The 72089-nt window shown below is 40.6% G+C and overlaps 2 protein-coding genes across 4 annotated transcripts; one reads left to right on the forward strand and one right to left on the reverse strand.

Moving 5' to 3' along the window:
* The first annotated feature begins 15489 nt into the window (after positions 1-15489).
* On the forward strand, positions 15490-58134 carry LOC139154534 (cytosolic phospholipase A2 gamma-like). Of its 3 annotated transcripts, XM_070729233.1 has the most exons (17): positions 15498-15545; positions 17277-17333; positions 17778-17812; positions 19626-19734; positions 25362-25504; positions 26099-26297; positions 30916-31036; positions 39641-39781; positions 42634-42681; positions 44819-44956; positions 45948-46073; positions 46454-46492; positions 49774-49857; positions 51380-51472; positions 54630-54784; positions 56493-56664; positions 57270-58134. In XM_070729233.1, exons 2-17 carry the CDS (start codon positions 17331-17333, stop codon positions 57419-57421), a joined length of 1758 nt encoding a protein of 585 aa, XP_070585334.1. In that variant the 5' UTR covers positions 15498-15545; positions 17277-17330; the 3' UTR covers positions 57422-58134. The 3 variants fall into 3 exon arrangements, with proteins under 3 accessions (XP_070585336.1, XP_070585335.1, XP_070585334.1); XM_070729235.1 differs by lacking the exon at positions 56493-56664 and having other exon boundaries at positions 15490-15545; positions 57270-58132; XM_070729234.1 differs by lacking the exon at positions 44819-44956 and having other exon boundaries at positions 15497-15545; positions 57270-58132.
* A 7826-nt stretch (positions 58135-65960) lies between these two features.
* Positions 65961-66914, reverse strand: LOC139153905 (olfactory receptor 10A3-like). Its single transcript, XM_070728325.1, has one exon. The coding sequence runs from the start codon at positions 66912-66914 to the stop codon at positions 65961-65963; it is 954 nt and encodes a 317-aa protein (XP_070584426.1).
* Between the last annotated feature and the right edge of the window lie 5175 nt (positions 66915-72089).

Below are 72089 nucleotides of genomic sequence, written 5' to 3' on the forward strand. Positions count from 1 at the left end.
AACTACCAGAAGTAACAGAAGTCCAGAAACAGGCCTCTTTCTGGCCTCTGGAGGACCTCCCATGCCTGAGGCAGCCCATTTCGCCCTCCTGGAGCTCAAAGAAAGCCTTTGAATCCTGGGTAGAGTGAAAACACCCCCTACTTCCTGGTTCAAGAGGCCAAGTAGGCAATAGCCCTACAGCCACACCCATCCAGCAACTGAGCACTAATATGGTTGCTAAAAATTTTTAATCCCACCACTGATTTAAGCTTTACATTCCCACCAGCTTGAGGATAGAAGTGCTACAATGCAGCCACGACTCAAAGCTAGCCAGCCATTTTGGATTTCTAAAAGCCCTGCACCTGGCCCAGAGACAATTATAGTGGCCTAATATGAAAACAGATGTGGAATATTACATCAATAGCTGCGCCGCTTGTGTTGCCATGAAACTGAGACCAGGAAATACTCCTGGATTACTTCAGTAAGTGACAAATCCTAGCTGCCCTTTGGAGGAGATTTCAATGGACTCCGTAGCTGAACTGCTAGAGAGTGTGGGAAATATAGTGATTTGGATGGCCATTTCACTGTATGCTCTGGATTGCCCTCTGCCAAGAAGCTAGCAAAGATGTTCAGCAAACGGATCTATCAATTGCATGGAATACTGCATACCAAGGAATCAACTTCACTGTTAAGTTTTGTTGCTAGTTCCTGAAATCAGTCACACAATGACTGAAGGAACAATGGAGCAGACAATATATTTGTTTTCGTAGATTTCCATAGGTACAGGTATGAAGTTCTTGGCTTATTTGGGTTTCTTCCTATTGTGGTTGGCTCTGGCCCAGCTCCTGCCCCAGGGAATGTGGAGGTGGATGCAGGGGAAACTTCAACATGTCACAGGCCTGTGTTATTGTCGACAGAGTCAGTTCAGAGTTTAGTTTCCTCAGACGAAGAAGAAGGTGGGAGTGACTTGGGACAGGGGGACTTGGCACACAGCCCAGGCAGTCAATCTCCCTTATCTTCCATTGATTTGGATGAAGACGTTTTGGACCTACACAAGCGAAGAATTATGCATAGAAGAGACCAAGTAAGGATATATTACAGGAGATAAGAGCGGCCACCTGTGTTTGGGTGGGGCTCCAGTAATTTTTACATCAATGACCCCAGGTGTTACCCCACTGATTCACCAGGAAGTTTCTACACAGCAGGCAATTGCTGAGCCATCAAACCACACCCAGCCACCAGTATTTATAGAAGGAAGGCAGCTCAGGTCTCGCTGTGTTCACCCTAGAACAAGGACAGAAGCACCAGCCAGACTATGACTAGTGGGACCTTGTTGAAACGTCACCAGAAATTTCCAAATCCTACATGGGAAGAAACCCGAAAATGCCAAGACCGTCATACCTGTACCCATGATAATGAAAAGGAAGGAAGACTACTATAGGTCTATTTCAGGCTTATTTGCCTTCATCAGGTAGCTACACTTTTACTGGAATTTGAACCTGGAGCCTCTGCCTTGTAAGGCAGAGACCTTAACCATTACACTACAGGCTCACCTCCTATATCAGTTTGTACCAGGGAAGGGTTATGTGTGATCGAGTCATCCTGGTATATTGATGGAGCATCATAGCTTCCTTTCTGCCTCTGAGCCCCACCAGGGACCATATTATAAGGCAGATAAGCTTTTTATTATCTATTTAAGCTTTTAATAATCCCAGTAAGGGTGTGGCTACCTGATGAAGGCAAATAGATCTATAGTAGTCTCCCTTCCTTTTCATTATCAGCAAAATATGTATATATATGTTTTCGTAGATTTTCACGGGTACAGATATGTACGGTAGGTCTTGGCATATTCGGGTTTCTTCCCATGTAGATTTCAGAGATTTCTGGCAACATTTTGACGAGGCCCCACTCATCATCTTCAGGCTGGTGATTTTGTAACAAAATATGTTACAATTATAGATTATAGTTGCCGGCTATAAAAAGCTTATCTGCCTTGGAATATGGTCCCTGGTGGGGCTGTGATGCTCCTTCAATATACCAAGGTGACTCTACAAAAAAATCACACACACACACACACACACACACACACACACACGTATGTGTATGTATAAGTATAGGTATAGGTTTAGGTATATATGTAGATGTAGATCTGTTGCCGTTTGCAGAGATGGTTTACAACAATGAAGTGTTTGACCCCTTTTCAGGTCACTAGGAGCGTGGACTTTGTTCCCATGCCCAGAGCACCACTGTCTTTCATGACTTTGACTTCATGATAGATGAAGTCATTGCTGGTGGAAGCTGCTGAAAAGTATAAGAAGCAAGCAGAAAAACACTGATCTCTCTAACCCTCTCCTTTCACGTGGGAGGTCGAGTTTTTCTGTCAACTAAATAAGTAAGGCTGAGGTTGTCTAGCAGAAAGCTAAGACCTAAGTTTTTAGGTCCTTTTCATGTAATGAAAGTAATTATTATTATTTTTTATTATTATTTATTAGATTTGTATGCCACCCCTCTCTGTAGATTCGAATTAACCCAGTGACCTTTACCTTCACACACATACTCAGGAAAACACATCCTATCTTTCATTGCAGTTTGTTAAAGCCAGCAATGGGGTCAAGGTTAAGACCACAGACTAACCAGCCCCTAAACCTATAATGGTACAAGGAATGACCCATTATGAAGTAAAATGTATCCTAGATTCTAGGCTGTTTAGAGGGAGATTAACTAGTTCATTGGAAAGGGTACCCTTTATCTGAAGCTACTTGGGTTAAAAGCTGGGACTTAAAAGCGGTCAGATTAGTCAAGCAATTCCATGATAAATATCCTGATAAATATAATTCCCCCAGGGAGGGTGGAAAGAAGTGGTTAGATATCAATTGACCTTCTATGTTGTTTTCATTGCAGGGTTCAATCATCAATTGGGGATGGAGGGCTCTCAGGCCTAGAAACCAATTTTTGGGCCTTGGATATTCAGGTCTGCCACATTTGGTACTGTGGGAAACTGGGAAGGAAGATTGCATGGAACCAGGGAGATATGTAGTCAAAATAACATCCCATTCTTTGAGAGTCAAAGCCACTCTACAGTGCATCTGGAGGGATGTGACTGTGAAGCATCTCCAGTTGGGATGGTGTTTTGAACTGGATGATGTGATGGACCTGTGGGTGCTGGGCAGGAACTTAGACTTTCTTTTAGGTGAGGAAAACCCAGAAGCTTTCAGATTCAGGTTTTCCCAGATATGCCAATATTTATTTATTTATTATTTATTATTTGGATTTGTATGCCGCCCCTCTCCGAAAACTCGGGGCGGCTCACAACAAGTGAAAAGACAATCCAATACATTAATCCAATTAATTAAAATATTATAAATTTAAGAAAAACCCCTATACTAACATACACACACACACAAGCATACCATATATAAATTCAACGTGCCCAGGGGAAGATGTTTAGTTTCCCCATGCCTGACGGCAAAGGTGGGTTTTGAGGAGTTTACGGAAGGCAGGAACAGTAGGGGCAGTCCTGATCTCCGGGGGGAGTTGGTTCCAGAGAGCCGGTGCCGCCACAGAGAAGGCTCTCCCCCTGGGGCCCGCCAACCGGCATTGTTTAGTTGACGGGACCCGGAGGAGGCCCACTCTGTGGGACCTAATCGGTCGCTGGGATTCGTGCGGCAGAAGGCGGTCTCGGAGATATGATATATCTAATAAAATGGAAACTTGAGAAAAGTCAAGCCTCAGAGTTTTCTTTAATTGGGAGTGTTACTTGGACCTCTGACACTCTGACTCTGATTTTATTTAATGGAAATGTCTACTGGATCAAAGTTTGGAAAAAATTTAAAAAATCTACCCAATATTGAAGTTTAAAATATTTTCTAAATAGACAAAGAACACAATTACATTAAAGAAGCTGGTATAGATTATATTTCTGTTTTTTAACAATGGCTAGTTAAATAATCTTGGAAATCATATATTTAGGACCTGGGAAAAAATCCTTTCCCCTTTTTAGTCATTACCTTCATTCTCATCTTTAACTTTTTAAGTTAAATTCTTTTATATACTGGTATAGTTATACTTCAATATTATAGTTCTTATAGTTACAATATTGAACTTAAATATAGTTTATATGTCAATTTTAGACATACTGTATTTGGATTTTTCCATTTCATGATACTACTTCTATTTATGTTATCATTTGTATTAGCCAAATTAGATAAATCTACCATATTCATTTTTGTCTTTATAATCTTAAACTTGTACTTAATCTTGTACTGGCATCACATTTTTGTAGTTTGGCTTTAATTTAAATTCTAGCAGCTTTTGTAATCTATATTATCCTATTACAAGAATGGATTCACTGTAATTTTATTCTTGAAAGTTATATTACTGTATGTTGATTGTTGATAAAAATAGAAACTAATATTAACCTCTTCCATTACATGCCTGCAACAATTAATTACCAAAAGTACATTGTCTTGGCCACATAGCAACCCGATAGCTAACTATATATATAAATAAGAATCTCCCTCTTTCTCCTTCCCTCCTCCTCTCTCTCTCTCTTTTCCAGGAATGCCTGCAGCAATTTCAGTCATGATACACAGATGATTTATTATCTGGAAAAATTACTGTGGGGGTAATACACACCTACCACCCGTAGGATGGCCTTTTAGAACAATCTCATGTTCTGTACACTGAATCTAGTTTAATGTTTTTCTGATTAGGCTAATACAGAGGCCTTTGATTGAGCATGCCGTGGCCTAAACTAAGGGAATGTCTCCAACTCACTTCCCCAGGCTGATCTTGCAGGGAACAGTTTCCATCTGTGTCCCCAGGATCATACTTTGTCCCAACCCAGGCCTAGGCCTCCCTCACAGGGTAGACCTATGAAGCAAAGGGAATTTGATTAGGTTGGTAAAGAGTGCTTTGATTAAGTGTGCCATGGCCTAGTGGCTCACCCAGCCCCACCTCATTGTGGCGGCCTAATCTCATAGGGAACAGCTTCGGCCTATATTTCCAGTATCATCCTTTGCCCCAATTCAGGCCTAGGCCTCCCTCACATAGTAGATACAAAAAGTGAAGGGAGCCTCATTAGGCCAGTACAGAGGCCTTTGATTGAGCGTGCCATGGCTTAAGCATATCGTCACCCCCCCCACCTCACAGCTTTGGTATGAAATGAGGTAAAACAGATAGGGAGGCCAGACAGAAGACTCAGACTATTTTAGCAGCGATGGAGGAGGTGCAGCATGGGCCACTTCAGAGGTTTATGTTCCAGTCTCAGTCTCAGTTTCAGGAAATGGTAAAATGGAAGGTGACAGAAGCAAAGGGATAGTATTTCTAAATCCCCCAATTGTTCACAGTTTCATAGCTAGGATTTGAACACCGTCCTTATACTTTTAAAACCCTGTAACTGAAATTTCTTTCATTTGCCACTATAGATGTAATTCATTCTTTTTCCTGTCTAATACAAGATTGGAATAAGTAAATACCCGGGCAGTGCCGGTTAATCAGCTAGTAATAATATATTTTAAAGTCTCTAGTTTTATTTCTGTAATTCTGTTATCCTTTTGGAAATAACCCGAAAGTATGAAAGTATGAGTGACTGACTAGAAGAAGAATGACCAAATGGGGGGACAAGTGTAGGGCAGGACAATGTATCAGATTAGTGATGGACATATTCTTGATGACCATTTTAAGAATTCTCTCCATCACAGAAAAACATTTTCTGTCTGTTTTTATTATTCCATTGTGGTTACAATTTCTGAGAAACTTTTACGATTGTTTACACATTATCAGAAAGCAGAACAAACTGTTCTCTGTTTTTAGTTTTTTTACATAGTTCTGTAATTAACCTTTATATGTACAACCTGAGGAACTGAGAATGTAGGATGTTCTCAGGAAAGCCACTAGTCTCTAGAGAAAATGGCTGCCACACAAATCTAATAAATACAAATAAATCAATATTATTACATCTTGAAGTAAAATTCGAATAATCCAATGTCATTAAAGTATATATGCTTTTCTAATAATCAAGGTTTAGACAACAGTTAGACATTTGCAGACATCTTTTAAAAATACCTTGATTGTCATTTCAATATTTGTCATTTTTTCACCTTTGGTCTTTCAAATGTCTCGCTTATAAATGTTATATAAATTAAGATATTAAACCAGAACATTTCAAATTCCAGGTGGGATTGATATATGGCATTTGTCATTAAATATAAAAATCTGAGTGCAATAAAATAAAGTGAAACTTAATGACTGGGGGAAACTCTCATCCTCATACCTATGGAGATTCTCAGTTATCCAAGTCATGGTTGTCCCAAAGGTGCTTTTTCAAGAGGCAACTGGACTTTCTTTGCAGATATTTCACTTCTCATCCAAGAAGCTTCTTCAGCTTTCATCTTCATACTTTCATACTATTGTACACTGAATCTAGCTTAATGTTTTTCTGATTAGGCTAATACAGAGGCCTTTGATTGAGCATGCCATGGCCTAAACTACGGGGATGTCTCTACCTCACTTCTCCAGCCTGATCTTGCAGGGAACAGTTTCCATCTGTGTCCCCCGGATCATACTTTGTCCCAACTCAGGCCTAGGCCTCCCTCACAGGGTAGACCTATGAAGCAAAGGGAATTTGATTAGATTGGTAAAGAGTGCTTTGATTAAGTGTGCCATGGCCTAGTGGCTCACCCACCCCCACCTCACTGTGGTGGGGGTGGAATAAGTACAAGATTGGAATAAGTAAATACCCGGGCAGTGCGGGTTAATCAGCTAGTAATAATATATTTTAAAGTTTCTAGCTTTATTTCTACAATTCTGTTATCCTTTTGGAAAAAACCCAAAAGTATGAAAGTATGAGTGACTGACTAGAAGAAGAATGACCAAATGGGGGGGACAAGTGTAGGGCAGGACAATGTATAAGATTGGTGATGGACATATTCTTGATGACCATTTTAAGAATTCTTTCCATCACAGAAAAACATTTTCTGTCTGTTTTTATTATTCCATTGTGGTCGCAATTTCTGAGAAACTTTTACGATTGTTTACACATTATCAGAAAGCAGAACAATTTGAACAAAGTGTTCTCTGTTCCTGAGAATATAGGGATGTTCTCAGGAAAGCCACTAGTCTCTAGAGAAGATGGCTGCCACACAAATCTAATAAATACAAATAAATCAGTATTATTATATCTTGAAGTTAAATTTGAATAATCCAATGTCATTAAAATATATATGCTTTTCTAATAATCAAGGTTTAGACAACAGTTAGACATTTGCAGACATCTTTTAAAAATACCTTGATTGTCATTTCAATATTTGTCATTTTTTCACCTTTGGTCTTTCAAATGTCTCATTTATAAATGTTATATAAATTAAGATATTAAACCAGAACATTTCAAATTCCAGGTGGGATTGATATATGGCATTTGTCATTAAAAATAAAAATCTGAGTGCAGTAAAATAAAGTGAAACTTAATGACTGGGGGAAACTCTCATCCTCATACCTATGGAGATTCTCAGTTATCCAGGTCATGGTTGTCCCAAAAGTGCTTTTTCAAGAGGCAACTGGACTTTCTTTGCAGATATTTCACTTCTCATCCAAGAAGCTTCTTCAGCTTTCATCTTCATACTTTCATACTATTGTACATCCTATTGTACATTAAACAAGTATTTATTTTTTGTTACATTGTACTTTCATTTGCTGTTTCTGATTAATATAAAACTGTGTTTACTAACCTAAGGACAAATAAAATATTTTATTTAAACATGCTGTTTCTTTAAACTGTTTTGGCAGTATTTTGATTCAGATATGGAATTTCCATATCGACATTTTCCCTTTCCTTTGGAGCATTAGAATAAATCTCATTTAACTTATTTTCATCTAGAATGTTGAAGAATGTGAATTGGACAGCATCCTTCCTACCACAATGAGGCTTCATTTCCGATGCACAGCTGACGCAGGAGGTTCCCCAGAGCCCCTGACATCAGTGGAAAAAGCCCTAGCCCGCTCCATGACCCGGCTTCTTCTCTACCTGGCTTTAATTGGCATCCAGCTGGTGCGAGAGGTTCCCCAGAGCCACTGACGTCAGCGAAAGTCACCCTAGCCCTCTAGGGGCCCCAGAATTGCACACGGCACACAGCGGACACAGGTGGTTCCCCAAAGCCCCTGAAGTCAGCGGTAGATGCCCTGAGACATCCACAGAGCCCTCCACGAGGACTAGCTTCATACCCTGCACCTGAAGGGAGCGCCGCCCTCCCAGAAAAGACGCCTGAAGCACTGCCCTCACACCCAGCACCCAGGCTATGCAGGTAGTGGAAGATGCCAGGAGCCCCACCTGAGGGCCACAATCAACACCCTGCACCCCTGACACCAAAGGAAGACACCTGGAGCCCAAACTAGAGTGTCTGAGCCTCCTCTATCCCTCGACACCACTCCCAGCCTCCTACTATCGTCGGAGCTCGAGCAACAGTGCGAGACGCCCAGAACCCAATCCACCCGGCACCCACAAAAAGATTTCCAAACCTCATCCCCATGACCATGCTGTGCAGGAAAAAACCCCAAGTAACCCAAATGACTTTTTCTGATAACATCTGTGTTATATGCAACATCAACAAAAATATACAAGAAGGACTCACAAAATGCCATTCCTGCAAAAAATCTGCTCATCACACCTGCCTCAGCATCAATAAACATGTCGCCACTTTTCTCCAAGACAATCCCTCATTCTACTACTTCTGCCCATTCTGTACTCCCAAACCAGACCCCTTTGACAATTTATCTGATGTAATCTTCACTGCAGTCTCTAAATCCCAACAATCATACACTGAAAGCATGGAACCCTGGATCACTGCCATTGAAAAAAATATCCAAGAACTGATAAACACTAAAACTCCAAAACAAGTGCCACCACCTCTCAACGCCCAGTCCAGGCCTCCAAAACCCCTATCTCCAAACCCTACTACTGACATCTCCACCCTGGTGCAAGATGGCAACAAAAACTCCATAACACTGTACTTTTTGGCCTAGAAGAAAATGGGGAAACCGATCTATCAAATATTCGTAGTATCATCCACAACCATCATCCTCAATCAATCGCCCCTGATGATATCTTAGAGGTTTCTAGAAGCGGCCCTGTACTAAAGTACAATGATGGATCAATGGCTCCCCGGTTGTGCAGAATAGTCTGCAAAAATGAAACTACCAAACAACAGTTCATTAAGACCATGAACTCCATCGCCAGAAATAATGCAAAATACAACAAACTCAGATCCAGACCAGACCTAACACTACTCCAACGCATCCGCTCTCGGGAACTAAGGGCCGAACTCCGGAGACGTTGTAACCAAAGTGAAACTAACCTCTATATTGACTACCACTCTGATTGCATCAGGACCAAAACTCATAACCTTCCCTTCATCTCCAAACCCACTGTCCCTCCTCAACCACCCCACACTTCTCCACCCACCATCCCTCATCTACAAACGGACCCCCCCAGCACTTCAAGCAACGAATAGGATAGCGTGCCTCTTACTACCTCATTTCAATCCAATTTCAACTCAACTCAATCCAATCCAATCTCACCCCTGATCACAAACTCAATCTCAAATGTAAACTAATCAATGCAAGAAGTATTATCAACAAGTTGTCTGAATTCCTCATCCTACTTGACACCAACTTATTTGAATTAATCTTTGTTTGTGAAACATGGCTGAATCCTTCCTATCCTGACTCTTTCATCACACCAAGTAACTACCTGGTCTTCCGGTCTGACCGTGAATCCCACAGAGGGGGTGGTGTAGCCATATTCTACAAAAGCTCACTCAATCTAAAAAACATTCAAGTTGCGCATGATCTTATCCTCCCTGAAAGCCTAGTTTGTGACATTTCCCTCAACACTACACTCCGTTTCCTACTGTGCAACAGAGCTCCAAACTACGACATTACCCATGCAGCTAAACTAACCTCCCTCCTAACTTGGGCAACTTCCTGCCCCCATCCCATTATCTTCCTTGGTGATCTCAACCTACCACACATCAACTGGTCACTAAACGAATGCTCCACTGAACCTATACATACTGCCATCTATAACACCGTCACCAGCCTAGGACTGGAACAATTAGTATCAAACAACACCAGACTCAACAACTGTCTTGATCTCATATTCTGCAACAGCAAAAGTGCTATCTATGGACTGCACACAAAAGAACCCTTCTCCAACAGCGACCACAGTGCGATCAACTTCAACCTCAACCTACATCATCTAAACACTCACCAGAATAACGTGGCTCCTAAGTACAATTTTAGGAAAGCCAACTATGATCTCATAGATGCCAATCTCTCAATCCTTAACTGGCAATCCTTGTTCTCTAACTGCATCACCACTGATGATCTCTACAATATGTTCTTACTCCAAATCAAAAGGCTTATAGAACTACATGTGCCACTCACTTCTTCCAGAGGTAAACAAAAAAATAAGATACCTGTCTCAATAAAGAAACTACAAACCAAAAAAAGATCCCTCTGGCGTAGAAACAAAAAAAGCCCAGTAACCAACTTTAAAGTCCACTACAAAAGCATATGCCAACGAATAAAAGCAGAATGCCTCAACTATCACAGCAAACAAGAGGAAAGCCTCCTTCGCACCAAGTCTAACCGAGCTTTCTATAACTTCATCAACAACAAACTCAATAACTCCAGATCTATTCCACCACTCGTAGGACCCAATAACAAAGAATACCATGATGACCCATCTAAAGCCAAACTCTTCAACTCTTTTTTTTGGCTCTGTTTTTGTTACCAGCAATGGCTCTTCCCCCATCTTCGCAAATCGCACCTCAAACTCACTAAAATACCTAACCCAAATCGTCTTCACTGTAGACTGCGTAGAAAAAGCAATCCATGACCTCAAACCTTCCCTATCTGCCGGACCAGACGGTCTCTGTGCATACTTCCTAAGGAAATTTTCTTCTGCTCTTGCTGAACCCCTAAGCATTATCTTCCAAAAATCCTTCAGGACCAGCATGCTCCCCAAGCTGTGGTCAAAAGCAGTAGTCATCCCCATTTTCAAAAAAGGAGACCCTTCACTAGTGGACATCTACAGACCAATATCTCTCTGTTGCGTCCCTTGTAAAATCATGGAATCAATTATAAATCGATCAATCACCCTCTACTTAGAATCTAATAACCTACTCTCAAACAAACAATTTGGATTCAGAAAGAAATTATCTTGCAACCTACAACTACTTCACTGCAAAAACATTTGGACTACCCACCTCGACCAAGGAAAATCCATTGATGCAATTTATATAGATTTTTGCAAAGCCTTCGACTCAGTGGTCCATGACAAACTACTCCTAAAACTCAAATCCTATGGCATCTCAGGACTCCTCCACAACTGGATTACTGCATTCCTGTCAAACAGGCAACAAATTGTCAAAATTGGTAGCGCCATCTCCACCCCCGTCCCTGTCATAAGTGGCATTCCCCAGGGAAGCGTACTAGGTCCTACTCTCTTCATTCTCTACATCAATAACCTCTGTGACCATATCAAAAGCAACTGTGTTCTTTTTGCCGAAGATGTGAAACTTTTCAACACCACTGACAACACACTCACTCTGCAAAAAGACCTGGACTTTGTCTCAGACTGGTCTAACACCTGGCAACTTCAAATATCAACCAACAAATGCTCTACCCTCCACATTGGCAAAAAGAATCCAAACCGCACATACGAACTGAATAAACAATCTCTCACTGCCAACCCACACTCAGTAAAAGACCTTGGAATACTAATATCGAATGACCTAAGTGCTAAAGCCCACTGCAACAATATCACCAAAAAGCTTCTAGAGTTGTTAACCTGATCCTACGCAGCTTCTGCTCAGGCAATCTCACACTACTCACAAGAGCCTACAAAGCTTTTGCCAAACCCATCCTAGACTACTGCTCATCTGTCTGGAACCCATACTACATCTCAGACATCAACACCCTTGAAAATGTCCAAAGATATTTCACCAGAAGAGCCCTTCACTCCTCCACTCGAAACAGAATATCCTACGAAAATAGACTAACAATCCTGGGCCTAGAAAGCCTAGAACTACGGCGCCTAAAACACGATTTGAGTATTGCCCACAAGATAATATGCTGCAATGTCCTACCGGTCAATGACTACTTCAGCTTCAACCGCAACAACACAAGAGCACGCAACAGATTCAAACTTAATACGAACCGCTCCAAACTTGACTGTAAAAAATATGATTTCAACAATCGAGTTATCAAAGCGTGGAACTCATTGCCGGACTCAATTGTGTCAACCCCTAACCTCCAACATTTCTCCCTTAGACTCTCCACAATTGACCTCTCCAGGTTCCTAAGAGGCCAGTAAGGGGCGTACATAAGTGCATTGGTATGCCTTTCGTCCCCTCTCCAATTGTCTTTCCTTTCTCTCACTTATCATATATATTTTCTTTCTTTCATATATCCTCTCCTCTAAGTTCACTTTACCCTTATATATATTACTACATGTCTATTTTTCCTCCTATGTATTTGTGTATTGGACAAATGAATAAATAAATTAATTAATTAAAAAATCTGTATCTACCCTGGATTCTGAACAAGAATTAATGACACAGCCACGCATGCGTAGAGTGATGCATAGAAGACAACAACTGAAGGATTATTACAAGAGAAAATGAGGCCACCTGTGGTTGGGTGGGGCTGCTGTAATTAGTGCTACAGATAAAAGTGCAGCCTGGTGTTTTAGCCTCATGGCAGTTTATCTGATTCATTGTTTCGTCAAGATTGTGGTTTTTGTGCTGTTCAAGATTGTGTGTGGACTCTCTGGACTTTAGAATTGGACTCAATTTCCCAGTTATTGGGTGAGCAATTGGATTGCATTTAACCTGTGCCTAGTGTGTACCAGAAAATCCCTTTGACATTTAAAAAGGGAGCTGTTTCTGGTTTTTTGTTTATAAAAACATTTGGGTTTTCCTTTTATCATGTGGTGTTTGTCTTCCGGGACTAATTACCCTGTAATTACAGGCGGTTGAAACATGCTGGCAGAACAGTTTTTTGTGCAGTTTTATTTTCCTATTGATAAGATCATGCTTCTGGATATTGTAATAAAATTTACTATGCTAATTCTCCTAAAATTGAATAAATATATCCTCATTAAGTAATATTCATTAAATACAATTGGCCATATCTCTCTATTGTGAAATTAGTTTAGCCCAAACAAGGTAACTTGCTTGAAAGCTTTTGCTGACCAACAGGTCTCTATCTTTACCTGCATCTTTAATAAAATCACTAGAGATGTGTTATATTCTTTCTTGTTTCAAATGCTCTGCTACCAACCTAGTGCTGAAGAAACCCTCCATCCTGCATGACTATAGACTGGTTGCTCTGACATTCATAGTTATGAAAACATTTGACTTAGTGCTGGTTTACCTGAAAACCATTATGGATCCTCTATTAGACCTCTTGCAATTGCCTATTGAGCAAATAGATTGACAGATGAAGCTGTTAATATGGCTCTGCACTACATCCTTGAATCTTCAAGAATTTATGCAAGGGTCCTTTTTGTAGACTTAAGCTCAGCATTCAATACCATCGTGCCAGATATTTTTCTAACTAAATTGATTCAGCTTACCATGCCTAACCATACTTGCGAGTGGATCATAAGCTTTCTTACAGACAGGAAGTAGTATGTGAAGGTAGACAAAATCACATTATATGCCTGTACAATGAGCATAGTATACTCCACCACCACCATCTCTCTATTTATCTCTATGGACCAATGACTCCATCTCAAAGAATCCCTTTATTAAAGTACTGAAGCTTCCAGATGATACATCAGTTACTGGTCTCATTTAAAACAATGATAAATCTGTACACAGACAAGAATAACAACCCTTGTGGTGTGGCCAGAACAATAATGAACTGAACACCCTCAAAACTGTAGAAATTAAGCTTTTCTATTCTACTACTCCTTACAAAAATAGACAACACAGTATTACAGACCTTTGAGATTCTAGGTTCTATAATACGTCAAGACTTAAAATGGATACCTAACGTCAAAATGACATTTAAAAAGCACAACATTCTTTGGGCCAACTCAGAAAGTTCAGACTGCCCAAGGAGATGCTGATACAGTTCTACAGAGGGATTATTGAGTCTCATCTGCACTCTACAACTGTTTGACACTGCAACCAAACAAGACAGATACAGACTTCATCAGGTAGTTAAAACTGAGGGGGAAAAAAACAATTGCTACCAGCCTGCCTTCCATTGAGGACCTGAATAATGTATTGCCAGAAAGTGGGTTGTGAAACTATCTACAGACCTTTCACATCCTGGACATGAATTGTTTGAACTTCTTTCCTCAAAGCAATGCTATAGAATGTTGCATGCCAAAACAACTAGACACAAGGACAGTGTTTTCCCCCATTCCATCACTCTGCAAAACTATACTGCCATTTCCCACAATACTGCCAAACTACTTAGTAGGGCTGTATTACTGTTATCCCTCTCATATTTTCTATTACCCATTCCTTATCGCCTTGTAACTATAACTTTCTTACCAGTATATAATGGTTTAGAGTAATTATTTCATTTAGTATCCTTGACTATCACTGAGTGTTCTATATTATGGTTTATGATGAATGTACTTTATAGAATAGAATAGAATAGAATTTTTATTGGCCAAGTGTGTTTGGACACACAAGGAATTTGTCTTGGTGCATATGCTCTTAGCGTACATAAAATAAAATATACATTTGTCAAGAATCATATGGTACAACACTTAATGATTGTCATAGGGGTCAAATAAGCAATGAAGAAGCAATACTAATAAAAATCTTAGGATGATTATAATCATGATTTATCAGTTGTTGTTTGTATACTGTGAACTTTTGTACTGGAGAGAAATTCCTTGTGTGCCCAATCATACTTGGTCAATAAATTATTCTGTTCTATTCTATTCTCCGGGTCCTGACAACTAAACAATGTCGCTTGGCGGGACCCAGGGGAAGAGCCTTCTCTGTGGTGGCCCTGGGCCTCTGGAACCAACTCCCCCCAGAGATTAGAATTGCCCCCACCCTCCTTGCCTTTCGTAAGCTTCTTAAAACCCACCTTTACTGCCAGGCATGGGGGAACTGAGATACTCTTTCCCCCTAGGCCTTTACAATTTTATGCATGGAATGTCTGTATGTATGTTTGGTTTTATAATAAGGTTTTTTAACTGTTTTAATATTGGATTGTTATATGCTGTTTTTATTGCTGTTGTTAGCCGCCCCGAGTCTGCGGAGAGGGGCGGCATACAAGTCCAATAAATAAACAAATTCTATTCTATTCTATTCTATTGATTTATTTTGTATGGTGGTCAGTGAGCTTTTCTTCAGAAATTTGCATTATACATGAATTAGCTCATACTTCTTCTGAAAAGATTTCAAAATGCACCTGATTATCAGGAAAAAAGGTATTATGTAATTATGCAGTTCCTGTATATCCTTATATATATTTACCCTCCATCAATTTTAGACACACAGAGTTTCCACGAATTGGATTTCTTTTGGCTTAATGTGAGTATGGCTATTTGGAGAATATTTTTTCTTTACAAATATTTTCTTTACATAGTGGAACTAGGACTAGGATTAGTTCCTAATTCCTTCTATCTCTTCCTTAAAAGATAGACTCAAGGCTTTTACTTTTTCCTTAGACTCTGTACTTGGGATTTAAGGCTAAGAATGGGAGTTAGAAATAACATGATAAAAATTTATTATATTTTTATTTTATTTATCAGATTTAAAAACTGTCAGTCTCCTTCATAGGAAGAAAATGGGTGGTGTATCAATAATACATTAAAGCCATAAAATTGAATATAAAAATTTAAAATGGAGGCAATACAGTTAAAATTCAATATTAAAAATTAATTAAGGAAGCGAGTCATCCCCAGGTATTTGTACATCTTTGCCAGGTACCAAAGGTGTTTTTTTAAGAGGCAACTGAACTTTCTGGTTTTTCTTTTAAGATGTTTTGCTTCTCATCCAAGCAGCTTTTTCAGCTTCTTCAGCTTTGCCAGGTCTTTGAAAGGTTAGGAGAGTGTGGTCCAACTTAACCTCTGGGGGAGAAATGTTCTAAAAAACCCAAGGGCAATGGGAGAGAAGGCTTTCTTTCTGCCACTCAGAATGCATTAGCTGATGGATCACACATACTGTACCTTCCTTGCCTAACTGAGTGGAACAAACCAAAGTAATGAGATGAAGATGGTTCTATGGGTAACTTGAGCAACATGTATAACAGAAAAAGAATTAGAATATAATTGTGACATGAACCATGGATGGATGGGTTTATATTTCAATCTAATGACATAGTTTATTGTGTGCCTGAATATGAAACAATATACTAAGACATAAGATGTGCTACTTACATATGTATATTTCACAGATAAATCATAGAGGCAAGAATGCAGAATTTATATATTGAATTCTTACATTGGGGCCAATAGGAATGCTGATCATTTTAGATGTGCAAAGAAAAAGTAGCATACTAAAACTGCAAAGCACATTTATTTTCCAAAAACGTTGAATAAATTTATAATGGATACTATAACATTTAATAAGATACAAGAAAAATACATTTTATATCATGATGCATCTTTCATCCCTTAAACAATTTAATTTAATTCTATTCTTTGCCACTGGCAATAGTGCAGTATCAGAATTATGCACATATTTGTTGATCTATCATCTGTGATAGGAGTGAATGCCAACTTACCTCACTGCTGGTTTGCTTCCTCCCACATCACATGGCTGTGCTGCGTGCATGTGCATATACAGTGCAATCCCCCCCCCAAAAAAATCAGCTATAACAAAATGGTGATGCATGCACAGTGATGGAAACTCAGCTTCTGCGCAAGCACAGAAAAAAACCCTAAATAATTAAATTAAATTTATTAGATTTGTATGCCGCCCTTCTCCGAAGAACGAAAGCAGAACTGGAAAAAAAATCACAAAATGTGGCAAAATAAACCAAATATAATACTAATACTAACAGGCAGCTTAGGCGCAATCTCAAAACATCTATAGCACCTTTTGAACACCATCCACATTGACATAATCACCATTAGTCATTTGCAAAAAGCAGCTTTACATGGATAGCTCACATCCTAATATTTTAAGTTCATAGAACAACATCTTCCATTCTAAACATGTAGCTGCTAGTGCAATAAATAATAATAATAATGGCAACTGCAACAAACAATTGTATAATGTTACAGTGGGATATTTCATAAAAAATTTTCTTTCCCATAGAAATATCTGAAATTTTTGGGTTATTAAAAAAACCAACAACAAACCAGAAGAAAAATGGTAAGAATCTATGTAATTTGTTTCTTATTACCTGAAATATGTCATTGCTTGTTGCCTTTAGAATTAAATAAATTTCAGTGTGGTGCAGTAAAAGTGAAGTATATGACTTCAACATTTCCTATTGCAATTTCCAGAATTTCCTGTAATCATGATTACTGAAAATGAGAACCATTTTTAAAAAATCTTACTGTACCCCTAAAGCAAGCATAATACAATGGAAAGAAAGAACACCAAAAGGTCTTATACAAATTTCAGATCTTTACATTTAGACGTTGTGATATTTAGCATCTACTTCTTCATGTCAAATGCTATTGAAGATGTTGCTGTTTTCCAAAAGTACACAGCCAGGAGTTAAACTGAACAGTATAAAGGTTGACTGAATTCATTTGACTGAATTTGTGCCTATGCAAAATTTATAAAATCTCTCTCTTTCTCTCAATAAAGGACAAATTTTCCAAATTGCCAGCTTCCACCTCCAGGTAAAGAACATATGATAATCTTCTGTCTTTATTTATAGTAATTGACATGGTAGGTATAAATCTTGATGCTAATTTGCACCAATAGAGGGCAATCCTAAACCTACTAACAATTACACTATATATCCAATCATATCAATATTTTGCTAAGAAGGGAGAATAAAAAAATCATAATTAACTGACAATAAACAACTCTGTTATTCACAGTAAATGCTGATCCTGGAGCAAGCCAAATTTCAGTGGAATTAGCTTTTGTATGTTCAGTCAGATAAGAAGCAATTTTATCCATTAGTTCGACTTTTTGGTTTCAGTAAAATATGTTCATAAAGTGTCACTGACATTTTATTAGTGTAATTTATATTAATTTTGATTAATCAGTATCATTATATATTAATGCCTGTTATGAAACATATGAGAATTAATATTGTCTTCTGCTACTTGGCTGACACCTGTTTTTGAAGAGGATATTTGTCAATTATACTTCCTCTTCTTTTTAATTTACAAACCACTATGTTCTCAGACATTATCCTAACAACCTCAATTTTCCCAGCCTACAGTATAACTATGTATAGACTTGAGATATGATTTCTAAAAATTGGAAATTGAAATTGCAGATGTAATCATTTAGAAAATGATTTAAAATATAATTTTTGTTTCTAATTTTTTAAATAAGATTATATACAAGCAAAACAAAAAATCCTCTCCAAAACCCCACCACCTTCTATTTCATTACAATTGTATCTTTTTGCATCTATAATACTTGAAATCTTTAAGTGACCAGAAGGCTTCTTAAATATTTATTATTAGAGTTGGAAGGGACCTTGCAGGTCATCAAGTCCAACCCCCTGCTAGTACAGGAGATCCTATGTCACTCTAGACAAATGGCAGTCCAATCTCTTCTTGAATGTTTCTAGTGTTGGAGCGTTCACAATCTATGCAGGCAAGCCATTCCACTGGTTGATCACTCTCACCATCAGAAAGTTCTTCCTTATTTCCAGGTGGAATCAATCTTTGGTCAGTTTCCAACTGTTGCTCCTTGTCTGGCTTTCTAGTGCTTTGGAAAACAGCTTGGCATCCTCATCTCCTGCAGCCTCTCATGTACTTGTAGACTGCTATCGTGTTCCCCCAGACCTCCTCTTCGCTAGACTATCTATGTCCAGTTTCTACAACCCTTCTTCGTATGTTTTAATTTCCAGTCCCCTTATCATTCTGGTTGCTCTCTTCTGCACTTTCTCTAGTGTTTCAATGTCTTTTTTATAGTGTGGTGACCAAAACTAAATGCAGTACTCTAGGTGTGGTCTAACTAGGGCTTCATAGAGTGATATTAGTACTTTCCTAGTCTTAGAGTGTATCGCTCTGGTGATGCAACTCAGAATTGTATTGGCTTTTTTAGCCGCCACTGCACATTGCTGGCTCATGTTTAGTTTGTTGTCCACTAAGAATCCAAGATCTATCTCACAGTCCCTGCTGTTGAGTGTGGTTTCACCTAGTTTGTATGTATGTTTTGTATTTTTCTTATCTAGAATTGGACTTCATTTTGTTTGTTTGGGCCCACTGTACTAGTCTGTCAAAATCCATCTGTATTCTAAGCCTGTCCTCTGGGGTATTGGCTACTCTCACCAGCTTGGTATCATCTGCAAATTTGATTAGTTCCCCCTTGATTCCCTTGTCTAGGTCATTGATGAATATGTTAAAGATTACAGGGCCTAGGACTGATCCTTGTGATACCCCACTGCTTACTTCTTTCCAAGCGTTGTAGATAAGGACTATTTGAATCATGAGTGATTTCTGCCTTTCTGTGTTTCTTTCCAAATAGTGACATCCGGATTTCGACAGATATATCAAATCATGAAAAACAAAATGTAGAGGCAAGAAAATGCACAGTGAAAACATGTCTTCACAAGTTTAACATTGAATGTCCCATGGTAAAAATTCATATTCTATATGGACATGTAGCCTCTTCTTTCTTTTCAAACATGATATTTGAATGACATGCTAAGAATGTTGAGAGAGGGGAAGAGTTAGAATTTACTTTAATATTGATTTAATTAAAGTAAAACATCTCAATAATAGCGTAATAACAAACTACATAGTAAATCATTGCAAACCCTTTTTCACATTCAAACAGAAATTTGAAGGGCCTTATGAGCTTTTAAAAAAAGGAAAGGATCTAAGAAAGAAGATAGACCAGAATAGGCTAGAAATAAATGTATCCACATGAGAGATTGGAAGGAAGAATTAATTGGAAAAATAGGAAACAATGAAAAATATTTGAATGAATGTCAAGTGTATTTCAACAGCAGCTTGATAACTGAGAAAAGTGTACTTTTTTGTTGAATTCGTATTTGGTACTAAATAATGACTTGTTTCCGGTATTGGGCTGCCCCTGGTATGCCTGGGATCACCTAATCTGTTAGCGGAAATGGCAATGTGTGTACATCTGCGCATCCCTGTCACGCCCTCACGCACCCACACACAAGAATTTGCTCCCGCTCATGCAAGAAGTAAAGACATCAGCAAAAATCTGTGCAAATCAGCAATTTTTGGCCTTTATTTGCTTCTGCACATGCACGGAAGCAAAGAAATCAGTGAAAATGGTTGAAATCTCATGCGTGCAAACATTCTCGCACAAGATTTTGGCAATTTTCACTGATTTCTTTGTTTCCGTGCATGCAAAGAAAAAAATCTTTTCTGGGAGTGTGCGTGCCCACTGCCACTCACCCTCGTGCCCATGCCAGCCTCTGGGACTGATCCGGTAGGGAAAGGTAAGTGTGGCCCTTCTCTGCTTGTTTCATAGTAGTTTGTTGAAAATAGTATAGACTAGACTAAAGTAGAGTAGAGTAGTGCATAGTAGAGTAGAGTAGAGTAGAATAGAAGTCTTTATTGGCCAAGTGTGATTAGCCACACAAGGAAATTGTCATTGGTGTATATGCTTTCAGTGTACATAAAATAATAATAATTTATTAAATTATATATGTACATAAAATAATTATTATTTATTAAATTTATATACAAGTCTCCAAAAACCTGTCAAGAATCATGTGCAACACTTAATAATTGTCATAGGTACAAATAAGCAGTCAGGAAACAATCAATATTAATATAAATTTTAAGAATAGAAGCAACAAGTTTATTTATTAATTACTTATTTATTCAATTTGTATACTGCCCTCCTGAGACTCAGGGGGGCTTACAACATATTAGAAATCTACATAAAATTTCATTCTAGAAAACCCACAGCTAAAAACTAAACAAACAGATTCAACATCATACATTCTACGTTCATTCATTGGGCGGGGCAAGATATCAAAGTTTCAATGGCCTCAAGCCTTCTGGCAGAGGTGGGTCTTCAGAGCTTTGCGGAAGGCAGGGAGAGTGGAGGCAGAACAAATCTCTTGGGGGAGCTCATTCCAAAAGGCTGGGGCAGCCTCAGAGAAGGTTCTTCCCCTAGGCCCCGCCAGATGACGTTATCTGGCTGACAAGACCTGAAGAAGGCTGACTCTGTGGGACCTAACCGATCTATGGGATGTATTACAGGTTACAATCATGCAGTCATAACTGGGAGGAGATGGGTGATTGAAACAATGAGAAGACTAAAAGTAATAGTAATTCAGCTTTAGTGAATAGTTTGATATTGGTGAGGGAATTATTTGCTTAGCAGAGTGATGGCATTGTTCTTGTGTCCAATTGTGCAGTGTCTATAGCATTGTTTTGAGGATAGTAGAAGAAACAATTTATGTCTAGGATGTGAGGGGTCAGTAAATATTTTCACGGCCCTCTTTTTGACTCATGTAGTATGCAGGTTCTCAATGGAAGGCAAGTTGGCATTGTTTTTTCTGCAGTTCTGATTATCCTCTGTGTCTGTCTTGTTGGGTTGAGCCAGAGAAATATAGAGATGCAGACAACAGACTCAAAAATTCCTCTGTAGAATTGTATGAGCAGCTCTTTGGCCAGTTTCACTTTCCTGAGGAATAGAAAGAACATTTTTTGTGCTTTTTTAATGATATTTTTTATGTTTGATGTCCATTTTAAGTCTTGAAATATGATAGAACCTAAAAATTTGAAGTCCTCTTCTGTGATCTCTCACAGTTGATACTGGATTGTCTAGTATTGAAAAATGGGATGGTTGTTCCTAATATCAACCACTATTTCTATAGTCTTGAGTGTGTTCAGTTCCAGATTGTTCCGGTCGCACCAGGCTAGTTATTCAACCTCCCAACTCTATGTGGTTTCATGATTGTCTTGAATGAGACCGATCATTGTTTCATCTGCAAACTTCAGTAGTTTAAGAGATGGATTGTTTGAGATGCAGTCATTGGTATATAGATAGAAGAGAAGTGATTTTGCCTAGCTTTACCTGCTGCTTTCTGTCTGTTAGGAAGCTTGTGATCCACTTACAAGTGTGTTCAGGTACTGCTAACTGATTTAGTTTGGTTAAGAGAATGTCTGATATGATGGTGTTGATGCTGAACTGAAGTCTAGAAAGAGGACCCTAGCATAGGTCATTGGAGATTCAAGATGCTAAACTATAAATCATAGTTTATAAAACATAACATTTGTGTTCATAAATACATTTAGCCACACAAACAAATATTATATCTTAATAAGTATCTGAGTACAGTTTGAGTAAGGAATTTGTGGTAAAAAATGCAATGATATTCATAGTGCATTTTGTTACCAGTATAATGAAAATTTTGTAATTAGTTGCACATGAACAGAATAATTTCATAGATGGAAATAGAAGAGAAGTGCTAGGAGGATGACATGCTAAATTTCAAAAGATAAATTCACATTATATGATATGCTAGTAGATCTAAAAAAAGGTTCTAATTGACAGATTTTTAATGCTGTCATAAATTGGGAAACAGAGTTGACTGACAATGAGTCAGTCAAGGTGACTGGGCCCCGTACTTGTCCATCTGTCTGGGAAGAGTTTGATCTGGTGACACCTGATGAAGTGGACAAGGCCATTGGAGCTGTGAGTTCCGCCACCTGCTTACTGGATCCGTGTCCCTCTTGGCTGGTTTCGGCCAGCAAGGAGGTGACACGGATCTGGGTCCAGGAGATTGTCAAAGCTTCCTTGGGGAGGGGGTCCTTTCCAATTCTTTATAAGGAGGCACTTGTCTTCCCCCTCCTCAAGAAGCCTTCCCTGGACCCAGCCATACTTAATAACTATCGTCCAGTCTAACTATCGTCCTTCCCTTTATGGGGAAGATTGTTGAGAAGGTGGTGGCACTCCAGCGGTCCTTGGAAGAAGCCAATTATCTATATCCTCAACAGTCAGGTTTCAGGCCTGATTACAGCACAGAAACTACTTTGGTTGCGTTGATGGATGATCTCTGGTGGGCCCGGGACAGGGGTTTATCCTCTGTCCTGGTGCTCCTTGACCTCTCAGCAGCTTTCGATACCATCGACCATGGTATCCTTCTGCGCCGGCTGGAGGGGTTGGGAGTGGGAGGCACTGTTCTTCAGTGGTTCTCCTCCTACCTCTCCACTCGGTCGCAATCGGTGTTACTGGAGGGTCAGAGGTCGACCCCGAGTCTCTCCTTTGTGGGGTGCCTCAGGAGTCGGTCCTCTCCTCCCTGCTATTTAATATCTACATGAAACCGCTGGGTGAGATCATCCCAGGGCATGGGGTGAGGTATCATCAGTACGCTGATGATACCTAGCTTTACATCTCCACCCCATGTCCATTCAACGAAGCAGTGGAAGTGATGTGCCAGTGTCTGGAGGCTGTTGGGGCCTGGATGGGTGTCAACAGACTCAAACTCAACCCTGATAAGACGGAGTGGCTGTGGGTTTTGCCTCCCAAGGACAATTCCATCCGTCCGTCCATCACCCGGGGGGGGGGGGAATTACTGACCCCCTCAGAGAGGGTCTGCAACTTGGGCATCCTCCTCGATCCACAATTCACATTAGAGAAACATCTTTCGGCTGTGGCGAGGGGGGCGTTTGCCCAGGTTCGTCTGATGCCCTCATCACCTCGAGGCTCGAATACTGTAATGCTCTCTGCATGGGACTACCTTTGAAAAGTGTTCAGAAACTTCAGGTCGTGCAGAATGCAGCTGCGAGAGCAATCATGGGCTTTCCCAAATATGCCCATGTTACACCAACACTCCGCAGTCTGCATTGGTTGCCAATCAGTTTCCGGTCACAATTCAAAGTGTTGGTTATGATCTATAAAGCCCTTCATGGCACTGGACCAGACTATCTCAGGGACCGTCTTTTGCTGCACGAATCCCAGTGACCAGTTAGGTCCCACAGAGTGGGTCTTCTCCGGGTCCCGTCAACTAAACAATGTCACTTGGCGGGACCCAGGGGAAGAGCCTTCTCTGTGGCAGCCCCGGCCCTCTGGAACCAACTCCCCCCAGAGATTAGAATTGCTCCCACCTTCCTTGCCTTTCATAAGCTTCTTAAAACCCACCTCTGCCACCAGGCATGGGGGAACTGAAATACTCTTTCCCCCTAGGCCTTTACAATTTTATGCATGGTATGTCTGTATGTATGTTTGGTTTTTACAATAAGGGTTTTTAACTGTTTTAATATAGGATTGTCATATGCTGTTTTACTACTGTTGTTAGCCGCCCCGAGTCTACAGAGAGGGGCGGCATACAAATCCAATCCAATCCAATCAAATCAAATGACATTTCCAAACATACCCACAACCATCTGCATGAACTAACACACACACACACACACCACACACATACATACATAAATGTATATGTATATATATATATATATATTTATACCTATACATATATGTATACTGTGTTTCTTCAAAAAGAAACAGGAGGGTTCTAATTATTGACTTATCTTGCAGTGGTAGCACTGACAGCCCAACCATTGCTTGCACACATCTAGTCCCAGCCTTCATTTCACCTTCAGATGCCTGCTGAAAGCTCTCCAGATGCCTGCCAGAAGGTATCTGCAGCTGATCTATTAACAGCTGCAGAGAGCTTTCCAGCTCTGAATTGATCTTTTTGGCTGCAGTTGCCTTCTGGAAAGCCCTCTGTAGACAAAAATACATTGGCTTCTGATGCCTTCCAGCAGGCATTTGAAGGTGAAGTGGAGGCCACAGAAATTTGTGTCAGTGGTGGCAAGCGGCTGCAGAAGAGGTGGCCAAAGAAGAATGTGAGGCAGGTGTTGGGGTATGCGGGGGCTTAGTAAGTATGGCAGCTCCATCCCCCCAATCCCACGCATCTTTTTTTTAAACCTGTTTGCCTGTCACCACACCCCCTGTACCCCAGGGTTGGCAGGGTCTTTAATTAGGGCTAATTTTGTACATAGGACTTAATTTTATTGCATGCTCTCAAATATATATATATATATATATATATATATATTTGAGAGCATGCAATAAAATATATATATATATATATTTGAGAGCATGCAATAAAATATATATATATATATATATATATATATATATATATATATATATATGATTTTCTTTCACATTCATCATATATTTAAATGTTCAATGTTCAACTGGATGGATATTATGGTCAGTGGATATCATCAAAAGTAATAATTATGTCCCTGTCCACAGGGAAATGTCCCCAATATTGCCGTGCTGGGTTCAGGTGGGGGACTGAGGGCTTTGATTGCACTGCAGGGAACCCTGGGAGAACTGCAAAAACAAGATCTGTTGGATGCAGTGATGTATCTTTGTGGAGTATCAGGCTCCACATGGTAAGTGGCAACAAGTAATATTACTGCATGTTTTATACATTTATAGACATAGCAGCTAAACAAAAAGCAAGGGAGCTGATAAAATTGCCTTACCAATTCTGCAGGCTGTAGAGGTCAGTGAATTTATGACATGAAATGGCATTTGAGAGTAGAGAGCCATAACTGGAAGGAGAAGGGAGTTTTGAAATATCTTGATACTTAAAATTGCATTAATCAATTCATGAAAATAAATAACTTTTTCTCTAAGCAAAGCTTCTGAGAAAACCAACCTTAAACATTTGGCCAGTAGTTTTATATGTGTATATTAATCACTCCCACAGCCATCCAGATGGGGGGAAAAACATTCTTCCATGACCTATTTCCTTCAATGAGCTTTATGCTCAGAATTCTGATAACCACTATTTTTTGTTCCTGAAGTAGGAACTAAGAATAAATATTGGGATTTGCTGAGACATTTTTTTCCAGGCAGGAATATAACTGCTACTATCTCAGGCAAAATAGAAAAGTTGGAAAATGTGCATTTTTAACCTATAGTTTTCAGGTTTGGGGTGATCCTCCACCATTGCTGTGCCAACATTTTTATCTATTTTCAAGGTGTATGTCATATATTTACGAAAAAGAAGAATGGGGAAAACATCTACCAAGTTTGGAAGATAAGTTGTATCACAAATTGGTAAATCCAGAATGGGAATGGAAGAAAACCTTAGAAAGCCTAGTTGAATCAAGTAAAGATGACACATACTCCTTGACTGATTTCTGGGGTTATGTTATAGTTTACATAATGATGCATGATGTAAGTATAAAGAATTATAAAGAATTCAATTTAATAAATATTTTGTTGTTCCCTAGAAATATGGATGCTGTAACTATTTTAAGTGATTTAAAAAACAAACAGGCAAATGTTCCAGTGGTGGGATTCAAAAATATTTACTACTGGTTCTGTGGCCATGGCATAGTGGGCATGGCATTGCTTGGTGGACATAGCTTGATGGGTGTGGCAGAGGAAGGATACTGCAACATCCCCATTTCCTCCCTATTAGCTGGGATTTGCAAGGCAGATAATAGCCGTCCGGAGTCTGCGGAGAGGGGCGGCATATAAATCCAATAAATCTAATCTAGATGGGGGCAGAGCCAGTCAGATGTGATATTTAACAGTTCTCCAAATTACAGTACTCAAAATTTCTCCAGAACTGGAGACAACAAGCTGAATCCCACTCTGAAAGGTTCTATCAAAATGCAATACTATCTATCTATCTATCTATCTATCTATCTATCTATCTATCTATCTATCTATCTATCTATCTATCTATCTATCTATCTATTACATTGTGGTAGATTATATTATGAACTACATTTAGATCAGATTGAAGGTGGTATAGCTTTAGGTTTTCTAAGCCCAAAATTTCAAGTCTGGTGGAATAAGGTATCCTGCTACAAGCAGAGGAGCGGAGGACTGTTCTTGTGAAATATTTCTGGACTCTCTCAGCTGTATTAATATCCGATATGTAGTATGAGTTCCAGATGAGTGAGCTGTATTCGATGATTGGTCTAGCAAATAATTTGTATGTTCAGGTTAGCAGTCTAATATTGCCAGAGAAGAAGCTATGCAAGATTAGGTTAACAACTCTTAGTGTCTTTTGGCAATGTTGTTACAATGGGCTCTGGCACTTAGGTCATTAGATATGAGTACTCCAAGGTCCTTAAGAGAGTGAGGGTCATCTACAAAGTTGTGTCCTGAAAGTTTGCTTTTTGTGTTTTGATTCTTTTTGTCAATGTCTAAGACAGAGAATTTATTGATTAAGATTTGAAGTTGTCAGTTATCAGTTATCAGACCATTGTGATACATGGTCTAGGTCTTTTTGAAGGGTAGAAGTATTGTTGGTGATGTTGAATAGATTAACATCATTAGCAAAGAGAACACAGTTACTGCTAATATGATCACTAAGGTTGTTTATGAAAAGAATGAATAGTGTTGGTCCTAGAATGCTGCCATGAGGGACATCACTGTTGACAGGTGTCAGATTTGATAGGGCACTCCCTATTTTAGACAGAACCAAATAATGAGTTAAAGAGGTTGTCTTTAACAGCTTCATCATTATATTCTTTAACATTTGGTCCTTTAAGGGGTGGTATCGATCTTGACTCTTTGAGTTTACTGTTTACAAAGTTGTAGAAGCCACGTGTGGAATTTGCGCACAGAAAATTTTCTTCTTGATTGATGTGGTAATTAATACATTTGGTCCTTAATTGGTGGCATAGATCTTTGTAGCGACTTTTAAAGTTAGTAACATAGACAGTTTTGTTTTTCTGCCAAAGGGATGGGGTTTTTTTGGGGGACTGGAGCTTCTTTATTTTTATGGGTAATTTGTTTTTCTTGGTTTTGGTGATAATTAATTATACAATTAATTTAACAACTCTCTGTGTGGTAGTTAATATATAGGTCAGTATATCCTTGGTCTTGAAGACTTTTAAGATCTTCTCAGAGTTCATGGGAGCTGATTCGATTTACCTTTTGCATTTTATTATTCTGCCACAACTGTTTTAAGAAGAAAAAATGGGAAGGAAAGAGAGAGGAAGGGAGAGAGAGAAGGAGAATAATGGACAATTATTTTCTTATGGAAGAAAACAAAATGAAAATTATTCATGAGTTGCATGGGTTGCCAATTGATCTCCGGACATAATTCAAAGTGCTGGTGATGACCTACAAAGCCCTACATGGCTTAGGACCAGACAACCAATGGGACTGTCTTCTGCCTCATTTATCCCAGTGGCCGATTAGGCCCCACAAAGTTGGCCTTCTCCAGGCCCAGTTGGCCAGACAATGTCAGCTGGTGGGTCCTAGGGAAAGATCTTTCTCTCTAACAGCCCCGGCCCTCAGGAATAAACTCCATCTCGCGCACCCTCCCTCCTGGTCTTTTGTAAAGCTCTGAAGACCTACCTCTGCCTGCGGGCATGGAAGCTGTAAGCAACAAGATTGTCCCCAGCTGATGTTGTGAATGATTGAATTGGATAAATATGAATGACTGTACAAGGGTTTTTTAAATTTTTTATTAATTTTGTATGTGTCTTTAAAAAAATAATTACATTTCTTCACATACCTGTATATTGTCTGCATTTACAATGTTGTACACTGCCCTGAGTCACTTTGAGAATGGCAGCATAGAAATCTAATACATACATACATACATACATACATACATACATACATACATACATACATACATACATACTATTGAAAAAAAGAACACAAGAGATTGTATTTAATACTGTGGAGTGGAATATTCCAATTCATTCTCATTCATTCATTCATTCATTCATTCATTCATTCATTCATTCATTCATTTATTTTTATGCCGCCCTTCTCCTTAGACTCAGGGTGGCTTACAACATGTTAGCAATAGCACTTTTTAACAGAGCTAGGCTATTGCCCCCACAATCCGGGTCCTCATTTTACCCACCTCCGAAGGATGGAAGGCTGAGTCAACCTTGAGCCGGTGATGAGATTTGAACCGCTGACCTTCAGATCTACAGTCAACTTCAGTGGCCTGCAGATAGCATTCCATTACATTCCACACCACTCATTCTGTTCCAATTTCTCAGCTTTTTTACCTTTAAGTAGTATCAGTAGTGAGTATCCTTAAGCATATGAAATTTTCATTGGACTCTCAGGGAGAAATCACTTGTCTGTAAAGTTAAATGAGATAAAAGAGACACCACCACCCTTTCTTATTGTAACATAGTAGCTTCAATTCAGTGAACCAAGTAGTGGAATAATAGCATTTATAAAACTTAACACTTCTTTACATAGATGTACACTTGATTAAAATCCCTTCTCTGAAGTAGACTTTTGTATTAACAAAGAAACTAATGTTTCCTTCAAGCTGTGCTTCTCTTTTGTATGGAAGAGATTTTTGCCTTTAAATTTTCTAAGTAGCAATATTGAAATAATTTATCACAGGATTTATACTTCCACGATTTATTTTCCCCTTTCTTTGTATACACAAAGTGGGGGTTTGTGTCTCGTGGGTTGCTACCTGTTCACACGGGATTGAGTGAACCGGTAGGGGTGGGGACAGGAGGCTTGGCTCACCTGCCTGGACATAATCAAAAATGCTCTGTCCATACACAAAAGCATCGTGCACACACAAGATGCATGCACCAGTGTGCTCCCATTCCAGAACCAGTAGCCAAGATAAGTGAAACCCACCACTAGTGTGTATGCTTGAAAATAATAATAATGATTATAATGATGATGATGATGATGATAACAGAGTTGGAAGGGTCCTTGGAGGTCTTCCAGTCCAACCCCCTGCTTGGACAGGAGACCCTACACCTTCCAAATGGTTATTCAACATCTTCTTAAAAACGTCCGGTATTGGAGCATTCACAATTCCGGAGGCAAGCCATTCCACTGATCAATTGTTCTAACATTCAGGAATTTTCTCCTTAGTTGTAGTTCTTAATTCTTAGTGCTTCTCTCCTTCATTAGTTTGCACCCATTGCTTTTTGTCAGGAGCTTTGGGAAATAGCCTGACTCCCTCTTCTTTATGGCAACTCCAGAAATATTGGAACACTGCTATCATGTCTCCCCTAGACCTTCTTTTTATTAAACTAGACATACCTAGTTCTTGCAACTGTTCTTTATATGTTTTAGCCTCCAGTCCCCTAATCATATTTGTTGCTCTTCTTTGCACTCTTTCTAGAGTATCAATATCCTTTTTTACATTGTGGTAACCAAAATATGCATGCTTACATGCTGTCAATTCAATGTAGACCTGAGGTTTTCTTGGCAAGATTTTATTATTTTTATTATTTATTAGATTTGTATGCCGCCCCTCTCCGTAGACTCGGGGCGGCTCACAACAATAATAACACAACATATAACAAATCTAATAATTAAAAGTCATTAAAAACCCTTTATTATAAGAAAACATACACACAAGTATACCATGTATAAATTGTGTAGGCCCGGGGGAGATGTCTCAGTTCCCCCATGCGTGGCATCAGAGATGAGTTTTAAGAAGTTTACGAAAGTCAAGAAGGGTGGGGGCAATTCTAATCTCCGGGGGGAGCTGGTTCCAGAGGGTAAGGGCCGCCACAGAGAAGGCTCTTCCCCTGGGTCCCGCCAGACAACATTGTTTAGTCGACAGGACCCAGAGAAGGCCAACCCTGTGGCACCTAACCGGTCGCTGGGATTCATGCGGCAGAAGGCGGTCTCATTTTTGAAAGTGGTTTGCTCTTGCTTCCCAGAGCTAAGAGAAATTACCCATCTGGCTTTGTGCCTAAGGCAGGATTAGGACTCACAGTGTCCCAGAACCCAAATATACCAAACTGCTTATTAAACCCATAGAATTTACACCTGATAGGTAACTTGACTTGGATTATTTACTTATGAGCTTCTTTCTCAACAGCTGGATGATCATCATCTATCTGATGAACAGAAAATTTGTAATAATGGGCTAGTGCCTTACCCAATCTATGCTGCAGTGGATGCAACCAAATTAGATGCTGCTGCAAATAAATTCCACTCAGGTAAACACTAAAAATTATCTATGTTTACCATAACTTTCAATTTTATATCAACATCTGGTCAGTGTTTGTGTGTGTGTGTGCACGCATACATACATACATACATACATACATACATACATACATACATACATACATACAATAGAACCTTCATAACTTTGGTTGCAAACTGATTTGGAAGATGACCCAAACCTGATTTTGGAAATTTGGCGCTTACAATAAAAAGGGGGAGGCATGGAATGGGAAATTGGCTGTGAAAAAAATTGTTAATTTTTGTGTTGGAACTCAATTTGGTCATGGACATGTTGTATTGTATATACCATGTTTTCGTGAAATTAGACCTGTCCAGATAATAGGGCTTTTGAAGCACCTGTGCAGCTGGTCTCTGCTATTTTCCTTGGGGGAGAAAAGGGCAAACATGCCCCACATACCCCACATGCACCTGCTGTCCATGCAGAATATCATCATGTAGGCTGCTCCTGCAAATTCTACATTCAAACAGGAGCTGCTTGACCAGTGCTGCTTGAGCTGCTGCCTCCAGCAGGTCCAGCAACAATAAGGAGGTAAAGTAGGCAAGAGTGGGGGGAAAAACATTGCTTGGCCTGGCATTCTTTTTGCAGCTGCCGCTTAAAGAAGGGATGCGGTAGCTAGGATTTGTGGAGGTGACCTCTGTAAGGCCCTTCTGCATGGCTGGCTAGTGTGTGGGGAACATGTGGGTCATGTTTCTCCCATTTCCCCTACCTTACCTCCTCACCTTGTGCTGTTTACACAGGAAGCAACGAGGAGGCCCAGCGACACTAGGGCTGACAAGAGTGTGTCAGAAACAGAAATTTCTGGCAAGATTGTGCCAAAAACAGAGACAGAACTTCTGGCCCTCTTTGGTTCAACTGATCTTCAGGCCACGGGCTGAGGTTAAGGGATAACACCTCAAAAATAATAAGATGTCCCCAAATAAAAACTTTAATCATCATCATCATCATCATCTCCCCCAAAATAAGGCCAAGGGCTTTAAGAAAATAAGACAGCCTTACAGTCTGTGTATGTGTATTTGGTGTGTTCAGGTTTGGATTTACACCTGTAAAAATCTATGAAAATATAAATAGACACAGACACACGTGTGTGTGTGTGTGTATGTGTGTGTGTAAAACATTTTTGCTGATAATAAAAAGAAAGGGAGACTACTATAGATCTATTTCGGGCTTATTTGCCCTCATCAGGTAGCCACACTTTTACTGGGATTTGAAGCTGGGGCTCTGCCTTGTAATGCAGGGGCCTTAGCCTGTAGGCGACAGGCTTGCCTCCTGTATCAGCTTGTACCGGGGAAGAGTTAAGTGTGTGTGTGTGTGTGTGTGTGTGTGTGTGTGTGTGTGTGTGTGTGACACATATGTAAACATATTTTTCCTGAATTGAAATAGATATCCAAATTAAGCAATCATATACCGTTCTAAACATACAACACTAACAATTAATATTACACACAGTTCCATACAATACCATAATACAATCCAGAGACCAATGTTTATCACACAGCTGGTACATAGACATATTTTTCTGATAATATGTTCAACAATATCTTGAATAAATGTACATATACTTTATTATCACAACTGGGACCAGAAGCAAGGTGGTTGCTAAATAAGTCATGCTCAATTTTATGCTCTAGTTGCCATTGTTGTTAAGTTATTAATGGGAATCATGCTGTCATTAAGCAAATCCAGCTTTCACTATTACATTTTCTTGTTAGAAGCTGGCTGAGAATCTACAAAAAACGATCACATGAGATGCTGCAACCATGCAGGTTTCAAGTGAAGTTTTGATCATGTAATCATAGGAATGCACTGACGTTGTAAACATGAGGGATGATTCTAATTGGTTGCTAAATGAAATTTTTGAAAAGGAAGATAACCTGTAAGAAACGACTCCAAACTTTGAGGGACCCTCCATGCAATATCGCCGGCTCGACTTACCAGCCACGGCGCTTTTGCGGAAGGGCCGGGCAGACACCGGACTCTTCCATGGCGGCCGCCATCTTTGTTTTCGGCCGAAATCTCGCGAGACGAGATTTCGGCCGGGAAGCCAGGCCCACGTGGCCTGGAATGACGTGGGGACCGGGCGGGGCTTGCTGGCCCTATTTAAGGGCTGCAGGCCCTGGGCCAAGCCTGTTCGCCCGGACCCAGTCATAGGAGCAGACACTTGGCTGTCTGCTCCTGGAGCTTTTCGGCGGCCGCGTGGAGGCGGCCGTCGCTTTGGAGGCCTCGTTGGAGGCTGGAGGTGGCCTGCTCGTCGCGGGCAGCAGGCTCGGCCCATCCGAGGCTGGCGGTCTGCCCGTCTTCCGAAGGAGTTCTTGGGCAGCAACGGGCTTGCGGACGTGTGAGGCCTCCCACCCCCACCCAGCTGAAAGGCGGCCGCGTGTTGCGGTCGCCATTTTGAGAGCCTCATCGGAGGCTCGGGGGAATGGTTTGGGGGGCTTCGGGTCTGGCGGGAAGGCCAGGCCTGGTGCCGTTTGGCTGTTGCCCCCCCCTTTCTGGGGGGGGATCTTTCTGGCAGCCCCCTTGGGGACGTGGGGGGCTCGGGCGGAGGGCTCGCGTGTGCGGCCCCTCCCGTCTCGCGGCCCCCAAAAAACAAGACATAAAAGAAATAAAAATAAATAAACATCAATGAATAAAAAATAAAAAAGGCCCCTTGGGGACGTGGGGGGCTCAGGCGGAGGGCTCGCGTGTGCGGCCCCTCCCGTTGCGTGGCCCCCGAAAAACAAGAAAAATACATAAACATAAAATAAATAAAAGTAAATAAAAATGGAGGACAGTTGGGCCCGTGGCAGCTTCCTGCTGCTGCGCTGCCTGTTTGGGCAGGGGCCTTTTGCTGCCCTCTTGGGGGCCCTGGTGGCCCCGGTTCCTTCATGTGTAAAACAAGAATCACGGGTACACAAGATTATATTAATAATTAGGGGACTGATGATGGTTCTATTATTTCACATATTTATATGGAACCATGGACATAATGGCAAGAGAGACCCATTGGTCCCTCTGGTCTGCCCTTGTTCTGTTCTGTATTTTATCTTGGGATGGATATATGTTTATCCCAGGCATGTTTGAATTCTGTTGCGGTGGATTCATCTACCGGGCCTGCTGGAAGTTTGTTCCAAGCCTTGGCATTTCAGTGAAATCATGGACAAACTTCAGTGCAGTTATGGTCCAACTTAATTATTTAAATATTGTTGCCACTCGGTCCCAGTTTCTTGGTTTTTTTTGTTTCGGGGGGGGGACACCTGTACCCAGGTTTGCCCCCCCCGGCTCCTAGTGCAGGAACACAGGCCCCTGGGGCTGCTTTTGCCAGGGCCTGGTGTGTCGGGGGCGGGGGGGTTTGACCCCGCCAACCCAGGCTCTTTTGACGGCTTACCCGTCGGGGCCAGGGAGATTGGACATGGGGGCCACCACAGTGTGGGACCCGTTCTTTGCATGTCATGGGTTTGCTGCAGAGGGGCTTGTTTTCCCCCCTTTTGTATGTACAGCCATGCGTGTGGGAAGGCGGGGCTCCCATGCCGCTTCAATGTGCCCCTGCCCCTACAAGGGGACGGTTAGGAGGGGAGGGGGTCCAGGTTACAAACCCCACCTACTGGGGGGAAAGCTGGGCCCTGCCCAATTAATTTACAAAACAACAACAACAACAACATTGGGGTTGGTTGAGGGACGACCACCCTCGCTCGAGAGCGGCCGCTCTCTTGCTAGGTTTCTCCAAGGGATTCAGGATCCCTTACATGGGTTCGAGCAAGCCTTTGGGTTCAACAATCACAGGTTGGTTGTGGGGCATGACGGCATTGTTCGGTCCGGAATAGCATAAGAGGTGGACATGGGGAGGGGCCTTGGGCCCTTCCCGGAGCCACCCTTCCCGAATCTTGGGGTCTCCCCATTAGGGGGGTCCCCTGCAAGGTGGGTGATGAATTTAGGTTGATTCACCACTTGTCTTTTCTTAAAAGGGAGTCAGTGAAGGATTTCGTTCCTGACGAACTTTATTTAGTCCGGCTCGCATCCTTTGATGCGGTCGTGGCCATGGTAAGGCAGTGTGGGGTTGGAGCCCTTATGGATAAATGCGACATTAAGTCAGCATCCCGGCTCTTCCCCATGCACCCGGTCGGCTTCGGGCTTTTGGGCTTCCATTTCAGGGGTGTTTTTATGTGGTCGGGGTTTTACCCACGGGTGGCTCCGTCTCATGCTCTCTTTTGGGCGAGCTCGAGCACCTTATTGGAGTGGGCGCTCAGGAGGCGCAGCGGTCTGGGCTCGACGTTCACTACCTCGAGGGTTTCTTGGTGGCGGGGACTACGCGGGCAGAGCACTGCCTTGCTCTGCTGCGGGTCTTCAAAGCCCTTTGGCTCTGTTGGGGGTGCCTTAGCCCCTGCGGGGACCGAGGGCCCCGCCACCGGGATTACCTTCCTCGGTATTGAATTGGACTCAGAGGTGCAATCTTCTAGATTGCCCCTGGACAAGTTGACTAAAATTAGGTTCTGGGCTGCAGGAAGGTCACCCTTTGGCAGCTCCAGAAACTAGTTGGGATACTTAATTTTGCCCGCCGGGTCGTGGTGCCGGGCAGGGTTTTTTCTAGGTGGTTATATGCTGCGATGAGGGGGCTCCGTTTGCCCCATCATCGTACCCGCTTATGGGCAGGGGTCAGGGCTGACCTCTGCGTGTGGCGGGAGTTCTTAGAAAGTTTTAAGGGGTTGTCTTTTTGGAGGCAAGAGCTTCTTTGGAAGCTGAATTGCAGTTGTGTTCTGATGCTGCGGGGACCTGTGTTAGGTGCAGGGTGTTAGGTGACCAGCGGTGCTGGTCTGCGTGGCCTCCAGAATGGAGGGCCTCTGCAGTGGTTAAGGATTTGACCTTTTTTGGGAGCTCTTCCCCTTGATAGTGGCCCTAGAGCTTTGGGGTGAGCAGTCTAGGGCAAGACTGTGCATTTTGGTGCGACAGCCTTGTGGTTGTCCACGTTGTGAACGCCCTGTCCTCAAGAATGACAGGGTCATGCGGCTTTTCCGCCATTTGGTGCACAGGTCCTTGTCCCTGAACACATTGTTTGTGTCTTGGCATGTCCCCGGGTTGGATAACGGGGTTGCTGACGCCTTGTCCCGTGGTCAGTTGTCCCGGTTCGGACCCTGGCCCCGTGGGCACGTGTGTCGCCAGAGGTTTTTTCCTGTCCTTTGGAGCCTGGGTGGGCTCCTGGGCAGTGGAGAGTAGGGGCTTGCTGGGCTACGGCACTCTCGGGAGTGTCTGGCACTCTGGGGGGCTTAGCAGCAGGCAGGTGAAGAGTTTGGGGATTGCAGGCAGTATACGGGTTACCCCTATAGCTGGCCTGCCCCAGTTGTGTACCCGGCCATATTTGTGTCCAGCTTAGGCAGAGTGGCCTTTCAGTTAGGACTATTATGGTCCAGGTTGGCCGGCTTCGCCTTTTGTCTAAGGCGGGGGCGGGGTTATTGATTTACGGTGACTTCCGCATCGTGACGGTGCCGGAAGGTTGGGCCAGAGCCTTATCGCAGGCCGTCAGGTCATTTTGTACCTTCCACCTCATTACCTCAGTTAGGTGGGTGCTAGTATGTAGGGTTTGGCCAGGCCAAGTATGGATCCCGCCATTCGGGAACGCTCGTTCTCGAGAGGCGCTGCCACTAGTGCGGTAACGGCCTCTCGATACGGAGGATTCGGGAAGTCGCTCGCCGGCGGTCAACGGCCTGTTTTAGTGTACGAACGGCCTGTTGAGGGTCCGGGTAAGATTTTAGGCCAGGTGCCTCCTTTGGTCCCCTTCTATTCAACCCCGCCAGGACGCGACCGACGGTGTTGCTTGGGGTCATGAGCGCTCCGAGACCACTCAGCAACAAGTTGCCATCGGGGGTGGGGACCCTGCCGTCGGGGCGGCTGGGTCCTGGTTGTCTGGCTGGGGAGATGGGGTGTGCGGTGGGACGGGCGTTTCTACCGCTTGCTGGGAGGGCGGCATCCCATTGCTGCGCCCAGGTGGTCCTGGGAGGGCGGCATCCCATTGCTGCGCCCAGGAGGTGCTGGGAGGGTGACATCACGTTGCTGCGCCCAGTTGGTCCTGGGAGGGCGGCATCCCATTGCTGCGCCCAGGTGGTGTCGGGGGGGCGGCATCCCATTGCTGCCCCCAGTGGGGCTGGGAGGGCGGCATCCCATTGCTGCGCCCAGTCGGTGGCCAGGGGCGGCATCCCATCGTTGCGCTCAGAGGTGTGCTGGGAGGGCGGCATCCCATTGCTGCGCCCAGTTGGTGCTGGGAGGGCGGCATCCCATTGCTGCGCCCAGTTGGGACTGGGAGGGTGGCATCCCATTGCTGCGCCCAGTCGGTGCCGGGGGTCGGCATCCGTTGCTGCGCCTGGAGGTGTGCTGGGAGGGCGGCATTCCATTGCTGCGCCCAGTTGGTGCTGGGAGGGCGGCATCCCATTGCTGCGCCCAGTTTGTGCCGGGGGCGGCATCCCATTGCTGCGCCTGGATGTGTGCTGGGAGGGCGGCATCCTATTGCTGCGCCCAGTTGGTGCTGGGAGGGCGGCATCCCATTGCTGCGCCCAGTTTGTGCCGGGCGCGGCATCCCATTGCTGCGCCTGGATGTGTGCTGGGAGGGCGGCATCCCATTGCTGCGCCCAGTTGGTGCTGGGAGGGCGGCATCCCATTGCTGCGCCCAGATGGTACTGGGAGGGCTGCATCCCATTGCGGCGCCCAGGTGATGGGTCTTGCACTGTGGTGGCAAGGACCTGTGTGGGCCTGGGGGTCGTTTCGATCTGCCAGGTTCGCGAAGCCTGCGGTGGCTTCGCACTGTGCGGCCCTCCGCGCAAGTGGTGTGGTCGAGATCCTCTTGGGGATCGCTTGGTGGGACGCCATTTCCCTTAGGGCCCTTCACCGGGTTAGAAGGGGAGTTAAGGCCGGGGGACGGTAGTCAGAAAGTTAGGCGGGTTGGTTGTGGCCCATCCCCGCATCACCATAGATCAGCTGTGGCTTTACCTGGCTGCTGGTCTTCCTCTGTCAGAACTGAGGAACACCACTTTCTTACAGGACCTGCAGTGTCTCTGCGTGAGCTGGCGCAGTTAGAGGGGGGAGTCGGGGGGCCAAGATAGAGATCTGACCCCCGCTCCGTGGCAGGTTAGGGGCGGAAATCTGGGTGGTGGTTCAGCAACTGCGCGTTCTCCCTTGGGCATCTTTGGGGATGATTGACAGGTTCTCTCCAAGCTCATGGTGGGTGCTACCTGCGCACTTGGGGGGAACCTGTCTTTGGGTCCCGCTATTGAAGTCCCAGGGTAGGGGTGAGCCGGCGGGACCCCCCTCATGCGAGTGCATGGCAGGGTCTCAGGTGAGGGAGAGGTCCCTCACCTGGACCAGCATCGAGCTACGCCCTTAGTTGCCCAGGAATGTTGACCTTTTACGTCATTTCCGCCCCGGAAGTGTTTGTTTGACCCTGCAGGTCCACTGTTTCCGGGTCATAGTTGAATATATTGATTTATGCAAATTTATGCTAATTAATGCTAATTTAATTAATAAATTATGCAAATTTATTTTAATAAAAATGACCCAAGTTTAAATCCAGCTCTGGTGTCCGTGTCGTTACTCCGTCTCTTCTGCAATATCGCCGGCTCGACTTACCAGCCACGGCGCTTTTGCGGAAGGGCCGGGCAGACACCGGACTCTTCCATGGCGGCCGCCATCTTTGTTTTCGGCCGAAATCTCGCGAGATGAGATTTCGGCCGGGAAGCCAGGCCCACGTGGCCTGGAATGACGTGGGGACCGGGCGGGGCTTGCTGGCCCTATTTAAGGGCTGCAGGCCCTGGGCCAAGCCTGTTCGCCCGGACCCAGTCATAGGAGCAGACACCCACCCGCCCTTCCCTAATTTGCAGTGTGCTATTGGTGGGTCGCCCGCGGGGGCCGAATGGGAATTTTTTGCAGCCTTGCCCATTTGGCATGGCTGTTTTTTCGCCCATTCCACACTGGGGAGATGGATGTGCGGTTAGGGGGTGCTTGCATTCAATAGGTTAATTGGCTTACCTTTGGTCATTTGGGTAGGCAGGTTAGGGGCGGAAATCTGGGTGGTGGTTCAGCAACTGCGCGTTCTCCCTTGGGCATCTTTGGGGATGATTGACAGGTTCTCTCCAAGCTCATGGTGGGTGCTACCTGCGCACTTGGGGGGAACCTGTCTTTGGGTCCCGCTATTGAAGTCCCAGGGTAGGGGTGAGCCGGCGGGACCCCCCTCATGCGAGTGCATGGCAGGGTCTCAGGTGAGGGAGAGGTCCCTCACCTGGACCAGCATCGAGCTACGCCCTTAGTTGCCCAGGAATGTTGACCTTTTACGTCATTTCCGCCCCGGAAGTGTTTGTTTGACCCTGCAGGTCCACTGTTTCCGGGTCATAGTTGAATATATTGATTTATGCAAATTTATGCTAATTAATGCTAATTTAATTAATAAATTATGCAAATTTATTTTAATAAAAATGACCCAAGTTTAAATCCAGCTCTGGTGTCCGTGTCGTTACTCCGTCTCTTCTGCAATAGCAGGATATTAAAAGAGATACACCGTTTTGCAATAATAGTACTTACATAATTTTCAAACTATAATTTTTCATTCTCTTTAAAGATATTTGGTTTGAATTTACACCACATGAAGGTGGATTCTTTAACCCTGGATTATTTGTTGATGTGATTCACCTTGGAAGCAAGTTTGAGGATGGCAAACTGAAGGAAAAGAAGAATGAAAAGAAAATGAGTTATCTGAGAGGTAACATTGCTTTTGATAGAGATATAGTATACTGATGTAAAATACAGTATGTAGTCTGTGTCAGTACTATGTACTGTACTGGTTGGGTTTGTCAATATATGAACTAACCAGCAATGTATGTTTGGAGGAAATAGTATAATGTTACTTTAAGGGCTAGGCTGCAATTAGCCATAAAAGTGAGACAGATGTGTTGCTTTCTGCCTCTATTGTATTGCATTGTATTGCTGATTGTTGGTGGCTATTATGGCTAGTCCTGATAATCCTTGCTATACTGCTGTGTGCTAGGTTTTGCTGTGTGCTAACAATATGCTACGGTATATTGTTGTGTGCTAAACATTGGTCTCTGGATTGTATTATGGTATTGTATGGAACTGTGTATAATATTAATGGTTAGCATTATATGTTTAGAACTGTATATGATTGCTTAATTTGGATATTTATGTAGCTGACTGTATATGCTGGTTAGTCTACTGTATACATTGTGAATAATATTTAGACCTTTCCTATATTGGTCTGTGTCATTGGATGAACAATTGGTTTGGAGATGACACTATGGAGTCCAGTAATGAGTTCCATGCTTCGACAACTCGTTATTGAAGTCGTATTTTTTACAGTCCAGTTTGAAGCAGTTAATATTAAGTTTAAATCTGTTATGTGCTCTTGTGTTGTGGTTGAAGCTGAAGTAGTCGCTGACAGGCAGGACGTTGCAGCATATAATCTTGTGGGCAATACTTAAGGCGTTTTAGTTCTAAGCTTTCTAGGCCCAGGATTGAAAGTCTAATCTCGTAGGGTATTCTGTTTCGAGTGGAGGAGTGAACGGCTCTTCTGATTAAGTATCTTGGAACATTTTCAAGGGTGTTAATGTCTGAGATGCAATATGGGTTCCAAAAATATGAGCTGTACTTGAGGATGGGTCTGGTGAAAGTTCTGTAAGCTCTGGTAAGTAGTGAGAGATTGCCAGAGCAGAAGCTATGTAGGATTAGTTTTACAGCTCTCGAAGCCTTCCTGGCTATGTTGTTGCAGTGGGCTTTGGCACTTAAATCTTTTGTTATTAATATACCAAGGTCTTTAACCAAGAGGGGGATTATTCAGTTCATATTTGAAGTTCAGATTCTTTTTCCCAATGGGTAGGACAGAGCATCTGCTGGTTGAGATTTGGAGTTGCCATGTGTTAGACCACTCAGAAACAGAGTCCAGGTCTTTTTGGAGAGTAGTTGTGTTATTCGTGGTGTTGAAGAGTTCTACATCGTGGACAAAGAGGACACAGTTGCTTGTGAGGTAATCGTAAAGGTCTTTGATGTAGAGAATGAAGAGCATTGGTCCCAGTATACTACCTTGGGGAACACCACTTTTAACTGGGACAGGGGTGGATATGGTGCTTCCTATTTTGACCACTTGTTGTCTATTTGACAGGAATGTTGTAATCCAGCTGTGGAGGGATCCTGAGATGCCATAGGATTTGAGTTTTAGGAGTAGTTTGTCGTGGACCACTGAATCAAAGGCTTTGCAGAAGTCAATATAAATTGCATCTAAAAATTTCTCTTGATCTAGATGAGTTGTCCATATATTTTTGCAATGGAGGAGCTGCAGGATAGTTTTTTCTCTGAATCCAAATTGTTTGTTAGAGAGCAAATTAATAGTTTCTAGATGTAGAGTAATTGATTTGTTTATAATTGACTCCATGACTTTGCATGGGACGCAGCATAGTGATATTGGTCTGTAGTTATTGACAAAAGAGGGGTCTCCTTTTCTGAAGATGGGGATGACCATTGCTTTCAACCATAGCTTAGGAAGTGTGCTGGTTCTGAAGGATTTTTTGAAAATTGTGCTTGCACATTTTGCTAACTTTCTAGAAAACTGTTTCTTTCCTTTCAGGATTATGGGGAAGTGCTGTTGCAAATTTAAAATAAGACATGGAAGTTTTAATAGGTATTGTATATTTCATATTGGATGCAAAAAGTTATCTGAGACTGGAATATAGCCCAACTGAGCAAAGAAAATCTCAACATTCCAGAAGAGCTAGATAAAAAAGATATTTTTCTTTATAAAAACTATTCTTCCTTAAAAGATATGCGCACTGCTGGGACAATATCAGTCTACATATTTTGCCAAATGCAAAGTGAAGGAAATTACTTTCCAGTGATTATGTGGAAATCTATACAGAAATTTAAAGTCAGTTTATTATTATGTTAGACATATCCTATAGCACTGAGCTATAAAAATATTTTATAAAAATAATTGTGTTATAAGAACTGGACTAGGATTGTAGAATACATTAAAGTTACTTTTCCCTTATAACATGCTGCAATCTATTTTACTGCAGTTTTAAAGTTCTGCTGTTACTGTTTGTTTTTTAAATAAGGAAAGAGGTGCATATATCTGAGCTCCTTGGAATTTAGAATTTTGCTTACTAAATAAGTTTTGTTGGATTAAAATATTTTATAACTGGCCATATTAATATTGAAAAAAATCTGTTAAAAATCTGTTAAAACTGCCCAGAAAATAAAGGCGGTCCAGAAATGTATACTTACATTTTACATTAAGTACAACATTAAAACTGTCACATAAAACATTCCTGGATGACTTGACAAGTCATCAAAAAAGAAATTTTCAAATCTTTAATTTTGAGATAAATTATTTTATTTATTTATTTATTTGATTTGATTTATAGGCTGCCCTTCTTGTGGACTTAGGGCGGAACTTTCAGGTGGTTTATATGACCAGTTGAACTTAAAATGATGTTAAATAATTGAAAGATTTATATAGAGTTATTCTTTGAAGTATGACATGTTTTAAAAGAGGTTGTGAACATATTTTTAAACTGAAATTGTTTGTCTCTGTTATATTTCTAGATATCCTTAAAAGGTTGATTTTTCATTATTTTCATTCATTAGCACCAGGTAAGTTCCCCAGCTTGTTTGAAGTACACAACATCGGATCTCTTCAAAATAAAACCACTCTCTTTTTATTAAATCTAAACCCATGTATTTGCATTGTGCAATATTGATAGTAGCTTTTTGGTCTAAAAGGCCAAAAATACAAATGTCAGCTTGTAAGAAAGCATACCTCTGCCGTCAGGCATGGGGTAATTGAGTCATCTTCCCCAGGCCTATACAGTTTATGCATGGTATGTTTGTGTGTATGTTTTGCTTTTAATAAGGGGTTTTTAGTGACTTTTAATTATTAGATTTGTTATACATTGTTTTATTATTGTTGTGAGCCGCCCCGAGTCTACAGAGAGGGGCGGAATACAAATCTAAATAATAATAATAATAATAATAATAATAATAATAATAATAATAATAATAATAATAATAACACCAAGGGAAATAGGTGGCAGAGGACTTTTGCAAGTGAAGCAGACAGTAGAAGAAGAGAAGCATGCATTAGCTGACTATGTGAAGGGGAGCAAAGATTCAGCGTTGATGGAGGTCAATAATAGAAAGCTTCTCAAGGTGAAGCAAACTAAGGACCAGTTTAGAAAAAATGTAACTTAATGTCGTATAGACAGTTGGTGAAACAAAGCATTGCATGGACAGTTCTTGGAGAAGATTGAAGGCAAAGTGGATAAAGAAAAGACTTGGTCATGGCTTACAAGTGGAACACTAAAAAAGGAGACAGAAGGACTAATACTGGCGGCACAAGAACAGGCCATTAGAACAAATGCTGTCAAAGCCAGAATTGAAAAATCAACAGACGATCCAAAGTGCAGACTCTGTAAAGAAACAGATGAAACAATCGATCACATACTCAGCTGCTGCAAAAAGATTGCACAGACTGACTACAAGCATAGACATGATGCTGTGGCACAGATGATCCACTGGAACTTGTGCCGGAACTACCATTTACCAGTGGCAAAGAACTGGTGGGATCATAAGCCCAAAAAAGTGATCGAAAATGAGCAAGCAAAACTATTGTGGGACTTCCGACTTCAGACTGACCGAATTCTGAAGCATAACACACCAGACATTGTGATCGTGGAGAAAAAGAAAGTATGGATCATCGACATCGCGATCCCAGGAGACAGCAGAATTGAGGAGAAGCACCTAGAGAAATTAGTGAAATACGAAGATCTAAAAATCAAGCTGCAACGACTCTGGCATAAGCCAGTGAAAGTGGTCCCAGTGGTACTTGGCATACTGGGCGCAGTACCAAAGGATCTCAGCGGACATTTGAAAACCATTGGAATTGACAAAATCTCCATCTGTCAATTGCAAAAGGCTGCTTTACTGGGATCGGCAAACATAATTCACCGCCACATCACACAGTCCTAGGTGCCCGACTGGTGATGAAATACGAAATCCAGCATAATGATCTCGTTTGCTGTGTTGTACTGACATAATATAATAATAATAATAATAATAATAATAATAATAATAATAATAATAATAATAATAATAACAACAACAACAACAACAACAACAATTTTCAAGTTAAGAAACATTGATATCACCAGAAAAGATTGGTTAAAACATAGAAGACAAGAAGATACAGGATTTTTTTCAGTACTTTTTATCACCACCTGGAGGTATTTTGCACATGCACAAATATCTCATCCAGCTAATCAAACACCAGAAAAGATTCCAAAATGATGTCAATGTCTTGACATCAAATGTTTTGTCTCATTACCTTACAGATAAAGACATGGTGTATTTTTAGGCTTTAAGCACCTTGTCAAGAAAGCGTACAGCTGCTAAGCATTAGATGGTTATCCAGTTGTCTTTAATTCACTAATGACATTTCAAATTGTTATTTCCAGCAAGAGGCAAAGCACTTTTTTTCTTCAAGTGTCTTCTACTTTTACAATCAAGTGACTTTCATTCTGAAATATAATATTACCCGGCAATTATAGGGCTATGATAATTCTTAAAAACTAACAAGGGACAACTTGTTAAGAAAGGAATGTTCTGTGAATGACTAAATTGTAAGTTGAAATCTGGGAGGAATTGGGTAAGACTGTTTTTATGCTGCAAATAAATGGACACTCATTTGTAGATATAAAAATAATTCAACAATGTCATTCTTTTTTGTTTGAAGAATACAGATGTTTCTGTTACTACTGTAAAGTTGCTTTAGAGATAATACAGTTCTTCCTGCATATTATGGGAAGCCAAACATCTGTTATGGAAATACAAGTTAAGACGCATATCACAAACATTATAGAAATCCTAGAAAGTAAGTTGACCATAAAGAATGGTAGGTTTTAGCTTTTTTTTCTCCTTCTGTGAAATTCATCATGATTTCATTAATGGGCTCTACTTCTGATGTATAACCTGAAGAACAATTGCTACCAGAAAGAATATAATTACTCTTGTAGAATTAGATATGTGTATGTAGTTTAAAAAGTGAAGGGTGTTTCTTGTCAATTTCATTTAGCTTTATGTCAAAATACTATTAGATTTTCAAAATCCAGCTGTCTTCACTAAAAAAAAAACCCCTAAAGTAATTGGCAATTAAAGTACATACATGTGCATGTCTACAATTCTATATATTCTGGTTTGTTTTTGTTTTTTAAAAAGAAGCATTATGCAACGTGCAAAGTGCAGTGTGTTGTTTTTCTAATCTATATAGTAATAGAAGAAAAATAGTAAACAAAACGTTAAATCCATGTGATGAAGAAAAGGAAATATGGTCCAGACTAACAGACTAACACCAATACCACTCACATTCACTACATATTTTCAAATCTTTGAATTCTTGCAAAGTAATGTTACTTCCACCCTGTCTGTGAATTGATTCATTAATTAAAATAACTAAAGTCCCTCTTGGGGTGGGGGAGATCCCCAAAAGGCAAAATGTTGGTCCACTGCATAATGTTATTAAAAAAATGAGATTTTTGATCATGGATGGAATCATGAAATTTTGGACTTTCCTCATGTATATCTTTGAGCCTTCCATAATTGTTTGCCAGCTCTATATAGCATTGTTGGATTTATGAATCTCAGAATCCTCCAGCTAATAATCTGTTAACATTGCTTTTCTTGCATCTATCTTAGTTCTAGTCTGTTTTATAAATTAAGATTTCTGTAAATTCAGTTTGGAAGAAAGTATAATCTGGTATGCAATTTCAGAAACACGAATAGCAGAGATTTCAAAGGTTTGAACTGATTGAATCTTAAATTTAATGTTTTAATGAATTCTTCCCATCTCCAATTATATTAAAAAGACAAAGGACCCAGTGAAACCTACAACTTTTGTTGTACTCTGAAGAAAATTGAATATTCTTTAGACCTAATTGAAAATGGAAAACACTTTTTGAAATTGGTGGAGAACTTAGAATTAGAATTTACAGGTAAGTATGATTCACAATGTATATATTTATAACTCTCATATAGACCAATTCCTTCCATTTTGTTTGATGGTGCTTATGTTCTTCTTCTTATTGTTGCTATTATTGTAATAATATTTCTCCTTTTTATAAATAATTCAAAATGATGGACATACCTAATACTGCTTTATATGTTTCTCATAACAACAATGTTGCAAAATTAGGCTGAGATAGAGAGAGATTGGCTCAAAATCAATCAATCAGTTTTTGTGGTTGGCCCAGAATATACAGGCTTTTCTTTGTTCAAGAACCATGGTACAATTGTTTTCCTGCAAAATCATTTTGCTGAATATGTAAATTTTCATCTCACTGACATTCTTAAAATTATTTGTGTATTTGCATAGCTGAAAAAAAAGGAATTGTCAATCACAAAGAAATTACAAGTAAGTATCATGTATACATTAATGCAATTCTCATTTACATTTTATTACAAATAATAAAATGTAGTTCTAAGATATATATTGTTTACTTTCTTTGCCACAGTTATTTGTATATTCGTTATTTGAGTAAGTTTCCTTAAATGTTTCATTATTTGTTTTAAATTATGAGGGGAAAAAAGTAACTGGGAACTCCCTAAATCCATATCTACTGAAGATAATACGCTCTCTAAATGGGGCTACCTTTGAAAAGTGTTCGGAAACTTCAGATCATGCAGAATGCAGCTGCGAGAGCAATTATGGGCTTCTCTAAGTATGCCCATATAACTCCAACACTCCGCAGTCTGCATTGGTTGCCGATCAGTTTCCGGTCACAATTCAAAGTGTTGGTTATGACCTATAAAGCCCTTCATGGCACCGGACCAGAACATCTTCAGGACCGCCTCCTGCCGCAGGAATCCCAGCGACCGGTTAGGTCCCACAGAGTTGGCCTTCTTCGGGTCCCGTCGACTAAACAATGCCGTCTGGCGGGACCCAGGGGAAGAGCCTTCTCTATGGGGGCCCCGACCCTCTGGGACCAGCTCCCCCCTGAGATTAGGATTGCCCCCACCCTCCTTGCCTTTCGTAAACTCCTTAAGACCCACCTCTGCCGTCAGGCATGGGGGAACTAAAACATCTCCCCCTTGCCCATGTTGTTTTGCCATTTGATTGATTGACTGTGTGCCTGTTTTTTATATATACTGGGACTGTTTTATGAATTTATTAATTTTAAATTGTAATTAGATTGGTGGGCATTGGATTTGTTATTATGTACTGTTTTTTATTATTGTTGTGAGCCGCCCCGAGTTTGCAGAGAGGGGCGGCATATAAATCCAATAAATATAATATAATCTAATCTAATAGCTGTAAGTCCTAAAAAGACCTTCATAAAGATTTCTGCATGGACAGTTTATATGTGAAAGATTACATCTGCTTGGAAAATCTGGAAAAAGAGAGTTAAAACTATTAGGATGGATCAGGGAAATCATCTAATTTTATTCTCTATTAGTTTATTGAACCAAAGTGATTTAAATTGAATTTTCCTTTAGTTTTTTCCCCCCTCCAGTCAATCTATAGTCATCCACTGAACATATTAAATAAACTAGCTAAATGACATGATTGAATAACGTTTGTTCCAATCTTTCAATTAAATCCTTGGTTACTTAGCAATATATTGAATTTTAATAAATAAATAAATGAATAAATTCCAACAGATATACATACATAACCACTGTTTGTTTATTGATTTATTTGTTTATTTGTTTTGTCAAGTACAAATTGGTAGTATACAAAGATATAACAATGTTTATATACATGATACCAGTAAGAGAGAAACATTAGGACAGGGGATGGAAGACATGCTGGTGCGCTTACGCACGCCCCTTACTGATCTCTCAGCAATTGGGAGAGGTCAACAGGCAGTGAGTTCCATACATTAACTATTCGGTTACTAAAGTCGTATTTCTTGCAGTCGAGTTTGGAGCGGTTTACTTTGCGTTTGCATCTGTTGTCTGCTCGTATATTGTTGTGGTTGAAGCTGAAGTAGTCGTTGACAGGAAAGAGGTTGTAGCAGATGATTTTATGGGCTATGCTTAGATCGTGTTTAAGGCAACATAGTTCTAAGCTTTCTAAATCTAGGGTTGTAAGTCTAGTTGTGTAAGGTATTCTGTTGCAAGTGGAGGAGTGGAGGGCTCTTCTAGTAAAGTATCTCTGGACATTTTCTAGAGTCCAAAATGTGGTGTGGGTTCCAGACAGATGAGCTGTGTTTAAGGATTGGTCTGGTGAAAGTTTTGTATGCTCTGGTTAGTAGTGCGAGATTACTGGAGCAGAAGCTATTGTAATCTTGTTCCTTGCTATGCACATTTATTACCCGTCCCTCTTGCAGACCGTTGTTCTTCTAGTATTTCCATAACTGAACTACTGGAATCCATAAACAAATTTAAAATTGGCAGCATAATTTATTTTCTTTGTTTAAAAAAAAGAAAGCTAAAAACCAGAACATCACCATCTCAGACATGCCAATTATTCTTTTAAAATATTATTGACAGCTCTGCCATTCTTTTTTTTAATTTCTTTTTAATTTTTATTTTCAAAAATACAAAACACAACATACATACATACATACATACATACATACATAAAAGAAAACAACAACAAAACATACAACAAGAAACAAAAAAGGAGCAGATTACCTGAAAAATATAAAAGAGACACACAATATCTGATAACACACATTCTAAGAGTGACCAAAATAGTGTTTACTCAAAAATGGAAAGATGTAGAAGTTCCTAAAGAAGAAGAAATAATTAGGAAAATTATTGAATGTGCAGAGCTGGATATAATGACGAGGCGGTTGAGGGGTCAAAAAGAGACTGAATACTATTAAATCTGGGAAAGGGTCTATATTTGGCTAAACAGAAGAAATATCTAAAAAATCAAGACTATAAAGTATGTTATCACAAAATTGTAAACAATATGAATACCTGTAAATAATATAAAAATATAAGTACATTTTCTTTTTTCCTTTTAATATGATCTGATTGATAAAAGGTTTGTTTTAGAGACAGCTCTGCCATTCTAATGACCTTGCCACATTCAGCTGCTAAAATAAATTCATAAAAATAACTTCAACCTCTAATGCATATCTGCAGTTTTATTCTGATGTGAAAAAATAATTATTGAAAGAGATTTTATCTTTCCATTTGCCAAACATTTACAGCCCTAAAAAGCCTATTTATATTTTTATTGCATTTTACACTGCAGCCAGATAAGAAATACATTGCATATTTGACTGGTGTGTAATCAAAATTATCTGTAACCAATTAAAATTCAGTTAAAATATACATTAAATTAAGTCAGATTGTACTGTTACAGTATTGGGCTCCTACCAGTGCGCTTGACACCATCACACTAGTAGCGAAAATGGAGCTGCGCCACAGCTCCAGGTGACCAGTGGGCAGGTGTGCCCATGTGAGATTTGGCTGCTGTGCATGAGAAGGAAGCCAAATCTCACACGAAGGTGCTCGTGCACATAAGATTTCACAAATTTTTGCCATTATTTTTTTTGCTTCTGGGCAGCAAAGAAAGCCCAAAATTGGAAAAATCTCACACACATATCATCACATGAGATCTGGCTTCCTGTGCATGCACAGAGCTGTGTGCAAAACCGCACCGGTAGCAGTGGTGATGATGTTAAAAAACCTTTCATTAAAACACTTGTTGCTTTGTTTTCAAACTTCTGTTACTAGTTGCAGATGAACTGAAAATGAATGCAGAGAAGAGTACTGTGCAGGAGTCAAGCTGCGAGTTTTATGTTCAAAATCTTGGATATGGTGAGCTCACTATTAATATTCTAGGATGATAAATAGCTTCAGCTTTAACCATTAAGTTTATCAATTTATGGCATGAGCAAGTTGTTATGCTAGGCCCTTCCCTAGTAGCCCCCCCAGTGAGTTTGGAATGCAATTCAAACACACACACACCGTCGCAGAGGGAAAAAAGTAAGTTTATCCAAACAGTTTTTGTGAGCACACACTCTGAAAAGAGCCAAATTTCTCTCACCCAGAAAGAATCCTGGAATGCAGCAAAAGGCAAAACAAATGAGATTAGGTAGCTCTGAAACTTCACAGCCACCCACATCAATGAGTCCACAAGAGTTCTTTAATTGTGAAGTATCCAAAAGTCAATAAAAGTTCTGGAATAATCCAAACAGTAACAATCGTCTTTCTCAAACGGATAAACACCCATAATTTATCCCTATCTATTTTTATCTAACAAGGAACTTGTTTACTTTCCATAAAAGGGGAGAGGGATTCATATTTAATAGTTTTATACTTCCAGAGTGATACCATTTCTCCTTCCTTCCTTCCTTCCTTCCTTCCTTCCTTCCTTCCTTCCTTCCTTCCTTCTTCCTTCCTCCTTCCTCCCTTATGTTATGGTTATGGTAACCCACACAAGAGACTGTGCTTATACCAGCTGTGCAGAAAAAGCTGGTAACAGATACTAAATGAAAAAAGCTGAAATCATTTGGTCATTACCACTTCCCTATAATTCCAAATTATGAAACATTATGATCCTGGAAATTTCCTTTATCCAATTTTAAGTTAATTCATTCAATCAATCCATATAATGCTACCTGATTACAGTATTTCGTTTTTAAAAAATCCTAAAGTTGTCTAGTTTCTTTCTACTTCTGTTTTTATCCTTCAAGGCATTTGTTTGCTTTCCACAAAAGGGGAGAGAGATTCATGTTTAATAGTTTTATATTTCCAGAGTGATACCATTTCTCCTTCCTCCTTCCGTCCCTCCATGTCTCCTTTGTTCCTTCCTTCCTTCCTTCCTTCCTTCCTTCCTTCCTTCCTTCCTTCCTTCCTTATGTTATGGTTATGGTAAGCCAAACAAGAAAATGTGCTTATACCAGCTGTGCACAAAAAGCTGGTAACAGATACTAAATGAAAAAAGCTGAAATCATTTGGTCATTATCACTTCCCTATAATTCCAAATTATGAAACATTACAATCCTGGAAATTTCCTTTATCCAATTTTAAGTTAATTTTAAATTACACTGTCTGTAACCGGCCCGCGGAGGTCAGTCCAACCTGTCCAGTCCAAACCAAAAGCCGTGCGACATTTCCCAAAACTGTGCGGCATTTCCAAAAATTGTGCGGCGTTTCCAAAAGCCGTGTGGTAGAGTCGGACAGCCTTGCCATCTGCACGCCATCATAGCAAGACTGTTTCTCACAAATTCCCTAGAAAATTGTGATCATGTATACAGGATATTAGTACTAAATGAATTTTTTTTGAATGAATTGATATTATTTTCATATTATTAATATTATTGTTATTATTTTGCAGATATATGGGACATCATGAAATTTATAAAAAAAACTTTTATTTGCATCATTGAATGGAAATGGGGAAACATTTCTAACTATGCTTACAGATGCAGTAAGAATAACATAAATATAAAAGAATGCATAGGAATTTAAATTTATTTCTCTTAAGTTGTGATAGCCTTTTATGATCAGAACAAAATGGACAAATATATCTTTAAGTTTAAATTAAATCCTGTTGATTACATACAGTTTTTTGGCAGGGTTACAGAAATCATTTATCTGTATAGGAAACCTAGTAATTTACGTGTGATTCCAAATACTAAACATGGCTAAGCCTGATTAGTTTCTCATATCAAACAAGAATATTTAGGTGCCTTAAATTGTTGAGATATTTGTGAGGTGAATATATATGTTTAACTTTCTCAGCAAGCAAAACAAAATTAAATGTTAACTAGCATGTTTGCTTGTTTGTTTGATTGATTTAATGATTTTCATTCCACCTTTATTATTTTATTAATAATTCAAGGTGGTATACACATTCTTCCTTTCCCAACCCTACCCCCCACTAAACAAACCTCTTACCAGAGCCACTCAGCCAGTTTTTATGCCTAAGAACTCACAGTTTCTTGATTTCTAGGCTAGCGTCTTAAGAACTACCCCAAACTACTGGCAACATAATAATTGAAGAACATATTTAAAATGCCAACTAATAGTTTCCTGACACCTAAAGTATAGGCCAGTTAAAATAAGTAATTTGAACAAAATAGGTACTGGATTTATTTTTATTTAGCTTATAGAAAATACATGGACTTATAGTAGTTCAAATGTTAATATCCAGTCCACCTAGCCATTCAAGGGAAAAAAATTAGATGTTGGGCCAGTGTAAGCTCTTCGTGGACATTCGGATGAAATGTGAGGGATATTTTGTCAAGAGGCATCAAAGTCGCACTGAGGGGTAGAGATAATAACCCATCTAAGCAATGTGTTATGGCATATACCATGTTGGGTACGTATCCTCTTCAGAGTTGATCAATGCTGGCAAGGAAGGTCAAAAGGAGTACACCTTTCACATTTTGTAAATATTTAATTATCTTTTCATGTGACAACACTGAAGAAATGACACTGGGCTACAATGTAAAGTAGTAAATATACAGCTTGTATAACTGTAAATGTGCAGTCCCCTCAAAATAACGCAACACACAACACACATTAATGTCTAAACTGCTGGCAACAAAGTGAGTACAGCCATAAGTGATAATGTCCAAATGGGGCCCAAAGTGTCAATATTTTGTGTAACCCCCCCCCCCCCCATTGTTTCCAGCACTGCCTTAACTCTTTGGTGCACAGAGTTCACCAGAGCTTCACAGGTTGGAGTCCTTTACCACTCTTCCATGATGACATCATGGAGTTGGTGGGTATTAAAGACATTGCATACCTCCACCTTTCATTTCAGGATGGCCCACAGATGTTCAATAGGGGTTAGGTTTGGAGACATACTTGGCCAGTCCATCACCTTTACCTACATCTTCTTTAGCAAGGCATTGGTCATTTTGGAGATGTGTTTGGAAATGTTAGCATGTTAGAATATTGCCCTGCAGCCCAGTCTCTGAAGGGAGGGGATCATGATCTGCTTTAGTAGATCACAGTGGGTCATGGTGCATGTTGGCATTCATGGTTCCCTCAAGGAACTGTAGCTCCCCAGTGCTCACAGCAGTCATGCAGCCCCAGACCATGACATTCCCACCACATGCTTGACTGTAGACAAGCATACTTGCCTTTGTATTCTTCATCTGGTTGCCACCACACATGCGTGACATAATCTGAACCAAATAAGTTTATCTTGATCCCATCAGACCACAGCACATGGTTCCAGAAATCCATGTCCTTAGTCTGCTTGTCTGTAGCAAACCATTTGCGGTCTTTCTTGTGCATCATCTTTACAAGAGGCTTCCTTCTGGGATGACAACTTTGCAGACCAATTTGATGCCGCATGTGGTATATGGTCTGAGCATGGATAGGCTGACCCCACCCCTTCAACCTCTGCAGTAATGCTGGTAGAGCTCATATGTTCATTTCCCAAAGCCAACCTCTGGATATGATGCTAACATGGGCACGCAACCTCTTTGGCGGACCTTGATGAGTCCTGTTCTGAGTGGAACCTGTCCTGTTAAACTGCTGTATGGTCTTGGCCACCATGCTACAGTTCAGTCTCAGGGTCTTGGAAATCTTCTTATAACCTAGACCATATTTATGTAGACCAACAATATATATTTTTCAGATCCTCAGAGAGTTCATTGCCATGAGATGGCATGTTGAACTTCAGTGACCAGTATGAAAGAGTGAGAGCGTTAACACCAAATTTAACAAACTTACTCCCCCTTCAAACCTGATGGCAACAAACCAAGACCTTGTACCACTAATGAGTCACATGATAACTGGGAGGGAAAATGGCTACTTAGGCCTTATTTGGACATTATCACTTATAGGTCTACTCACTTTTGTTGCCATCAGTTTAGACATTAATGGCTGTGTGTTGAATTATTTTGAGGGGACAGCACAATTACTCTGTTATACAAGTCGTATATTTACTACTTTACATTGTAGCCAAGTTATCATTTCTTCAGTGTTGTCACATGAAAAGATATACTGAAATATTTACAAAATATGAGGGAGTGTACTCACATTTAGGTGTGACATACTGTAACTGCCTTTATCTGGCAGCAGCTCATTTGGCTTTTCACTGTGTTTTGATGTCAAAGTTGTTAGACAACTGTTGAGTGAGTGCCAGAGAGGACTTCCTGGATTTAAGCATGCCAATTGATAGATAAGCTATCGGATAACTATGTTCTATTGCCATGAGAAAAGATGTACTTAAAAAGTCAATTTCTAAAGAGTAGCAATGAGGCATATCTGTACTTTATGTGCTTACTAATTATTTAAATGGATTAGATAGATATCCAGAATTATCTAAAAGAGCTTAAACACCAGAAAAATGTCATTATAAGTATTTGATAGGATTTAGTATAATGTATTATGAAATGATTGTAAATGTAAGGACAACACTAGGATAATATTACAATAACTTTTCAATCATTTTGAACCATTTTGTTTTCTGCCCAAGAGAGGAGAAGATAATGCTTATCAGAGCTAAGAATTTAGATAGATGGGAGGAGATTTTCACAGTTCCAGGTTTTTATCATGTAACTGAATCATCCAAAGTGATTTCTACAGAGAAGTGATGAAGAAAATATTTTGTTCTCTCCCCTTAGTTGATGTGAAGGAAAAAGAAATGACTGATAAGAAAGATATTCAGTTGGCAGATGCTGGGATAGCCATAAATTCTGCATACCCTCTTATCTTGCATCCAGAAAGAAAAGTGGATCTCATTCTGTCTTTTGATTTTAGTGAAGGAGATCCTTTTGAGGTATGTTTTTTATGTTGGTATTTTTTATTTTTTTATATAATGAAAGGTATGTACTTTGAGATACGAATGATATTGTTCAAGCTGAAATTTAATGATGCATTTTAGGAATTAGTCATAGTAACTGTCACATTACATGCAATTCAATTTCATAAATTGCTTTCTAGTAAGTGCTTCTTGATAGAAAAAGATACAACCAATTTTCTTTGAATAGTCATCCCAACTTGTGATCAGTATTTTCTATATATATGAATCATGCCTGTGTTTTTGAGAGATAAGATATACCTGCTCTCTCTTGCTAATTTATTTGTTTATTTATTTGTTTATTTGTTTATTTATGTATTTATTTATTTATTTATTTATTTTTTGATTTGATTTGATTTGATTTGTATGCTGCCCCTCTCCGGAGACTCGGGGCGGCTAGCAGCAATAATAAAACAGCATATAATAATAATCCAATACTAAAAACAGTTAAAAACGCATTATTATAAAAAAGCAAACAAACATACCATGCATAAAACTGTAAAGGCATAGGGGGAAAGAGTATCTCAATTCCCCCATGCCTGGTGGCAGAGATGGGTTTTAAGCAGCTTTCAAAAGGCAAGGAGGGTGGGGGCAATTCTAATCTCTGGGGGGAGTTGGTTCCAGAGGGCCGGGGCCGCCACAGAGAAAGCTCTTCCCCTGGGTCCCGCCAAGTGACATTGTTTAATTGACGGGACCCGGAGAAGACCCACTCTGTGGGACCTAAATGGTCGCTGGGATTCGTGCAGCAGAAGGCGGTCCCTGAGATAATCTGGTCCGGTGCCATGAAGGGCTTTAGAGGTCATAACCAACACTTTGAATTGTGACCGGAAACTGATCGGCAACCAATGCAGACTGCGGAGTGTTGGTGTAACATGGGCATATTTGGAAAAGCCCATGATTGCTCTCGCAGCTGCATTCTGCATGATCTGAAGTTTGAAGTCTGAAGAGATCATCCATCAGCGCGACCAAAGCAGTTTCCGTGCTGTAACCGGGCCTGAATCCAGACTGTTGAGGACCTAGATAATCGGCTTCTTCCAAGCACCGTTGGAGTTGAAGCACCACCACCTTCTCAACAACCTTCCCCATAAAGGGAATGTTGGAGACTGGACAGTAGTTATTGAGCACGGCTGGATCCAGGTAAGGCTTCCTGAGGAGGGGGCGCACAAGTGCCTCCTTATAAGGAGACAGAAAGGACCCCCTCCCCAAGGAGGCATTGAAAATCTCCTGGACCCAGCTCCATGTCACCTCTCGACCGGCCAAAACCAACCAAGAGGGACTGACCTGGCATTGAGTAGCAGCAGTCTGAGCCCAGGGCCAGAATTACACTCATCACCAGTGCTTTGAGTTGAGCTCATGGAGCCAGAAGAAAGGATCGCTACTAAGCAGCGATTCCTCCTTCCCCTGGAATGGCTAGCTCAATGCCCCCCCCCATATCTGCCTCTCCCCAGCAAGACCGGGATATTTTGACCTTCTGCCACCCCAGAGATAAGTGTCCCCTGCCCTCCTGCCTCTCCAGCGTCAGGTGTGCCAAGAATTTCATTCATATCATATTATTTCACTTCATACATATTATAATCCCTTCATACATATATAATCCTTCTCGGTGTAGACTCCTCATCTGTAGTACAGAGTCCGGCAGTTTGAATTTATTTTATTACGTATCACTTTTCCATTTCTCTTCCCACAGACTATCAAGAAAGCAAGTCAATATTGCAAGGAAAACAACCTTGCCTTTCCTGAAATTGATGCCGTAAATTTAGACAAGGTTAAAGACAACCCTGAAGACTGTTACATCTTCAAAGGCAATGGTTGTCCTACTGTCATGCACTTTCCACTTTTCAACAGAGTGAACTGTGGAGGTACATCACATTCTTAATAAATAGTTCAAAGTGAATAGGAGTCAGTCTTCCACAGACAAAACAAGGAGTACACTTTATAACTATTTATTTTCTATATTTTGGAATAAGTTTGGCATGACTGATAGCTAATGGACTTTGAGCAAGAAGATTAAAGTCCATACCTTTTAATGGGGTGGGGTGGCTGGTGGGTTGTTGTTGTTTTTTGCAACCCTGAAGCTTTCCTCTAATTTCTATGCCTCATAACATGATTGATAATGGATGTTTTCATATTCAGATAAATTCCTCAAATTGTACTGACAAATTAGATTGGATTATGGATATAATTTTAATTGCCCTATTCAGTTGTTAAAATGTCATTATTTTATATAATTAATGTGTTATTCTGGTATAGAAATTGTTTTCTATTGTTTAGAAAATAAGTCCTTAAAGAAGCCCCCATTGTTTCAAAGAATATTTGAATCTCCTTTTATATTTTATTGATTTTATTTATTTATGTTGAAGGGTACCAAACAAAATACAGATATAGATTTATTTCTAAGTTGAAAGAATGTTATTATAGGAAATGTTTGCTTGCTTACTGAATTTGATCCTTTTTGTTTTCCAAGATAACATATTGGATTGGCGTAATAGGTATAAAACATTCACCCTATCTTATCCAGATCAAGACATCAAAAATCTTCTTAAAGCAGCAAAAACAAATGTGCAAAAGAATGCTAAAAGAATCCTGCAAATGTTGAAAGCTGTAGCAAATCCTTAACAATTCTACATTGTGTGGATCTGAATGTAATACTCTCTTTATCTCAAAGACAGAAAACCTGGAGGAATAAGGGATAGTTTTATTGAAATTTCATAATTTGTAGTTAAATAATTACTATAATTTAGTTTTGTAGTTTGTTTTTATTTTTCATATACTTTTCTAGATAAAAATGTTGAATATATATCACTAAAGTTATGTTTCTTCTTATGATTATATACATTTTCTCATTTATACACTGCTATTTTTATCACTTTATGTTTTTTCTTACTTGTACAAATTTGGGTAACTAAAAAGCATATGAGTGTGCCATAAATATAATATGTTGATGGCTAAAAAAATAGGCTATTCTTATCAGAATTATCAAATTATTATTAATTCTCACTTGATTATTTGTTTTTCTAAAGGCAGTGAGTATTGATCACGAAAAGAATTCATGTTTATTTTTGCCATCGCCCATGTAAAGTATTCTAGAGTCAAAGAATGTGTGTTAGTCAGGGGAGGGGGGAATCAGTGTATAATAAGTGCTTCCAAAGTTATAAAATAGAGTTCATCAGAATGTAACAAAATATATCATGTATGCATGTATGTCATGGCAACAAAATGTAAGCCATGGCATTTTGTCCATTAGAATGATACATAATAGGTGAGACAGTTGCATATACTGTATTGAGAAATAAAACTATATATTGTGAAACTATATTATTTAAAAAATATTTGAATTGTTATATTTATTTTAAGTATATTAATACTCATTGGCAATTTAATATTTTAGCATAATTTTCAATATCAGTGGCATATGCAATTTATAGCCATTATTTTGTGTTATCTATTTTATGAAATCAATGAAACAGAAAATGCAAGAGTAATTGAAAGGAGCCTATCAAATGATCAATAACAGATTTTCAATTATATGGAATTACTAGAGAGAGAGACAGAGACAGAGACAGAGACAGACAGACAGACAGAAACATAGAAACAGAGAAGATTGACGGCAGAAAAAGACCTCATGATCCATCTAGTCTGCCCTTATACTATTTCCTGTATTTTATCTTAGGATGGATATGTGTTTATCCCAGGCATGTTTAAATTCACTTACTGTGGATTTACCAACCACATCTGCTGCAAGTTTGTTCCAAGGATCTACTACTCTTTCAGTAAAATAATATTTTCTCATGTTGCTTTTGATCTTTCCCCCAACTAACTTCAGATTGTGTCCCCTTGTTCTTGTGCTCACTTTCCTATTAAAAACACTTCCCTCCTGAACCTTATTTAACCCTTTAACATATTTAAATGTTTCGATCATGTCCCCCCTTTTCCTTCTGTCCTCCAGACTATACAGATTGAGTTCATTAAGTCTTTCCTGATAAGTTTTATGCTTAAGACCTTCCACCATTCTTGTAGCCCGTCTTTGGACCCGTTCAATTTTGCAAATATCTTTTTGTAGGTGAGGTCTCCAGAACTGAACACAGTATTCCAAATGTGGTCTCACTAGCGCTCTATACAGCGGGATCACAATCTCCCTTTTCCTGCTTGTTATACCTCTCTAGCTATGCAGCCAAGCATCCTATTTGCTTTTCCTACTGCCTGACCACACTGTTCACCCATTTTGAGAATGTCAGAAATCACTACTCCTAAATGCTTCTCTTCTGAAGTTTTTGCTAACACAGATCTGCCTATACAACAGTCAGATTGAGGATTCCTTTTCCCCAAGTGCATTATTTTACATTTGGAAACTGCAGTTTCCATTGCTTTGACCATTCATCCAGTAAAGCTAAATCATGTACCATATTACAGACGCCTCCAGGAATATCAACCCTATTGCACACTTTAGAGTCATCGGCAAATAGGCAAACCTTCCCTACCAAATCTTCCCCTATGTCACTCACAAACATATTAAAAAGAATAGGACCCAGAACAGACTCTTGTGGCACACCACTTGTAACCAGTCTCTGCTCAGAATAATCACCATTAACAACAACTTTCTGATGTCTATGCTTCAGCCAGCTGCAAATCCACTAACTAACCTGGGATTAAGTCCAATCTTCACTAACTTATCTATCAACTCTTTATGTGGAACCATATCAAAGGCTTTGCTGAAGTCCAGATAGGCAATATCCATGGCACCACCTTCATCCAACACCTTCATCCAACACCTTTAGTTGTTTTATTATTGGATTGTCACATGCTGTTTTTATCATTGTTGTTAGCCGCCCTGTGTCTACGGAGAGGGGCGACATAGAAATCCAATAAATTATTATTAATTATTATTTATGACATAGTCAAAGAAATCAATGAGATTAGTCTGACATGATTTGCCCTCAGTAAAGCCATGCTGGTTTGGGTCCAATAAGTTATTGGTTTTTAGGTGCTGATTTATCCTCTTTTTGAGTAGAATCTCCATTATTTTAACTACCACTAATGTCAAGCTAACTGGCCTGTAGTTACCAGCTTCTTCTCTACTGCCCTTCTTGTGGATAGGCACAACACTGGCCATTCTCCAATCCTCAGGAACATCTCCTGTTAACAGGGATTGGTTAGATGGGGGAGAGAAGAGGATCATCCCAGTTCCCCTTTCAAAGTCCTGACAAAGGTAAGTCCCAATGACACCCGCTTCCTCCATAACTCAGGCCCAACTGGAGCTTCTGGCAAGAGGCACCCTGTCATCTTCCAAAAGCACCCTAAAGGAGAACACGCACCTACTGCTAACACCCATTTCTGCCCCCAACTGCCACAGCAATCTCAATTTAGGCCCCCTGACTCCCCCCAGCCTGCATCAGGTCAAACAGGCACCTCTGCAGGTCCAAAAGAAATATATTATTGCCTTTATCAGACAAGTGAACCTCATCCTCATGGTGGAGGCCCGGCTTACCACCCAACCTCCCATCCTCAACATTAGATGGCCAAGCTTGTGATTGATCCACTTCTGAGCCTTGTTCAACCCTTTAGGGTCACCAAAACAATGCCAGACCTTTCTGGGCAACACCTCTGACCCCACTACCTGTGTGTCAGGCGACTTCTACTTAATCACACAGAGATCTTCTATGGCTTGACACATCAAGGCCCTGTCCCGGGCCCGCCAGAGATCATCCATCAAGGCGACCAAAGCAGTTTCCATGCTGTAGCCGGGCCTGAATCCAGACTGCTGAGGACCTAGATAATCGGCTTCATCCAAGGACCGCTGGAGTTGAAGTACCACCACCTTCTCGACAACCTTCCCCATGAAGGGAAGGTTGGAGACTGGACCGTAGTTATTAAGCACGGCTGGGTCCAGGGAAGGCTTCTTGAGGAGGGGCGCACAACCGCCTCCTTATAAAGGGGCGGAAAGGACCCCCTCCCCAAGGAGGCGTTGACAATCTCCTGGACCCAGCTCCGTGTCACCCCTCGACTGGCCAAAACCAGCCAAGAGGGACACGGATCCAGTAAACAGGTGGCAGAACTCACAGCTCCAATGGCCTTGTCCACTTCATCAGGTGGACTTGGCAGGGGAGCGGACCGCCTTACAGCTGACAGGCGCGCTACTCTAAAGCCACCTGCAGCGGCTACAGCGCCAGTCACGCTGAGTCTGAGAGGATACAAGGAGCTTCTGGAGACTGTCCTCCTCAGCGGGGTCCTGCGCCCACCATTTTGGGGATTATTGGGTGCTAAAACAGCCGTGCCTGACATTTTGGGCGCCAAATCAGTTGCACCCAGCATTTTGGCCAGGAAGCCAGTTCCACCTGCCATTGTGGACCCCTGGAAGGTCAGTTCTGCCCCCTCATGAAGCTCTGAGAGCCATTTTGGGCGCATTCTTCAAGCCTCACAGTGAACAGTTAGAATTGTCCCAGTACAGTCCCAGTACATTCCTGTTCCTGGAAGGACTTGGAGCTCATTTATTCTGCAGATTCTGTGAGTACAGATATATGCAATGACAGATCTTTCATCTGACACCCATATCTCCTCGGAGACTGGGATTGTGAGGGAGGAGGCCTCGAAGGCCAAGGAAAAAAGACATTCCTCCAAGGCAAAGGCAAAGTCTTCCTCTTCCTTTAGCCTTAAGGAAGCTGAGAAGAAAATTAAAACACTGGAGGCTCAGCTTGAGGCCGCTCAGAAGCAGGCCTCGCTGCATCCATCTCCCACTCCTCAGTCACAGGCCTTCCCTTCCTGGTTCCCCTCCAGCTCCCCAGGAGCACTTACGGGATCGGTGGCATCAGCCTGTAGTGTTGATCTGTCCCCAGACTGCCAGGCAACACCTTACCTGGGTGCTGAGATGAGGGCAGAGAAAATCCCAGCCAGTCCAAAGTTGACAGCACCTTCTGTTCAACCATGGCACCAACCATAACCTCAATACCCTTCTGCCACATTTACACCATCAGCAGCTGGTCTATGCTCTAATGAGGTTTGGCAAACCATGCCCCCTATGCTGCAGGATATGTTAACCAATGCATATTCCCACGGGTTAGTGATAAGAACACACCAGAGGCCTATCCCTACCAAACCACTCAGGAGACACCTCTGGTCAGTACCCACACCATCCTTGCTGCAGGAATCAGGGATGGAGGAAGAGGAGGAGATGGACAGTGATCCAGATCTCTGAAATTTGCCCAGCCGGTTTTCAGATATGGCATCAACCTCGACCCCAGGGAAGGGGGGAGGAATGGCTATTATAGCCAGGGAGAACCTTTGCCTGCGTAGACTCATTGCTCCAGACATTGTGGGTTGTGAGTTCCTCCTGGTGAAGTTGGACTTAGGGGTTCAGGTGGGCTTGTTTCTCACGTACCTGCCTCCCAGCTGCGTGGCACAAGCCCTGCCTGTGCTACTCGAGGAGGTAGCCTGGCTGGCGGTGGGGTTCCCTAGACTTATTGTCTTGGGGGACCTCAACCTGCTGTCGCTTGGTGAATCCTCTGGATTGGCATAGGAGTTCATTGCCACCAAGGCAGCCATGGACCTGACCCAAATAGTACAGGGTCCGACTCACGAGGGGGGGCACGCACCCGACATGGTATTCCTCTCTGAGCAACTGAGTAATGGTCTGAGACTAAGGGGCTTAGAAGTGTTGCCTTTGTAATGGTCAGACCATCTTCTACTGTGGCTTGACTTCCTGGCTCCAATCCTCCCCTGCAGGGAGGCAGAACCGATTAAGTTGTTCCGCCCCAGGCGCCTGATGTATCCAGAAGGCTTTCAGAAGGCACTTGGGGTTCTTCCAGATACACTCATCTACAGTTCAGCAGAGTCTCTGGCTGAGGCCTGGAACAAGGCTGCAGTGGAGGCCCTTGACCAAATTGTGCCGCTGCGACCTCTCCGTGGCACTAGACCCTGTAGAGCTCCATGGTTCAATGAGGAGCTCCTGGAGTTGAAACGCCAGAAGAGACGTCTAGAGAAGCGATGGGGGAAGAGTAAGTCCGAATCCGATCGAACACTTGTAAGAGCTCATATTAAGACTTACAAAGTGGCGCTCAAGGCAGCAAGATGTGGGTATCATGCTGCCTTGATTACATTAGCAGAATCCCACCTGGTCGCTTTGTTTAGGGTAACTTCTTAATCAGGGTGGAGTTGGGGAGCCCTTGCATAGTAGTGCCAAGGATTTTAACATGTTTTTCGCTGATAAAATCACTCGGATGTGAGCGGACCTCGACTCCAATTGTAAAACAGAGTCGACTGACAACGAGTCAGTCGAGGTGACTGGAGTTAAACATCTTTGTCCATCTGTGTGGGAGGAGTTTGACTTGGTGACACATGATAAAGTGGACAAGGCCATTGGAGCTGTGAGTTCCGCCACCTGTCTACTGGATCCGTGTCCCTCTTGGTTGGTCTCGGCCGGTCGAGAGGTGACACGGAGCTGGGTCCAGGAGATTTTCAATGTCTCCTTGGGGAGGGGGTCCTTTCCGGCTCCTTATAAGGAGGCACTTGTGCGCCCCCTCCTCAAGAAGCCTTCCCTGGACCCATCCGTGCTCAATAGCTACCGTCCAGTCTCCAACCTTCCCTTTATGGGAAAGGTTGTTGAGAAGGTGGTGGCGCTTCAACTCTAGCAGTCCTTGGAAAAAGCCAATTATCTAGGTCCTCAACAGTCTGGATTCAGGCCCGGCTACAGCACGGAAACTGCTTTGGTCACGTTGATGGATGATCTCTGGTGGGCCCGGGACAGGGGCTTGTCCTCTGTCCTGGTGCTTCTTGACCTCTCAGCAGCTTTCGATACCATCGACCATGGTATCCTTCTGCGCCGGCTGGAGGGGTTGGGAGTGGGAGGCACTGTTCTTCAGTGGTTCTCCTCCTACCTCTCCGGTCAGTCGCAGTCGGTGTTAGTGGGGGGGGGGTCAGAGGTCGACCTCTAGGTCTCTCCCTTGTGGGGTGCCTCAGGGATCGGTCCTCTCTCCCCGCTATTTAATATCTACATGAAACCAATGGGTGAGATCATCCAAGGGCATGGGGTGAGGTATCATCAATATGCCGATGATACCCAGTTATACATCTCCACCCCATGTCCAGTCAATGAAGCAGTGGAAGTGATGTGTCAGTGCCTGGAGGCTGTTGGGGCCTGGATGGGTGTCAACAAACTCAAGCTCAATCCAGACAAGATGGAGTGGCTGTGGGTATTGCCTCCCAAGGCCAATTCCATCTGTCCGTCCATTACCCTGGGGAGAGAATCATTGACCCCCTCAGAGAGGGTTCACAATTTGGGCATCCTCCTCGATCCACAGCTCACATTAGAGAAACATCTTTCAGCTGTGGCGAGGGGGCCGTTCGCCCAGGTTTGCCTGGTGCACCAGTTGCGACCCTATTTGGACCGGGAGTCACTGCTCACAGTCACTCATGCCCTCATCACCTCGAGGCTCGACTACTGTAACGCTCTCTACATGGGGCTACCTTTGAAAAGTGTTCGGAAACTTCAGATCGTGCAGAATGCAGCTGCGAGAGCAATCATGGGCTTTTCCAAATATGCCCATGTTACATCAACACTCCACAGTCTGCATTGGTTCTGATCAGTTTCCGGTCACAATTCAAAGTGTTGGTTATGACCTATAAAGTACCTCTGGCACCGGACCAGATTATCTCCAGGACCGCCTTCTGCTGCACGAATCCCAGCGACCAGTTAGGTCCCACAGAGTGGGTCCTCTCCGGGTCCCATCAACTAAACAATGCCGCTTGGCGGGACCCAGGGGAAGAGCCTTCTCTGTGGTGGCCCCGGCCCTCTGGAACCAACTCCCCCCAGAGATTAGAATTGCCCCCACCCTCCTTGCCTTTCGTAAGCTACTTAAAACCCACCTCTGCCATCAGGCATGGGGGAACTGAGATACTCTTTCCCCCTAGGCCGTTACAATTTTATGCATGGTATGTCTGTATGTCTGTTTGGTTTTTATTATAATGGGTTTTTAAATTGTTTTTAGTATTGGATTATTATTATATGCTGTCTTATTATTGTTGTTAGCCGCCCCGAGTCTTCGGAGAGGGGCGGCATACAAATCCAATCAATCAATCAACAAATAAATAAATATGTCAAAGAATCACTAAATAAAATAAATAAACAGGTACACACAAAAACACAGGAAGATATTGCGCCTGGCCACAATATTAAGAAGTAAGAATGTACATTTTTTATTTCTTTCTCTTGTAAGATCTGTTGAGAGTTATTCTTATATATCTTTGTGTATATACATTTGTTTGTTTGTTTGTTTTACTTAGCAATTATTTGAATTATGATAATTTGGCTTGATTCAATTGGAGGATGATGAGAAAGAATATCCATTGTCAAAATGCAAATTCTCTTTCTCACCCCAGCCCCTTATTCTTTCTCTGTTTCTCTCTCACATTATCCTCCTAACAATCTATGCATTTTCTGAATAGAAGCTTCTTATTATTATTTAAATTATTATTATTTAAATAAATATACTAAATTATAGACAATTACATATATCAACAATAGTAATAATATTCATGACAAATTCTTATAAAATAATTTTCTGTATCAATTATTCAAATAGACATATAACAGTCAGTGCTTTTATGGAATATGTACAGGTCAGTTATATTATTGGCCTATTCAAAAAACAGAGGAGTACAAAACAATAGCAGTCATCTTAAAAATACTGGATCAATAAATTTTACCCCAAGTCTAATTAGCTGAGAAAGAAATATCTGTTTTACATGAAGTCCTTATATTAGGATATATTGAGTGGAATTTTATACCATTCATGCCTGTTTTAAAAGTTCTTGGTGAATAATAATGCAAAATTTAGAATTGCCACAGTCCTAGTCATCTTCAGGAGAGAAAACATGCTCTCAAGTGGATAAGTCAAAGTGGAGTATTTTCAATGGTGAAAGTAGGCCATAAAGTGAATCACAGTAGCAACTTGACTACTGTGATTACAATAAGGAAAGAGAATGCTCTATAGAGATCTAGCATGTGCATTTCAACATCAAATAACAATATTTGCTTACAATCTTCCATATTGTATTTTTCTTTGAAACCCATGTAAAAAGAAAGAGATTCATTAAAACAAATATAGAAACATATTTTTCTTCCTGTGTGAGTCAACCCTAACAGACAAGTATCTTTTCAATTACCTTACTTATCATTATGATGTGTCATACATACTATAAATCTCTTGAACCCATTGCTCAAGGCATCCTTTACTTCCTTGTTTCTAAGACTGTATATGAGTGGGTTAATCACTGGACTCAAAGCTGTATGGAAAAGAGAGAAGAATTTTTTTACATGTGTTGATTTCTTGGTTCTGGGGAGAAGATAGACAAGCATCATTGTTCCATAATATAAACAAACCACTATGAGATGAGAAGAACAGGTAGAGAAAGCTTTTTGCCTTCCAGTAACTGATGACATTCTCAGGATAGTAACAATGATGGAAATATAAGAGGCCAAGATGAGAATAAATGGGGGAAATGTAAATATATAAGTAAAAATAAAGGAGGATAGTTCAACGAAGTAAGTGTCACTGCAGGAGATCTCTCTTATGTTAAATATAGCATCACAAAAATAATGATCAATTTTATTGGGGCCACAAAAGGATAACCATAACATATTCAAAGTCAATGTTGTGCTCACTATCAACCCAGATACCCAAGACACAGCTGCTAAGATGAAATTCAGCCTAACATTCATGAGAGTAGCATAATGAAGTGGCTTACATATAGCTAGGTATCTGTCATAAGACATCATTGCTAAAAGGTAGCATTCAGTACCTTCTAGGCAGGCATATATAAAAAACTGTATGAAACAGGATTGAAAAAGTATATGGTTATCTCCTGTTAATAGGATTGACAACATTTTAGGTATTACAGCAGAGCTACAGCAGGCTTCCATGAAAGCCAGATTTGCAAGGAAAATGTACATGGGGGTGTGAAAGTGTTGGTTTATCACAACCAAAACGATAATGAGAAAATTCCCAATCATAGACAATATGTAAATCACTAGGAAAAGTGAGAAGAGAAGTACTTGTGGTTTTGAGAATTCTCCAAATCCAAGCAGTATGAACTCAGAAATAGTAGTATCATTTGTCATATTTGCTGCATTTAGCGAAGACAAACCATTTACTCAGTTGCACCAAGAGAGTTTAGACTGGAGAAAAAGAAGGGAAATCAGTATAGCTAAGAAGCTGAACAATTATGACATTTTTAAACTAGTAATGAACCATGAAGAATTATAATATTTCAGAAGAACATATGCAATACTTAAATTATTAGGTCATGTACTGAATGTTGTTTTAAACGTTTGATCATATCAGTGTTTTCAGTTGAAAAATATAATTTATAAGAAAGTCAAGCAATGAAGTTGAATAGCACAAAGTCTCTAACACACGAACACACACAGGCACACACATGCCCACACACACGCACGCACGCACGCACGCACACACACACACACACATACACATCATGCATAGAGTTGTTTCTTACCAGGTTAATCTTTAGCCTTATGAACAATAGTCATATTTCCAAAGATAGCATTAGTACAATATTATCAGTGCATATAAGGGATTGGTGAATCTAGAAAAATGTTGCAAAATAAACATAATAATATTGCACATTCATCCTTTGTTTTGCATCGTATTGTTCCCTATGCTTATTAAGTTAAAATAATATTTCAAAAGTCTGATGAGTTTGAGGGACCACAAATTTCAGTGCATCACAGAGATGGTATTTATTCTCTAGTAAAATGTGTGCGTATATGTGTGTGAGTGTGTGTGTGCATGTGTATGTGTAAAGGAGAAATTGGAAGACTATTTGCCATATCCTTGTTTTTATTTACCTTTACTGTTTCCAACATTATTATCAATTTAAAACATAATTATTGGTGACAAAAAAATCCAAAATATAAATATAAACTGCGGAAATGACTTTAAGAATAAGCATTGTCATAAACTCCTAAATTTTTGGAAAGGAGGAGGAGGTGCTTTCGTTGCTGGTGCTTGCAACTTTAAACATCGAACATACTTTGTAATGATAAAACAAAACAAAAAACATTTGTCAGTTCTTTTACTTTTCCTGTGTCTTAGGCTTCTCAAAAAAAAATGTTTCCTTTGTATCTACAGTATCCTTCCTACCCTCCTTTCTTCATAGAATCACCTAATAGGGAAATGGACAAGGAACAATTTGTGGAATGAGTATAAACCCAGGCACTTTGTGACACTCGAAGCCCTCTAAAAGTTTCAGACAAATAATAAAGACAGGGATTTCAGTTTTACCCTTTCCAGTGATATTACTGTATTATCATATATCACTTCTGTGCGAGAAAGAAAGAAGGAAAACTGCAAAAAGATTGTCTATCTTTAGTCTGAATAGATATGACTTATAGGTTGCTATAAAGTACAAATAGTCCTTGACTTATGACTAAAATTGAACCTAAAATTTATTTTGCCCAGAATTTATTTTGTTAAGTGAATTTTGCAAAATTTTACTACCTTTTTTGCTACAGTTGTTAAGTGACTTTCTGCAGTTAATTAGTAATAATACCCTTGTTAAGTGAATCTGACTTTCCCATTAAATTAGCTTCTTTGAAGGTTGCAAAAGATGATCATGTGATATCTGGACATTGCAACTGTCATAAATACAGACAGTAGCCAAGCATCTGAATTCTGATACCATGATCATGGGGATGTCAGAAAGGTTGCAAATGTGAAAAACAGTCATAAGTTTTTTTCTTCAATTGTTTAAAGTTATAGCTTTAAACAGTTGCTAAATAATTGGTTGTCAGTTGAGGGCTACATGTTCTGTATATTCACATCTTCTGTTAAAAAGAATGTCTTTATCCAGAAATAAGATCTCAGCTATGATGCTTTCTTTCCAATTTCAAACAATAGTTGTATAAGTAAAATTCAGAAGATTGATGGAAAACCTGGTAGATAGCACAATATAGTATTTTTGAATTCAATAATAATTTAAATTCTACAAATAAATGAGTTCCTGTTGCAGAATTTATTTTCTGAATCTTCTAAAATCTTACAAAATATACAACCCTTCTGAAAAGATTTTAACTTACCAGAATGCATTCCTTAGAAAATGATGTCTAGAAATATTATTTTGAAGCTTCTTTGCTGACACAACATTATTGTCCAATTACTTAATAGGAAGCAATTCTGTGTAACTATACCATTCTCTGTAAAAATATTGTTTATGTTGAAAACTGTCCCTTGACATTTGTTATAATTAATCTTGTAATCTTTGAAAATAAATTTAAAGGCATCTATTTAAACCATTTATTTATTTAAACTATTTTTTTATTTTTTTATTTTTTTATTTATTATCTGTCTGTCTATCTTTTTATCTTTTTCTTCCTTCCTTCCTTCCTTCTTTCTTTCTTTCTTTCTATCTATCTACCTATCTATCTATATTTATATAAAATTTAAAATATTAAAAATAAATTATGTACTCAAGGAAGTCTCTAATTAACATGGAACAACAGATGGAATAGATAAATAGAAGAGAGAGGGGGAGGGAGAGAGAAAGAGGGAGAGAGAGAGAGAATCCATAGATATTGTTTCTCAACTTACAACTATTCATTTACATAACAATACTGATGGAAGGAACATTATAACATAGTGTTTGAGCACCCAAATGTTGGAGGCAGTCATTCCATTACTCAATTGTTTTGGGGGTTTTTTGTTGTTAGTTGAGAAGATGTGTCTGACCCATTGCAAACATATGGACAATGTTCCTCCAGGCTTTTCTGTCCTCTACATTCCCCCAGAGTCGATTTAAGCTCACACCAACTGCTTCAGTGACTCCCTCCATCCACCTCATTCCTCATTGTCCCCTTCTTCTTTAATCTTTCCCAGCATTAAGCGCTTCTCCAGTTAATCCTTCCTTCTATTTAGGTGATCAAAATATTTGAGTTTCATCTTCAGAATCTTCCAAAAATCCTTCAGGACCAGCACACTCCCCAAGCTATGGTCAAAAGCAATAGTCATCCCCATCTTCAAAAAGGGAGACCCTTCTTTCGTTGACAACTACAGACCAATATCACTATGCTGCGTCTCATGTAAAATCATGTAATCAATTATAAATCAATCAATCACCCTTTACTTAGTATCTAATAACCTACTCTCTAACAAACAATTTGGATTCAGAAAGAAATTATCCTGCAACCTACAACTACTTCACTGCAAAAACATTTGGACTACCCACCAAGATCAAGGAAAATCCATTGATGCAATTTATATTGACTTTTGCAAACCCTTCGACTCAGTGGTCCACGACAAACTACTCCTAAAACTCAAATCCTATGGCATCTCAGGATTCCTCCACAGCTGGATTACTGCATTCCTGTCAAACAGGCAACAAGTTGTCAAAATGGGAAGTGCCATTTCCACACCCCCGTCCCTGTCAAAAGTGGTGTTCCCCAGGGTAGCGTACTATGTCCTACTATTTTCATTCTCTACATCAACGACCTCTGCGATCATATCGCAAGCAACTGTGTTCTTTTTGCCGACGATGTAAAACTTTTCAACACCATGGACAACACATTTACTCTCCAAAAGACCTTGACTTTGTCTCAGATTGGTCTAACACCTGGCAACTTCAAATATCAACCAAATGCTCTACCCTCCACATTGGCAAAAATAATCCAAACCTCATATATAAACTGAATAAACAAATTCTCACAGCCAACCCACACTCAGTATAAGACCTTGGAATACTAATATCAAATGATCTAAGTGCTAAAGCCCACTGCAACAATATCACCAAAAAGGCTTCTAGAGTTGTTAACCTGATCCTACGTAGCTTCTGCTCCGGCAATCTCACACTACTCACAAGAGCCTACAAAACTTTTGCCAGACCCATCCTTGAATACAGCTCATCTGTCTGGAACTCATACCACATCTCGGACATCAACACCCTTGAAAACGTCCAAAGATATTTCACCAGAAGAGTCCTTCACTCCTCCATTCGAAACAGAATACCCTATGAAAAAAGACTAACAATCCTGGGTCTAGAAAGCTTAGAACTATGACGCCTAAAACACGATTTAAGTATTGCCCACAAGATCATATGCTGCAATGTCCTACCTGTCAATGACTACTTTAGCTTCAACCGCAACAACACAAGAGCATGCAACAGATTCAAACTTAATATTAACTGCTCCAAACTTGACTGTAAAAGATATGACTTTAACAATCGAGTTGTCGAAGCGTGGAACTCACTACCCGACTCAATAGTGTCAACCCCTAACCCCCAACATTTCTCCCTTAGACTATTCACGATTGAGCTCTCCGGGTTCCTAAGAGGTCAGTAAGGGGCATACATAAGTGCACTAGGGTGCCTTTCGGCCCCTGTCCAATTGTCTTTCCTTTATTTCATATATCATATATATTTTCTTCCTTTCATATATCTTCTCCTCTATTTTATATATTATCTTTATATATATTACTTCATGTCTATTCTCTTCCATATGTATTGTGTATTGGACAAAATAAATAAAATAATAAATAAATAAATCTAGCCTTAAGAACATCAGAGTTCCTCAAACTAGTACTGACTAGTTTGATAACCTTGCAGGGACTCTCAGGGGTCTTCTCTAGCACCACAGTTCAAAAGCCTTAATTTTTTGGAACTTAGCCTTTCTTATGGTCCAATTTTCACAGCCATACACTGCAACTGGGAAAACTATAGCCTTGACTATATGCACTTTTGTTGGCAGGGTGATTTCTCTGCTTTTTAGTATTCTGTCTAGATTTGCCACAGTTTTCCTTCCCAGGAACAAGCGTATTTTAATTTCTTGGCTGTAGTCCCCATCTGCAGTGATCTTGGAGCTCAGGAAAATAATAATAACTGACAAAGAGACAAACCAAAACTATTGAACACATTCTTTGCATCAGTTTTCACACAAAAAGAAACAGCAAACCTACAAACCTGTAAAACAGTTGCAAAAAACAAAGCTCAAATAAATTAAAACACAGTAAGAGATGACCTGTTGGAACTCAATAACTAGGGCTAGACGGACTACATCCCAGAATTCTAAAGGAACTAGCAGATGCCATCACAGAGCCATTATACTACATCTTCCAAAAATTCTGGACCACAGGAGAACAACCTGAAGATTGGAAACAAGCTGATGTTGTCCCCATCTACAAAAAAGGCAAAAAAAATTCAATCCGGATCCAGGTAACTGCAGACCAATCAGTCTGACATCAATACCTTGGAAAATATTTAAAAAAATAATCAAGAAACAGATCTCCTC

This window comes from Erythrolamprus reginae, chromosome Z (assembly GCF_031021105.1).
Source record: "Erythrolamprus reginae isolate rEryReg1 chromosome Z, rEryReg1.hap1, whole genome shotgun sequence".
Lineage (NCBI taxonomy): Eukaryota > Metazoa > Chordata > Lepidosauria > Squamata > Dipsadidae > Erythrolamprus > Erythrolamprus reginae.

Coding starts and splice junctions, on each gene's coding strand:
- LOC139154534 (XM_070729233.1), top strand. Junction 17,813..19,625: donor TTGCCAGCTTCCACCTCCAG/GTAAAGAACATA, acceptor CTTTCCAAATAG/TGACATCCGGATTTCGACAG. Junction 42,682..44,818: donor TTTTCATTCATTAGCACCAG/GTAAGTTCCCCA, acceptor TTTTGTTTGAAG/AATACAGATGTTTCTGTTAC.
- LOC139153905 (XM_070728325.1), bottom strand. CDS start 66,914: ATGACAAATGATACTACTATTTCTGAGTTCATACTGCTTGGATTTGGA.